Genomic DNA, 65,154 nt, shown 5'->3' with positions numbered 1-65,154 from the left:
TTTAAAACTTGCAGATAAATACATTAAATCTGTAATGAAACATGGTGATAAGACTTTTGACAGGTTGTTGCCGGGTATGTTTTTGCAAAGAACCACGTGCGTCTCACAGAAGAAAATAGGCATGACTTTTCTTCTGTGTCATTTCGAAACTGTGGGTGCTCTGACATGTTTCTACGGATGCCCAGACAAAAAGCATAAGCCGTAATGATAAGCACACGTGCAGCGTACGGCACCATGTGTGTCCTGGACATTAGGGTGCGAGGTAGGAGTGTCATGATGTCTAATTTCATTGAATGTCTTTTGCCTCAACTCGTCTCTCGAGGTGTCTCCTCCTCTTCTCCCATCTCATGTGAGAGGGATTAAGACATGAAGAGAGGAGGCAAGAGTTACAAACTGGGAAAACAGAGCAGCCTCATATCTTTATGATGCCTGAAGAGATGTGTTTGTATTACAGACACATGCATAACGTGCATGCTTGCTAACTACAGGTGAGTAATGTCGACATTTGCATTCAATTCAACCCTTTAAATATTTGTGTATAGCACATTTCAATGTTGTCCAAAGTGCTGTACAGGCTTAAAACACAATACAAAATATAGAAATATGCATACAAATAATTAATTATAAATAAAAACTAAAAAGTAGGTAACTGCAATACCATTAGTGTGGTACCCTCATATTAGTATCTTAGTGTTCACAGTGATAACATGCTGGCCCTGACAAGCCCATGTTGACAGCCTTTGTTCTATAATACAGCATAGGTTGTATTATATAAAAAAGGCTCAGGGGGGGGATGACATTTTGATGATATAACGGGATAGATGGAACAGAAGTGTGAATTTGATGAATGCATTGACACAAAGCCCATGGACGACTACACAATGAGATAATAAAGTACAAGGATGATCTTACTTTTCAGGAGGTACTCATAGAGTTTCCTCATTTTGAGTAGGATCTCCCTAACGACCCCATCAGCATTTCCAAAATGGTGGACCAGATCCCCACGGATCTCCCCACTGCGGCCCTTATTGGAAAGGAAAAGGACCGGACTGGAGCCAAGGGTGTGTAGTTTAAGAACCTGCAAGAATTGGAGCGAAAAAGATTGCATACAGGCACATTGATCAATGATACAAATCTTTTTAAAGCCAGAAAAAAATGGTTTCACATTCACTGAGGGCAAGGCTGTTTGACAAATAAGATATGTAATCGTCTGAGAGGCCAAACATCTTAAATAATAAGTAATTTAAACTCACAGATAGCTCGGCCGACTTAACGGTCCTGCTGGCGTTCCTGTTGCTCTTCACAGAAGCCCCCCAGCTAGAGTCCTTTAATTCCGCTTCTTTTTTTTAACATTTTTTATTTATTTGAAGGGGGCAGACACACGCCACACATGTTTTACGCCCAAGGGAATTTGGGGCCTGGCAGGAGGGGCACAGTTGTTTTTTGGGCTTTGTCATTCTGCAAATGAAAGTTAAACATAGAGGGATTATCTCAAAAATGTTTGCTGTCAGTTGATCAATTTGTTCTCAAATACACAAATATGTTATTAAGTTCATGCTCTATATTAAATGCAATTGGAGAGACAGAAGATACAGTCTAATATGCTGTGAATACTTGAGATAGTGCGCAAACTTCCAATGGTTTGAATCAAATTAATATATTCATATGTGAATATTCAATATATTCAAACACAAATGACAAGTGGGGTTTTTGTATAATAGAATGTAACATTTAAACGCCAATTAACATTCTGTTAATAATTAGGCTAATGTGTACTGACTTCTAATGTACTGTGTAATTTGTTCACATATAAACATCATGACATTAAATGATGGCATTCCTTCTTGATGACAGCTTATGGTAAAAAAAACAAATGACCAGCAACCGCAGTGACGCGTCCTAAACATTTTACGTCATTACACCGAACATGTAAAACACTCCCGCTAAGTAATAAATAATAAATAAATAATAATAATTACAAATACTTTCGCTCCAGAGAGTCCTCTTTGTTTTGATGAGCGATACAACTAACAGTGCTAGCTCCTTTGATGACTACGACATTGTACTAACACAGCTAGCTAGCCACACGGTGGCTAATGCTAGCTTCTAAATGATCCGTTATTACAAAAAAGAAAATAACTGTTACAGACTACATTTTCTTTAAGTTTCTCGTACTGTCTTACGAATCCTGCTGCCTGGGTGGGACTTGAATACATAACCCAAATATTTTATTTGAGTTATATTTGAATATTGTCGAAAATTAAGTGAGCAGTCGAGTTTATTACAGCTTACCTTGCTGGTGTCTCAAGGTTCCGAGCAATGTATCACGTGAACTACGTGACCTCGAGACCTGGCCTCGCGAAGATAGCTGAGGATTGTGGGTAGTGTAGTGTCTTCGGCCATCCAAAACTCAAAACTACTTGTTTCTCAGAATTGAAGGGGAAAACGTGACAAAAGCATTTTACACTAAAACCTATCAATATCGTTTCATTAACAAGGATAATCTGGTGGTTTTTAGTTAATGAGTAGTGCAGATATCACCTATTTATGTTTCATCCAATCACAGAGCTTGTTGACTTATCACGAGGTTTTGTCGCAAAGCGGACAGACAATCACAACAATAGCTGGGGATTGTGGGTAGTGTAGTCTCTTTGGCGCTCCACATTTCAGAGAAAACAAGTTGTCTCAGAATTGTAGGGGAAAAACACAAAAGCATTGTACACAATTTAAACCTATCAATGTCGTTTAATTAACAAAGGTAATCTGGTGTTTTTGAGTGGATGAGTAATGGAGATATCACTGTCAAATCAATCGACAGTAAGGAGAATACTTACTTCCGGGTGTACAATTCTCCGTTATCCAATGGGAATGGACGCTCACATTGCCTTTAACAGCTGCCGACACAAACGAATGCCGTGCTTCCCTAAGCGTCAAATACCGACGCCGATGGGAATACATTGCAATCAGTTGAAAGCTCTTTGCATCCGTTTATGACGCTGATGGAAACTCGGCGCGTCACAACTGGACGCCACGGAATTCTGACCAAGCGTCGCTCCTGGACGCGTTGGGAGTGAGAGTGTGTTGCGCTGCTCACCGGGTAACACTTGAAATACACTCTCCTGTTGAATTAAAACAGTTCCCCCGACTTTAAACACTAATGTACCCATGATTCAGACACTTATTACTGGGTTAATATATCATCTTTTCCCCCTGGGTGTGTGTGGCACCATCTGGTGGAACATTTGTGAATTACACTAAAATCCCAAACTTTAATGTTTTTTACCTTAGCGAAATAATGGTTTAATGACCCCAATGTAATGATGATTTATGATTCTGCAGACGTTGTCTACACGTGTATCACAACGGCTTATTTTTAGAGTGATTTGGAAAACTTGGTTAGCGAGGTTTATTTTTGTCAATATGAGATGCACTGTTTTCATGTCCCATGTACATGTCTGTACATATGGCCTCACGCACTACTAACAGCGAGTAAAGTTACTTGGCACAACTGGTGACTGGGTTTTTATTCCATTAAATTGAAACAACAATCGACACAAAATACAGCTCAAAAGTATAATGGTTCCCCAACTTCACCATTTGTTTCAAAAACATTTTGACTGGAACAGTATGTGATGTCACTTACAACGTACAATGTACACGCTGTTCAGATGCCTCATGAGAGCTGTTCAGATGCCTCATGAGGGCTGTTCAGATGCCTCATAAGGGCTGTTCAGATGCCTCATAAGGGCTGTTCAGATGCCTCATAAGGGCTGTGGCGTGTCTTGCCCCCCAGCCTCGGCAATGGCTGGCCCATCAAGCTGGGTCTCCGGTAAGGCAGTCCATTCGTCCCTGTACTCATTACTTTCACAAAGGTTATGTAATATGCAACATGCTGCCACCTGGGTTTTGATCTTGTCCATCTTGCAGTCGTTTCTTTTCATCAAGCACCGCCACCTGCCCTTCAGTCTGCCAGAAGCGTTCTCCACCACCACTCGTGCTCGGCTTGTTATTGTACGCAAGTTGCTCAGGCTGCATGAACTCAGTTACAAAGCTGTATAACATGAGCACAAACAGCACAACTTCAGTCGACTCCATCTCCATCATGTCTGAGGTCGTAAACAACAGACGCCTAATGTACGGCGAGTGGGTGGGCGTCGCAGTATACAAGGGAAGTTTTTCTTCTTCTTCTTCTCTTGTTTTGCAGCGGATTGCAAACAACTTTAAGGTGCGTACCGCCACCTACTGTACTCGCCGTGAAGTGGTTTGTGGCCTGCCAGTAAAGCCAAAGCAGAAGAAGAAGAAGTGACGTCAGCGGCTCATTTGCGTAATCTCCCCTCAGGGAAAAGTACTTGGTGTGAACGCGATCTGTACTAAGTGCCCTGGGGGTACTAAGTGCCCTGGGGGTACTAAGTGCCCTGGGGGTACTAAGTGCCCTGGGGGTACTCAGTGCCCTGGGGGTACTAAGTGCCCTGGGGTAAAAAGCGCCGGGGCGTTTTTGTTTAAAATAAGCAATTACAGGTACATTTGAAGCATATTACCTTTTCACTCGCCCTGTCAGTTCTTCACTGGCATGTTCTTCCAAATCGATCATTTGTGTCGACTGCAATGTATTGATGAGGGAAAAAAGATTTCAATGGGGCATGCCTTAATCATGGTTTACAATATCTAACACTGCAAGAAAAAAGTATATAAAGAATGTGCATAATAGGAGAATAAAACCCTTTCTCTACAAGTGCTGGCATGTATTTCAACAAAACACTCAGGAAATAACTCTGAGCACAGGACAGGACAGGACACCTTTAAAAATACAGAAAAGCAGAGCAAATATTCAAGTGAATTACTGAGACGCAGAAACCTTCATCATCTGCAATAATTGATAAATAATGCCCTGATTTGACCTTAATATCGATTTTAGAACAGGAGGTCCTACACGGGAGCACACTTGGAGAAGCCTATAATAAAATGTAGAAAGACTTCCAATTAATGACACATACAATGAAGATTGTTTAGAAACAAACACCTACAATATTAGTGAGCTTACATTCCCAGGATTGCTTGTAGCTGGAGCCTCATCTAAATCTGGGTCCAGATCCTGAAAATCGTAACCAGTTAAAAAAAGCTGTGGATTCAGTATGACAATGATCCTGCATAGTTATTTGTGGAATAACATTACCGGTTCCAGATCCATGCGGTCAGAACAGCTGCTTGGTTCACACTCTTGTGCGTGTAAAGCCAACAGCTGGACAGGCATGCTTAGATGACACGTGGCACATCTGGCTTTTGGAATATTTTCAAACTCCTTTGATGAGTAGGGCAAGGGGGAGGTGTCTAAAGTGTCCTGGATGGGCATTATATAGAGACAGCCTTTTCCACCTAAAGCTTTGGCAAGGTAGGCCCCCGTGTAACCCTCTGCCTCAGGTGCCAAGCAGCTGGCCTGATCCTCCTATGTGGGAATGTGTACAAACAGGATGTTATTTAATGCACAGAATGTTCTAGGGGAGGCAGTTGATTTTAACAAGATGCACACTTGCAGGCTTTCTCATGGATTGCTAAAAACAAGAGGGTAGGTAAATATGCTAACCATCAAGGGCATTGAGCTATTATAAGAGCAGCTATTGTAGGAGAAGATAGAGGGTTTAACTGCAGAAATACTAGACCACAGTTGAATGTAATAATGGAGATGTTATCTTACCAGCAGCTTTATGTAGCATCCAGGCCCCTTCGTACCATTTTGGAATATGATTGCATAAGTATATATGATATCTATGTGGGAAGAGCAAAACAAGTGTGCAGTTAGAACTATAACCCTCCACACATGTCACCTCTGTTGAAGCTGATTTGGGACCAGTAGTACTTCAGTGGATTGGGAAACTACAGTAATACATACAAAATGTCCCCAAATTGGGATCAATAAAGTGCTTCTTATATTATCTTGACTCCTTGACATGACATCTTGTTTATCCAGATCTGCTGACAGTTCACTTTAGCTAACTTTTATTATTGCGGGCAGACAGCTGTGTCACTTTCTTCTTATACCGTGGCTTGTAAATAATGCAATGTCAATATCTGAAATGCCCGTCAAGCAGATCAAATGATAGTTATGTTAAACCATAGTTTTCTATATGCTAAAAGTACCGTACCTTTGTACGTACCTCCTTGTCGTCGGCCATTCTTCTTCTGCGGGGCTTTCCCGCTCCGATATCTCTCGTCATTTGAAAACGGCCAATCATAAAAGAGGAGGGGTGTAACCAATTAGATTTGGCGTTACTGGGATAGGGTACGCCCACTTCCTAAAATGTCTCCGCGAGTGAGAGCAGGCCAGAGTTTCACGAGCAGAGCGCAGGAGACCAAGGAGAGCTCATGTAGATGCTGCACATGCTCAAGGCATGTTTCTCCCCTGCTTCAATACTGCTCTCGCGCGAGTGCCGTTTTAGTGCTCGCGGAAATAATATACGTCCGCGGCTGCTTGACTTGTGCTCGCGTGGATCTCATATGCCCTCGCGGTTTATGACAGAGATTTGCCGCCATACAGCCGTTCTTCCTCGCATGGCAGTCGCCGACACCTTCTGACAGAGGACAGGCAAATCCAGCTGCAGCACCACCCGGATATTTTCACACACCGTGTTCTCAACACATCTTTGTTAAACATTTTTTACATTTCCAACATCCTTATCTGCTCCCAGCAACACACTGAACGTCAACTGTGCCTCCTTATTACACTCACCCCTACTTTAGTGGGAACAGCTGCACCTCCCCTGAAGCTCTCTGGCGCCCCCTAGGGGAGACGCGCCTCACACTTTGAAAACCCCTGATTGAGAGGACACTCTTTCATCACACTCTCTTTGGTTGAAGAACCACAATGGCTCCTGAATCATTTCAGTGGTAACTGGGTTTGAAATAAAGCTGATTGTTACACATTGTTCTGTCGGGGTTCTGTTCAGAGAACAATCCTCTCCTGGCTCGCCAACATGATCTCATTCATACATCTTCAACTGGGATCAATGGTTTCACATTCATACCTGACACATTCATTAAACAGGTCAGAAAATGAGACAGACTCCAGAACTCACTTTGAATATGTTTACTGTAGATGTTAAAGATTACAATACACCAATGTGGTCTGCAGAGAGAATCCTCCGGTACATCCTGACTCCAGATGAAAGGAGACATGATGTCACTTTCCCAGTGATCACAGCCAGCACTGATTGGTGAATATTAAGAAGGGTTATATTGAAGTGACTGCTGCCCTCTAGTGCTCAGAGGGATTATGACAGCATGGCAGTGGCTCTTGTTATTTCATCAGCGATCAGTACTAATGTCCATTATGATCATTCAGAATCAGCTTCATTAACAAACTATGTGAACATAAAGGACGTCTGTATTTCTCTCAGTGCTCTTACAAAAGGAGAACCAAGCTGAACCAAGCAAAGCGTGAACATTCATAAATGTGGAGAAACAGCAAGACATTTGGAGACAAAGACACAAACCAGAGTGGCTCTGAATCTGAAGCTTTGTTTTCTAAGTGATCTGGTTTCAAAGAGCACAGATAACGTCTCTGCTGAGGGGCGAAGGAGCGTCAGGAAACGCTCTCAGGAAGAGTCCGTCTGATTGGTCAGAACTCTGGAGGTGGAAATCATAAAGTTTCTCTCTCTTAGTTTCAGTTGTTTCTTTGAGTTTCCACTCCCTCTGTAATCTGCCTCAGGTCAGTTTGAATCTGGGTTCATGTCTACCTTTACCACCAACATCTACCCAGAGGTGGACAGTGACTAAGACCATTCACTCAAGTACTGTCCAAGTACCATTTGGAGGTACTTGGACTTCACTTGAGTACTTCCATTTCCTGCTATTTAATACTTCTATTCCACAAATAATGATCCAGTTTCTTTGCCTGTTCATATTTGTAATAGAAAATATAAGATAATGAATTATGATGTACTAATAAGGATATATAAAATACCTTTGAGTATAAAAGACATTAAAGTTAGCTCCACCTTTACCGGCGGCACAGTTCAAATGAAGAACACATGAATGCATCACTAATTATAATCCAGTGATATAATACTGTATATCCCAGGAACCCAGTACTTCTACAGAGTACTTATACACTGTGGTAGTATTACTACTTTTACTGCAGTAACAGACCTGAGTACTGGTGGTGAGGGGGGGGGGGGGGGGGGTCTCACTCCTGCAGAGAACACAGAGACACTGAGGAACCAGGGGGGGGGGGGGGGGGGGGGTCTCACTCCTGCAGAGAACACAGAGACACTGAAGAACCAGGGGGGGGGGGGTCTCACTCCTGCAGAGAACACAGAGACACTGAGGAACCAGGGGGGGGGGGGGGGGGGGGGGGTCTCACTCCTGCAGAGAACACAGAGACACTGAGGAACCAGGTGGGGGGGGGGGGGGGGTCTCACTCCTGCAGAGAACACAGAGACACTGAAGAACCAGGGGGGGGGGGGGGGGGGGGGGGGTATCACTCCTGCAGAGAACACAGAGACACTGAGGAACCAGGGGGGGGGGTGGGTGGGGGGTCTCACTCCTGCAGAGAACACAGAGACACTGAGGAACCAGGTGGGGGGGGGGGGGTCTCACTCCTGCAGAGAACACAGAGACACTGAGGAACCAGGGGGGGGGGGGGGGGTCTCACTCCTGCAGAGAACACAGAGACACTGAGGAACCAGGGGGGGGGGGGGGGGGTCTCACTCCTGCAGAGAACACAGAGACACTGAGGAACCGGGGGGGGGGGGGGGTGGGGGGGGTCTCACTCCTGCAGAGAACACAGAGACCCTGAGGAACCAGGTGGGGGGGGGGGGTCTCACTCCAGCAGAGAACACAGAGACACTGAGGAACCAGGTGGGGGGGGGGGGGGTCTCACTCCTGCAGAGAACACAGAGACCCTGAGGAACCAGGTGGGGGGGGGGGGGGTCTCACTCCAGCAGAGAACACAGAGACACTGAGGAACCAGGGGGGGGGGGTCTCACTCCTGCAGAGAACACAGAGACACTGAGGAACCAGGGGGGGGGGGGGGGGGGGGTCTCACTCCTGCAGAGAACACAGAGACACTGAGGAATCAGGGGGGGGGGGGGGGGGGGGGGGTCTCACTCCTGCAGAGAACACAGAGACACTGAGGCAGGGAGACCAAGTAACCATAACCTAAACCCAGCATAGAGAGGTTCAGTGAATGTGGCTCTGGAGGTGTGGAGGTGGGTCAGTGTGTCAGAGGAGACTCTGTAGAAGGAGAGAGAGCCAGCAGGATGATCCAGATACACTGCTACTCTATCAGAGGAGGAGGAGGAGGAGGAGGAGGAGGAGGAGGAGGAGGAGGAGGAGGAGGAGGAGGAGGAGGGGATCTTTGTTCCTCTGTTATTGTGACAGACAGAGTAACTTCTATCAGAGCAGCTCAGACTCCAGGACTGATCATTCCCTCCAAACCAACAGTCCTCTCTGCCTCCTCTCCTCCTGATTCCTCTGTAAGTCACTGATATAGTAACCTCTCCTCTCCACTCGACCTCCCAGTAACAGCGACCAGTCAGAGCTTCTCTGCACATCAGCTGAGGCCAGGAGTCAAACCTCTCTGGATGATCAGGATAGTTCTGCTTCTCTCTCACACGTGTCACCTTCCTGTTGTCCTCAGACAGTGTGAGTCTTCTGCTCACTGTGTTTGAGTCCAGTGTGAGTCCACAGGAATCTGATGAGAGACACAGCAGGTATTAAAGGTTACTAAAGTCCCTGTGATGTCCCAGTGTGAAGATGTTCATGATTAAAAACACACTTACACTTCCTGAGACCTGGCCTCAAGAACCGGACTGCAGCAGGCTCCAGGCTGAAAGCAGAGGGGGGGGGTCAGCATGGAAACATGTCTCACTGGTCAGTTAAGGTACGTTCACACCGGGCGCATCGCCGTTACATGTAAGTCCAATGCAAAGACGGCAGATAGGTCCCATTTGTATGGATTGAGTGTCAAATGTGCGTGACCCTGTAACTGCTGTGAGTCAGAACACCAGAGCATTCATTCATGTGTTTCACTAACCAGTATCAGTATGTCCTGATTTCACTAGCATTTTGAAACCTCTATTACAATTACATCACTGTATGTTAATATAGTATCTACCAGAGCCTCTAGATCAGGGGTCTCCAACCTTTAGGGTGAGGGCTACTTTCAAAAAATAAAACAAGTCGTGGAGCTACTTCTTTTCCTCCTCTTTTTTAGTTTTTTTGCAGTGTAATATATTTAGGCACATTTTAACATGATGATATGCTGACCTTTATAACCTTGTGTCTGTGGGACCTCACCTCCTCTAGGGGTCAGGGGCATCTACTGAGCGATATAAGAGAGAGATAGATCAGCGATGGTGGTGTAGAGAGAGAGAGAGAGATAGAGAGAAGAGCAGAGAGAGAGAGAAGAGAGAGATGATAGAGAGAGAATGCGAGAGAGAGGAGAGCGAGCGAGAGATAGAGAGAGAGCGAGAGAGAGAGAGAGCGGCGATAAGAGATAGAGAGCTATCTCTCTCGAGAGAGTCTCTCTCTCTCTCTCTCTCTCTCTCTCTCTCTCTCTCTCTCTCTCTCTCTCTCTCTCTCTCTCTCTCTCTCTCTCTCTCTCTCTCTCTCTCTCTCTGTGAACGCACCATTAGTCTGTGAAATGATCTGATAGGTCCACTAACTGCTGCTTTCTCATTGGTTCACTATGCGCTTCATATTTCTGTTTTGGTCTTCATTTCAGATTGCTAATCCCTTTTATACTTCTCTGTTCTTTAGTTGTTTTATTCTGAATTTAAAGCTGAAGAGTCAGGGTCTATCAGCTCTGGTTGTTTCAGGTCATAGGAGCCAGTTTCTACCTCCTCTATCAGAATGAGTGCCTCTCCATACCTGAGCGTGTCCAGTCCAGCAGACAGCAGCCTCCCCCCTGAGTCTCCTGGATGATTGTAGCTCAGGTCCAGCTCTCTCAGATGGGAGTGCTTTAAAGCTGAGGCCAGAGCATCACAGCCTTCCTCTGTGATCAGACAGCCTGACAGCCTGCAGACACACAAACAAGCCGTCAGATCATCTGAGGGTCCAGGACTGGAAGGGGGGGGGCTTATTACTGCTTCACCTCTGGGTCATCTCTACACCTAAAACTCCAGTCACTGCTTCACAAGTCAACTGGACAGCCATGGTAAGGGTCTTATTGATATGAACAGATCATCAAACAAAGGAATAGAGAATAATGTGAACAAAGACACAGAGAGATGACTACAAGAAGATCTGCAGCTGACACTCTACTACAGTTTGGACATCAGACCTCCAACACCACCAGGTAGATCGTCTCAGACGCTCACAGTGTGGCCTATTGAGGCTGGAAATACCCAATCTCTGAGCCCAGTCACTGCACAGAAGAAGCTTTAATCTGACGCCCATTGAGACTGCTTGTTTCTGTGATCTCATCCTTTCAGTGACTACCTAAAGCTCATGACGGTGAGTAAGGGTTGATCGTAGACGGACTGGTAAATAGAGAGTTTTGCCTCCAGCTCAGCTGACTCTGCAACAAACTGCTTGTCCATCTAACGCAGGGGTGGATTTTGTGGTGGTCTACCGTCCGCCCTTAAGCATCCAACTGCGGACTCCTGACACTCAGACACTTTTCATAGTTTTAGGTTACCAGGGGCACGCTTGTCTGGCAGTTATGCACATGCGGGTTTTGTCCAAGGCAGTGTGCTTACGTCAGGGGGCCCGGGGACTCAAGGTGCGCATGGCAGGCCGCCTATGAGCGGCCAAAATGTTTTAATTCACTCATTATTGTCGTTTTTAGACAGTGTACATTGGACGACATAAACATACGGAGTTATGGACATGAACGTGTCAGTATAGACAGAACAATGTACATATTAATCATATTTATTTTGTTAAATGTACAAGAAGCTAAAAACAGCAGAATCACTGCTTTAAGCAGCATATCACACTCACAGGCAGACATACACACACCCAGGGGGAAAAGATGATATATTAACCCAGGAATAAGTGTCTGAATCATGGGTACATTAGTGTTTAAAGTCGTGGGAAATGTTTTAATTTAGGAGGTTTTAAGTGTGTTTTAACTTCTAGCACACACCCAGGGGGGAACAGATAACACATGTACCCAGGAATAAGTGTCTGAATCATGGGTACATTAGTGGTCAAAGTCGTGGGAAATGTTTTAATTCAGGAGACAGAGTCATTTAATGAAAACTGGTAGTTCACATTGTGCTATTTCAGCAGAAATAGCAGAATCTGAACATGTGCCAGAACTACAATGCATGTTGTCATGCAGTCTTAAACTGGTGAATCTGTTTAAATGCAGGCAGCAGAGTCACTGCTGTTAGCAGGGTCTCAGAGACCCATAGACCCAGAGACCCAGGGTACAGCACCTCGCTATCTTACCCAGAAAACAGGGCTCTGATCAGGGCTAAAGTAATGTTATAAACTGGTGAATCTGTTTAAATGCAGTCTCTATGTGGCGGCTCACAGACCCCCAAAGGACGGACTAGAGACCTCCAGCATGAGTCCCTAACAGTGGCACTCCTCCATAACCTTGCACACCATGAGTCCCCGGGCCCCCGCAGTTAAGCACTCCCCCACGGACTAAACCCAGATATTCACACCCTCCAGAACCTCGTGCTCCTGGTAAGACTAACAAGGGGGTGTCAAACTCAATTTCATCGCGGGCCACATTCGCATAAAGGTTGCACTCAAAGGGCCGGTTGTAACTATATAAATATATTATATATATATAAAATAATTCATTATATTACATTATTGTCTCTGAATTGGATTATTATCGGATAGGATAATAACTTAGTAATTAACTACGTCTGAAAGCAGAAGTCCAGGGCAAATAATTGCAAGTCTCTTCAGTGCGCATGTCACAAAACGAGATGCATTGTGGGACATGTAGTTTATGGGCAACCTGCTTCTGTAAAGTAGCATGTAACCGTATAATAAACGCATTATATTCTTTGCAAGCTCTTGCGGGGCCACATAAAATGAAGTCGCGGGCCGGATTTGGCCCCCGGGCCTCGAGTTTGAGACCCCTGATCTCACGCTTCATTTGACCCTCACTCGTTAATGAGACCCTGAGATTATTGAAGTTCCTCGCTTGGGCCGAAACTCCCAGCCAACACGGATGGAGCAATCCACCTCGGCCTCAGACTAGGAGGTGCTCGGCTGAAACTACCCAAATGAGTGCTGTAGGTCTAACACTTGTGCCAAATCAACAACAATGAAGCTCTTTGTAGAGGCTTTAAAGAAGTCTGTGCTAATTATCATTTTGTGAATTGTGTCTTGTTTCACTACAATGATAATATCCATGATGGTGATCCCAAACCACAACAGCATTGCTGATGTTGGTATTGACTATTACTGCTGGCTAAGTCAAACTGTACTTTGCTCTGACCTGAGAGTCTTCAGGTCACAGTGTGGACTCTCCAGTCCAGCAGACAGCTTCTTCACTCCTGAATCCTGCAGGTCATTGTTACTCAGGTCCAGCTCTCTCAGACTGGAGGACTGGGAGCTGAGGACTGAGGACAGAGCTGCACAGCTTCTCTCTGACAGGTTACAGCCACTCAGCCTGAAGAGAACATAATGAACAAAAAGAGAAACAACATTTGTGTTGACACTTAATCCCATTGGATAAGGTATGATATGCAAGTGAAAAGTAACATTTCAAATATTTTTACACTGAAAATCCTGAATTAATGGACATTAAGAAATCCTGAGCTGAGAGAGGCAGGTTAACGTACCTGGAGCTGATGGTTCAAAGAAATATAAGAGAGGTTTAACCAGGGACCGTCTTTTCAGAACAGCTAATTAAAGGGCAGCGTGAAAGCCCTGTGTAGACGCAGAAATTAGAGATTTTAAGATGTTTAATTTTTGTATTAAATAAAAACGAAACCCTTTTGCAGACGTGCGCTACAAATATATAGAACAGAGGCACTGATTGTCGGTTTTACATTGATTCATTTATTTATGTTGGTTGCTAAAACAAAGCTAGCTAAGGCTCTGGCTAAAGTAACGTCAGTTGAATGTAGCTAACCAAAATATGATGCATGCATGTGAACGTGTTGCATTACAAAGATACAGATGTGAGTGATGGTATACCCACACCACAACAACATGGCTGATGTTGGTATTAACTTGTATTGCTGGCTAAGTCAATCTGTTCTGTGCTCTGACCTGAGAGTCTTCAGTTCACAGTGTGGACTCTCCAGTCCAGCAGACATCAGCTTCACTCCTGAATCCTGCAGGTTGTTGCTACCCAGGTCCAGATCTCTCAGACTGGAGGACTGGGAGCTGAGGACTGAGGACAGAGCTGCACAGCTTCTCTCTGACAGGTTACAGCCACTCAGCCTGAAGAGACGATGAGGACAACAGTTATTCAGGAGACAGCAGTGTATTAATAACTGATTCACTAAATCAAATTATCTGTACTTACAGAGCTTTGTTGGAGGCTTTGACCACTGGCAGCAGCCTCAGAAGAGCCTCCTCTGAAGCAGAGTATTTCTTCAGGTCAAACTCTTCCAGATCTTCTCCTGATGACAGTAAGATGAAGACCAGAGCTGACCACAGAGCAGGAGACAGTTTCTCTGTGGAGAGACTTCCTGAACTCAGGGACTGTTGGATCTGCTCCACTAGAGAACGATCATTCAGTTCATTCAGACAGTGGAACAGGTTGATGCTTCTCTCTGCAGACAGATCCTCTTCTATCTTCTTCTTGATGTACTGGACTGTTTCCTGGTTGGTCTCTGAGCCACTTCCTGTCTGTGTCAGCAGGCCTCGTAGGAGTTTCTGATTGGTCTGCAGTGAAAGACCCAGGAGGAAGCGAAGGAACAAGTCCAGGTGTCCGTTTGGACTCTGTAAGGCCTGGTCCACAGCACTCTGGTAGAGATGTGTTAGATCAGGTTTGTCTCTGAAGACTTTAAGCAGCCAGGAGGTTGTTGGTGTAGGTTTGGGTCTGAAGACTTCAGACTGCTGGGAGGTTGTTGGTTCTTCTGCCAGCAGGTTGACTCCAGAGGTGATGAAGGTCAGATGGACATGAAGAGCAGCCAGAAACTCCTGAACGCTCAGATGGACGAAGCAGAACACTGTGTTCTGGTACAGTCCTCTCTCCTCTCTAAAGACCTCTGTGAACACTCCTGAGTACACTGAGGCTGCTGTGATATCGATGCCACACTCTGTCAGGTCGGACTTATAGAAGATCAGGTTGCCTTTCTGCAGCTGCTCAAAAGACAGTTTCCCCAGAGACTCCATCATCTTCCTGCTCTCTGGACTCCAGAGTGGATCTGTCTCAGCTCCTCCATCATACTTGATGTTCTTCACTTTGGACTGAACCACCAGGAAGTGGATGTACATCTCAGTCAGGGTCTTGGGCAGCTCTCCTCCCTCAGTTTTCAACATGTCCTCCAGAACTGAAGCAGAGATCCAGCAGAAGACTGGGATGTGGCACATGATGTGGAGGCTTCGTGAGGTCTTGATGTGGGAGATGATGGCGCCGGCCTGCTCCTGATCTCTGAATCTCTTCCTGAAGTACTCCTCCTTCTGTGGGTCAGTGAACCCTCGGACCTCTGTCACCATGTCCACACACTCAGGAGGGATCTGATTGGCTGCTGCAGGTCGTGTGGTTATCCAGAGGCGAGCAGAGGGAAGCAGCTTCCCCCTGATGAGGTTTGTCAGCAGCACATCCACTGAGGTGGACTCTGTGACATCAGTCAGGATCTCAGTGTTGTGGAAGTCCAGAGGAAGTCGACACTCATCCAGACCGTCAAAGATGAACACAACCGGGAACTGATCAAACCTGCAGATTCCTGCGTCTCTGGTTTCAGAGAAGAAGTGATGAACAAGTTCCACCAAGCTGTACTTGTTCTCTCTCACCACATTCAGCTCTCTGAAGGTGAATGGAAATATGAACTGGATGTCCTGGTTGGCTTTGCCTTCAGCCCAGTCCAGAGTGAACTTCTGTGTTAAGACTGTTTTCCCAATGCCAGCCACGCCCTTTGTCATCACTGCTCTGATTGGTGCATCTCTTCCAGGTGAGGCTTTAAAGAGGTCTTCTTGTCTGATGGTTGTTTCTGGTCTGCCTGGTTTCCTGGATGCTGTTTCAATCTGTCTGACCTCATGTTCATCATTGACCTCTGCAGACCCCCCCTCTGTGATGTAGAGCTCTGTGTAGATCTGGTTCAGAAGGGTTGGGCTTCCTGCTTTAGCAATGCCCTCAAACACACACTGGAACCTCTCCTTCAGGGTGGATTTAAGTTTACGCTGACACACTCCAGCAGGAGTTCCTGAAAGAACACACAACAAAAGATCATGTGGTCCCACTGTAACTCTGGTTCTCTGAATAAAATATGGATATATGTTGGTCTCTAGAGACATCAGCAGATGAGACATTTATCCAGAGTGTTACATCTCTATAGAAACCCTCTTACTGCGGTGCAGACGGTCAGCCAGCTCCTCCTGCTTCATGCTCCTCAGGAAGTGCAGTGTGATGTTCACAAATGCCTCTCTGCTCCTCCTCTGCTCTTCATCCTCAGCCTCCAACACCTCCTCATCATCACTCTGACTCTCTAAGCCTTCTGGGTAATCTGAACTCAGAGCCTTCTGGATCTTCTTCAGCTCGCTCTTCACAAAAGTGACGATGTGGTCCTCCAGCAGCTGGAACATCACATGAACGACACAAACTATAAACCATGGATCCAAACATCAGATCCAGACAGACTGACTCTCTAAAAGTGCAGCATGGAGATGACTGTGAGCAGAAGAGAGGTCAAGTATCTGTAGTACATGTACTCACCGTAAATATGGAGTCCAGCTGTGTCTGATGCTGCTGGGCAGACGGACCACCGGGAACCTCCGAGCTCTCCTGGTCCCCTCTGTGGAGGAACCATGAAGCATTAGCTCACATTATGTCTGTCCACACAGAGACACACTCAGGGTGAAGGAGGACAGGGGAACAGGCTGGTGGTCCTGTGCGTCCACAGAGACACACTCAGGGTGAAGGAGGACAGGGGAACAGGCTGGTGGTCCTGTGCGTCCACAGAGACACACTCAGGGTGAAGGAGGACAGGGGAACAGGCTGGTGGTCCTGTGCGTCCACAGAGACACACTCAGGGTGAAGGAGGACAGGGGAACAGGCTGGTGGTCCTGTGCGTCCACAGAGACACACTCAGGGTGAAGGAGGACAGGGGAACAGGCTGGTGGTCCTGTGCGTCAGCGGGAACTTTGCACTACAGGAATACAGTGGAGGAAGTAATAATTTGATCCCTTTCTGATTTTGAAAGTTTACCCACTATGGGCATGTCTCATCATTATTTGTGTGAACAGAAAAATAATTCGTGTGTAAATATGTGATTTGTAAATGTAACACCATCCACAAATGCATTTAAAAGATTTACAAACTCTCAAATAAATTTGCAAATGTAAAACGGATCTGCAAATATTTTTACAAATAAAAAAAAGATCTGTGAATATCTCTTTAACATTGACAACTTTCGATCAGGCATTTGTGAATCCATTTTGTATTTGTCGACCAAAAATGCGCTTGCGGATCTCAAATCTCTGCTTGTGGATCGTCTTTTTACACACACGGAGTTTTGAGACATACTTTCCGCCGGTCTCGACTAAAATCTACTCGTGTCACTCGTTTATTTTCGGAAACCACGTGATGGCCTGCTGATGACGACATTTCTGCATGATTTCAAAGTAAGAGCATGATGGTTTGTTTAATGCTCTGTTTTTGTATTATAATGAACAGCGGAACGTTAGATGCATTCTTCATCACCATCATCATCATGTTATAGTGATACAGTTAGTTTGTGTTAGTTTATTGGTTCAATACAGCATATATCGTATGCATTGATGTTGAAGTAGAGGCTATACGCCACGGGGAGCAGCTGGCAGCGAAGCAGCCCAGAGATAACTCTTTCTTCATTGTTTTTTGTGAATTCAGTCAAGCGGGTCAAAGTTACAAAGCACTTCACATCCAACACACTCTCACTCCCTGAACGTCCAGGAGCGACGCTTGGTCAGGGTCCCGTGGCGTGCAGTTGGGACGCGCCGAGGCTCCTTCAGCTTCATAAACGGACGCAAAGAGCTTTCAACTGATTGCAATGTATTCCCATCGGCGGCGGTATTTGACGCTCAGGGAAGCACCGCATCGGTCCATGTCGGCGGCATTTAAAGGCAATGTGAGCGTCCATTCCCATTTAGACGCTTCTTGTGAGACTTGTGTTTAGTTTTCGGAAAAATTGTTTCGTATCGTCAGTTAGCTGAGTTTCTTCCCGTTAAGTGGGTATGACACATTCATAGGTTGTTAAATGTTAAGAAGCCCTGAGACACAGTTTCGTTACTCATAATATCCACTAGTTACCTGTATAAAAGACACCTGTCCACAGATCAATCAATCAGATTCCAACCTCTCCACCATGGGCAAGACTAAAGAGCTGTCTAAGGACCTCAGGGTGATATTGTAGACCTGCACCAGGCTGGGATTGGCTACAAGACCATCAGAAAGCAGCTTGGTGAGAAGGAGACAACTGTTGGTGCCATTATTCAGAAATAGAAGCAACACAAAATGGGCATCAGTCGCCGTCGGTCTGGGGCTCCACACAAGATCTGGCCCCGTGGGGTATTGATGATCATGAGAAAGATGAGGTATCAGCAAAGAACTACACGGGAGAAACTTGTTAATGATCTCAAGGCAGCTGGGTCCACAGTCACCAAGAAAACTATTGGTAACACACCGCACCATAATGGATCAAATCCTGCAGCGCCTAAAGGTCTCCTGCTCAAGAAGGAACATGAATGGCCGTCTGAAGTTTGACAATGAACATCTGAATGATTCAGAGAAGGCTTGGGAGAAGGTGATGTGGTCAGATGAGACCAGAATCGCCATCTTTGGCATCAACTGGAGACGCCGTGTATGGAGGAAGAGATGCTGACTATAACCCCTAGAACACCATCCCCACGTCAAGCATGGAGGTGGAAACATTATGCTTTGGTGTTACTCTGCAAGGAGACAGAAGACAGTAGCTCAACATTGAAGTTACCCTGATTTGGATGAAAGTCGGTGCATTGAGAGAGGGTGCCTCACCGGTGACTTACCTAAAGTCACGTGCATGTATCCCTTGGCATATGGGAGATATGAGCCTGTACATTTCAAATACATAACTGCATTGTCTCAGGTATTTGAAGTGTAGAGTACTGTATCTCAACAATGCATTGAGACAGGAAGGTGACACCTGGACTGTGCTATCTTGGCCACCCTATGATTTATTGGTGTGAAAATGGAGTGAATTGGACAATTAAAAAATTCTAGAAGTCTTGCATGGCCGACAAACTTGGTCCAGGGACACATTGGGCCCTCTGGATCACACCCACAACGTTTGGGGGCCATGCACACCTGCTTTGGACCCCTCTGGGTCTGGGTGTTTTAGGAGCGCCCAGCCATTTCCGGGACTTTTGGGCGAAACCGGCCTTGAGTTATGGCATTTTGGGGCGAAGTGGGAGTTTTGGGGCAGAATGGGCCTTTAGCCCCCAATAAGGGGTCCCACGAAGTGGACTCGGGGTACTTGAAGCGTACGGGGCCCGCATGCACGTAGCACCCCCAACAGCCAAAAGCGTGTTGGTGCAGCGCCCCGGCCACTTCCTGCCGGCATCAGGCAATGTGTATACAAAGTGGCCGTAGTGGTCCATCGCTAGGGACAGCCTGAGTTTTCAGATGGACTTTCACTGCCCCTCCCAGTGTGGACGTTCACAACTAAACACTTTGGACATGAGGAGGGGTCGGACAACACTTTATACAAACTGGGTTTATTCTATCATAACCGGACTCTTACTATGAGTTACAGCTTACTTCTGATCAGCAGATGGAGGTCGTCCTTTAAAGTCTAAGAAGGCGCCCATCGACCGGTCGCTCTTTAGGGACAGACAGCTGGGAGAGTCTGGTCTCTGCTGCTGGACCCTGAAACAGAAACAGATGCATACATTGGCGTTGCCTTCACTTCATACCGACTACTTTTGTTGTAAGATTAAAGTTAGTTTATTAATAAAGCACATTTCAGACACAGAGGGAATTCAAAGTGCTTTACATAGGCATTAACACATAATCATTTAAATACATAAAGAGATCAAATAAGCGCCCCGGCCGCTTCCTGCCGGCATCAGGCAGTTTGTATACAAAGTGGCCGTAGTGGTCCATCACTAGGCACTCTGTACATGTCCGGGAAGAAACCCATGTTACGGCTGTCTATAAGTAGGCCCTTTCACTAACTCTCACTGTTAAAATAAACCTACCGTTAAAATGATAGACTGTTCATTTCTTTGTAAGAGGGCAAACTTACAAAATCTGCAAGGAATCAAATAACTATTTCCTTCACTGTATTTATTTCCAGCTACTGTTGAAGACCAGAGGATTCTGTCCATCCTTCATTCTGGTCTTCCTGAAACGTGGCTGTGTGGATAGACACTGGACTCTGCAGCTGGCTAACAGCTGTTCATCAGGAAAGGAAAGACCTAGGGACAGTTCTTACACCAGCCCCCATTACCCCCCCAGCTCCACCTCCAGCACCATAGCAGGGGTCAGGGTTCACCTGGCAGTAGAGCTGGTTGTGACTTTGATGAAGGCTCAGTCTCCTCCATCAGAAGTGTTTGTGAGATGGTGGAACAGCTTCTGGACAGCCTGAGTTTTCAGATGGAGTTTCACTGCCCCTCCCAGTGTGGACGTTCACAACTAAACACTTTGGACATGAGGAGGGGTCTGACAACACTTTATACAAACTGGTTTTATTCTATCATAACCGGACTCTTACTATGAGTTACAGCTTACTTCTGATCAGCAGATGGAGGTCGTCCTTTAAAGTTCATGAAGTCGTCCTTCGACCGGTCGCTCTTTAGGGACAGACAGCTGGGAGAGTCTGGTCTCTGCTGCTGGACCCTGAAACAGAAACAGATGCATACATTGGCACGCTGGAGAAAAATGATGAAATATATGTTTAATTTAAAGTCATTTTATATAACCATGTAGTGGTATAAATTAGGGGTGTCACGGTTCACAGAATTCACAGTTCGGTACAACAAGAAAAAGCTAAATAAAGTCCCAAATGCATAATTCCAAGGTTGTTGTTATTTATTTTTGAACAGTAGTGCAAGTTTCAGTATAAAAAGAAGGAACTCTAACATTTTGAATAATGAACTGTATTACACAGTTAAAAACAAACCCCAAACCGTAGCACACACACTCAGATGGCCGTATTATCTATAATGGCTGATGTCAAACAAAACGTTTTCATCAAGCTGTAAAACTAAAAAGAATGTCTTGAAAATATTACAAAATAAATAATAAGACAGTGTTTCAAAGGCGCATAGCCTATATATGGAAATAGCTTCCATTATTTATTTTGGTCTCATGGCTTTCATGTCTATTGGCTCGTTATTGGAGTCCACAGGGAACCAGCAATGTTCCCACACAGCTGATTTCAAAGAAGCAGGTGGGTTCTAGCTCCTGTGTGTTATCTGAAATCGCCATATTCATTTTTCTTCTTCTTGTATTTTGTTCGTTTTGTTTTCTTCTTGTTCTTCATTTGTTGTTTAAGGGCGGCTGGCAAACAGCTTGTAGGCGCAATACCGCCCCCTGGATTATATATAGTGTAATGGATACTGCCCTGAGTGACAGACTTTTTCCCCACTCATAAAAAAAGGCGTATTCGTCGTGTGACTGCATGAACCGTGACGGTTCAGGTCGAATACGGATACCGTTACACCTCTAGTATAAATCCATCTGTATTGCTGATGTGTGAACAGACTGTAATTAAAATGTAAAACTTAAACGTTCTCGAGTGTCCTATATCAGCTGCTCTCTATGTAAAGGACTTGTGAAGACGTGAAGTGTATCTACAAAGTGCCTGTCCTCTCTTCAGCTGCCCTACAGCCAGCAGTGTGAAGCTAACGTAAAAACATCTGTCTTTATTGGATAACAGCGAGTTCATGCAGACTCCGGTCTGATCTGGCCGGTTAAGTGCTGAGCTTTCTGTTTGCAGATTTAAGTTACAGTTAGCTCGCTAATGTTACCGTAGCAAAAATACTACCTGAGCTGATAGTTGACTAGCTTACAGTACATCGAAAATAACTAACAGTTGCTTTCTACTAGCCCAGAGCAACATGTTAACTGTAAGCTAAGCTAAGGTTAGCTAGCTAGCTGTTGGTTGCTTCCAGGGGTTGTGGGTACTGTAAGCTAGGAAAGGCTAAGCCCTAGATTCCACCGGGTCCGTCTGCGGCGCGTTACGGGCGCGTTACGGGCGCGTTACGGGCGCGTTACGGGCGCGTTACGGCTGCGCCGCGGTGCTCACGGCAATCACGGCGATCACGGCCACTCTAGTCAATGGGTGCTATTCCACCACACGCGGCGCGTTACGGCTCAGAAGCGGCTCGGCGCAGGGCTCCTCTAAAATTAGGATCGAATCCTATATCCTGTATCGCGGCGCAGCCGTAACGTAAGGTCGGGCAGGCAGGAAGTGGAACCTTCAGAGCATATGTAGCATAGATATATAGATATATACACACACAAACTAATTTTGCAGACCCTATCCCTCCGTAGTCTTTCAAGTAGGAGGAGAAATGCCAGCGTTCTCCTCCGGTTTACAGGCACTGTGTAAATTATATATATAGAATAATTATGGCATTTTTTTTTTACCACTAAAATACAGCAACACGTCTTTGATTCATGTCGTTTATAACTGGAATATTACAGTTATTATTAACTTTGTCTGTACAAAGTAGCCTGTCCAGGAAATATGCCCAAATCAACAAAAACTGCGAGCCGGCAGGCAAGACGCTCCGCTTCTGAAATGCTTCTGAAACGCGCCTGGTAGGGTATGACGCCGGAGGAGGCCGGACCAAAACCGCAACGCGGCGCAGACGGACCCGGTGGAATCTAGGTCTGTTATTTTCATTTCCTCGCTCCTCGGTCCTCGGTCTCACCGGAAGTTGATTTGTCTGCGCCATCTTGAGTAGCGTCCCATGGCGCTTATTTCTGCCGGAGGATCGAGGAGCGAGGAGCGAGGAGCGAGGAGCGAGGAGCGAGGAGCGATAATGGAGGAGCGAGGAGCGAGGAGCGAGGAGCGAGGAGCGATAACCGAGGTGCAGGTCTCCCTTGAAAAAGAGATCTATGATCTCAATGGGACCATCTGGTTAAATAAAGGTTTGAAATGAACCACCAGACCATCCTCCGATGAAATCCTCAGACACTCGCCCCGCCCCCTTACTGTGTATCGCTCACTGATTGGACGATGCAGCGCACTGATCTGATGCTTCTTGACATGAGAGCAGTTTCCCAGCGGAGTGAAGAAAACACATGAAACTCACGGGACTCACTCCTCAGTTCATACCGTGTTCTGTTTCAATGAATGCATCATTCAGTTACTAATATGTGATATATCTGAACAACTAAGTGGACAAAAATCATTTCATTCATTTATTGGAAACATTTTCATGATCGCTTTTTTCGTTTATACATTTTAAGAATGGCGTTTATCTTTTTTGAGAATGAGTTTTTATTTAATGTATTTGGGTCTACAACAGATAATACAAATGTTTGTGTCAGTAAATGTGTACTAACAGAGGCGGGGGTGTTTGTGAAAACAACGGGGACAGAGCTGCTGTCAGACGATCAGCTGTGCGGCGTCATCACAAACGGACGTGGCTTCACGTGACGCTCCGGAGGAAAGGACGTCCCATTGCTCTTAAAACTCATTTCCCTGCTTCTCGTGGTTTGCTTGCGTCTCTCCATGCTTCCTGGTGGGAGGGACTAAACGCAGGGAAACGACGCAAGTGAGGGACGCAAGGATTCCATTGAATCGACCTGAGATGCAGCCTAGGAGCTGCCACTGAGAAGGCTCTAAGGGAGATGAAGTGGGATCGTTCAGTGAGGTAGGACTGGAGCCATCTGAGTGCAGTACCTTGAGTCCTGAGGGCAAATGTTATCATGCTGAGTGAACCCACTGCCCATAACAACAAATTAAGACGAGTTACAAAAACTTCAACTTTAAATAATACTTGTAAACTCTGAATAATCCGTTGCATTAAATTGATAACATGCGTCAGCCTCGGCATTGTATGTAACACGCATGCGGACAATGCAAATTAATCATCTAACGTTAGTCTCTGTCTCAGACGGTCTGTCGCCACCATTTTTGATGCATATTTCATATTTAACGTTAGTTAGTTTTAGGGAAATCTTTAGCATGTTAGCGAGCTAGCTAGCCAGCCGCGGGTTGGAAATTAAGAGCTGCCCGAGTGAAATAGCGAGTATTTGAAGTAGGGTTGAGACTAAAACTCGGCTGAAATTAGTATCCGGTACGGATAATGTACTTTTTACAAGTAAAATTATTTTTTACGAGAAAAAGTTGGGAGGCAGAGTTTCGTAACATCGTGGTACCGCCGCGGCAAAATGAATATAATTCAAATGGGCCCACTTTGAAATAAATAAAACATATAGCTGCACCCTAAAAAGAGTTAAAGGTCCCATGTCATGCTTTTCCGGTTATTACCCGTCCCCTTGTGTGTTATGTAGCTTTCTATGCGTGTAAACAGTCTGCAAAGTCACAAACCCTAAAGTACACCCTGTAGGGAGTAAAACTCTGGCACAGAAAAGACGTGTCTATGCTGCCCCAGAACGCCTCGTTGGAGATTTTCTTTTTCCATTGCTTTCTCTATCTTGTGTTGATAGAAATCAACACGTAATGAAATAAGACCCCACGGTTTGATGATAGGTGTGTGGGCTGACTTTCATTTGGACACACAGAACAATGGGGGCTATGCACCCTTATCCACAATGTAAAGTCATTCAGCCTCTTCCCTCCTCTCTCTGTGAGGAGCAGCAGGTTCAGCTTTCAGAACAAAGTCACACAAAACTAAAATGGCATTCATTTTTTTAAATATGTCGTGTAGTAATAGATGTATTTATTTTTCTACTCAAGAGAGTACCAGAATCTGTATTTTATTGGGGGATAATCCCCCCAGACCCCCCTGCAGGGGTTGGGTCTTCAACATGTCAACTCTTTCACCTGTGGGGAAATTGCAGGATTGGCTCCAGGTCGCCCTTTTTATTTATTACAAGACAAATGTGCCTTTTTATTTCATACAGTTCAATTTGGATTGAGACAGGGAAATCATCTAAACCTCACGCGTGGCGTTTCACTGTCGGGGGGGAGCGTGTATGTAATTACATTGTGAATACTGACTTGAGCCCCACCACTGTATGGGTTAGCCTTGAGCCCCACCACTGTATGGGTTAGCCTTGAGCCCCACCACTGTATGGGTTAGCCTTGAGCCCCACCACTGTATGGGTTAGCCCTACCATAGATTACCCAACACCAATACTCTGGAGCCGCAACTGCCGACCCGCATGGCGCATGCGCAGATCTGAGATCCAGGAGAAATGATAAAAAGTAAAAGTCTGCTGCTTATTGTTCTACTAGGCCAAAATAGAGGCAAAGAGTACATGAGAGTGAGAGTGTGTTAATTAATATATGTGGCAGTTTGGAGTAAGTCTGTAGATTTGTTTGTGTGTGTGTGTGTGTGTGTGTGTGTGTGTGTGTGTGTGTGTGTGTGTGTGTGTGTGTGTGTGTGTGTGTGTGTGTTTCATGTATAGGCCTCTCACGATAATTTATTTTGTTGGATACATTTTCCCGGAAATGATTGCGATAAACGATAATATTGTCGGCACCGTTGTATGACCATTTTAGACCACTGACATAATGATAATATATAATAATAATTCAAGTACATACTTTCAAACTGCTAGTCACATCCTCATGTAAATGGCAATTTATCGAGGTCAGAAAAGTTATTGAGTTCATTTTTATTTATCGTACGATAAGTCAATGAATTGCTTATCGCGACAGGCACACAATAAAACAGTGGAAACAAACATGTCTGACTTTCATTAGTGAATGAAACTGTGTGCCCTTTATAGTCTGTGTCCATTATTGTGTATATTGTATATATCCTATATATATGCTAAGGTCCCGCTGCTGACACGATAGCAGTCATTTCGTGCGCATATGTGTAATTAAACCGAATTAAACCCATGATATCAAAATCTCACTCCAGCCAGGTACCCAAAGTTGGCAACCCTGCATTAATAGGTTTTTAAATGTTAAGAAGCCCTGAGACAAAGTTCGTGAACAAAAAGCCCTGGTACCGGGGGCTGCCCGGTTTAACAGATTAATAGTCTAGTGTTTCAAGTTAGCTTGCTTTTACAAACATTCAGAACGCACGGTTACAACGTTAGTGGATCAAATTAACGTAAATCCTCTATGCCTCCAAGCTAATAAAACATGCACAGACAGGTAACAAAAAAGAAGAAAAGCGCGCCTCCTGCCGCCATTTTAGGTTCGAAAATAGTGTTTCTCAGATCATTTTGTGAAAACTTTGCAACCCAGCTAACCTTCAATGTTTTTTCTCTTTAGGAAACTGAAGCAACTGGCAGATATATGGCTTCTTCAATCTGACTCTAACATCAAAAGACCAAAGAGGGCAGAGGTGAATGTCTTGCCTAATTTCCCACTGGGTGAAGATGGTACAAGCCTTGAGCGAGTGAGACTCCAAATCGTAGATGAAGTTACGAGGAGTGATAAAAACCTTCCCTTGATTGAAAAGTTAATGCAGACTACCTTTGCCCTGCGGCGCAATGAGATCATCAATGATGAGCTACCTGTTGGAGAGATCCTGGAACGCTGGCCTGCCTTGAAAATGGAGTCACAGGTGAAAATATTGTATTTATTACCACTATATAATTATTTTGTGTGCCTTTGTCACTGATAACTTTGACATGTTTACTCAGTTTTAGCATGTTATGTTTGTGTTTATCTCTGCTGCCTTCAGTCCACATGTACATTGTACTGTGAATTAAATAGTCATTTTATATGTTGGCAGATTTGTGCAGAGTTTCACAGGATAACAAACCTCAACCTGAAGAACCACTTCTATGCGGAGTTGGATAGACATGCCCCCCGTCTTCAGAGCCTGTTCAGGAAGAAGGCGGCAAGCAAAGGGAAGGTAGCTGAAGTTCTGAATCAGCTATTCGTCTCCTATGACCTCCAGGTGAGTCGGTTATGCCTCTTGGTGTTTTATTCTCATACTAGAGTGCATTATCTTTGTCAAAATGGTCATCTCTTCAGTCATGGAAGAGCCCTTTCTTGTGATATCAATTGTTGTGTGGCTATACTGTTTAGCATCCAAAGTAAAAGAAAGATATGTTCTCACACTCAAGGAGCAAGGTGACGTCCATGTCCGACGTGCTGCTGTCCTCCGTGCTCTGCATATCTGCATGAAGATGACTCCACGTTTCTGAGGCATGTAAGTCAGCATAATAACTGTTTTGAATGTATGTGACAGATCATCAACAAATATAGTTTATCTTGTGACATTGTTTCAGGAGCTCTTATCGCAGGAAGACAATTATTTGAATTTTTGTAGTGAAAAAATGATAATAAATGATAGATTTAGTTAAAGTATGAACTGTCCTGGTGTCATCAAAGCTTGATTCTGTCACTGAGGTTATATTACTCAAACATTATCTCTTGTGTTGCTCACTTCCCATTCAGGTTCTAGTTCCAAGGTTTGAATATTGCCATAAGAATTGTAATTATTGTAAGGTACACAATGGATACGTTGAATATAATCTCGCTTTACTTTACTACTTTAGGATTTATTTGAAAGCTCTTTAGGTTTCAGTGTTAAAAATGGGCTCACGTGATTTAATAAAATATACAATTAAGAGAGGGCTTTCTTTCCTACAGCATCAGTGTTCAATACAAAAGAATCTCTAGTGTTCCCCATATTTTTGTATGTGTAGTAGGGAGAGATTATACTGTAAATATATATTCAGTTGCCAGTTTATTAGGTACAACTAGCTAATAGTAACACAGTCTAATACAGTGATACAATAAATCCTACCCTTATGAAGGTTATAAATGGGTTTTTTGTAGAAAGCATTTATGTCAACTGATTGGTTATTTTGGAGGCTGAAGTTTCTGGGGCTGTAACATTATGTTGTGCAATGCTAATAGGTGTTTCCTTAACCCTTTAACTGCCAGCTCCACCATTTGGTAGAGCACATTTTGTGTCTTGATATCTTGTTAGAAAAAAGAAGTTGAACTCCATCTGATTCAGCCAGCTCTACCATCTGGTTGACGTGTTATGCACAAAACAACCTCTAGATGTCACTGTGGTTCGAATAATCTGAAGAAATCACTATTTTTGGTCAACTTTTGTAAGGTAACCATATCAATGACACATTTTAGTGTCAGAGCACTTACTGAACATATTTAGATAACTTGATGCACAAAAAAAGTTTTAACAAGGGTTAAACAATATGCTCAACCAATCGGTGGAATTGGCTTTTTATGGTAAACTAGCAATATGACTTTTTCAGAGTTTCAGAGATGTTTTCCAATAAAATATGGTAAATAAATGGCTAGATTCATGGCAATATTACTACATCTAGTACTGCCTTATGAGTCTGAGTGAAAGAGCGATAATAATTGATATAGCACCTTTCATGCATGGCATTCAGCCCAAAGTTGCACACAGATGAGTAAATTAGGCCAACACAGGATGTAGACATTTGCTGTTAGGCCAGTGGTTTCTTGTTAGGCCAATTCAGCATCTACAGTAAGATGAGCAAGTCTTTTTTTTATTATGAAAAACACTTTACATTACTTTTTTCCATTTTCTTTTTTTTTACAATTATAATTGATCTTTTATGAATATATCTGGTTGTATATATTGCTCATTTTCCATAAAAGAAACAAATGTATTTCAGTTTGTGTTTTATTTGAGTTTGATGCGTACAAATACTGTATATGATGATTCTTGAAAATGCACTTTTACCATAAAAGGCCAGCTCGACCATTTGGTAGAGGCTCATAAAAACAAAACTGTGGGGTCAGTCAAAAAGAAAAAAAATTATTTGTGGCCCATTTGATAAAAAAATGCAAACAAATAATTTTAGGTTATTTGATGTGATATGTCACTGATGTATTTTTTAGAAAACAGATTTCTGAGATAGCCAAGGCAATTTGGGGTAATGGGTAACGTTTATCTGTTCTTGTCATCAGGTGGAGCAGTCTGATGATCCAGACATAGAGGACATCGCGGTCGGACTTCTCATGATCAGTGCCAGGTCAACAGATACCACGCTCTTCTGCCCAGAGAGGATCAGAGTTATCGAACTCCCCACACTGGCTGACGCATTCATCCTGCTTTTTGCACTGACCTTTGCCCTGCATCTGAGCTACCCAAAAGACTTGGCCAACACTTTCGACTTCACCCAGAAAGTGTTGATGGGCCTGGATGAGGGGAACTTGAAGAACTTGAAGCCCAGGGTGTTGAGCCTGAACAATGAGCTTTTGGCCGTGTAATACTACCAACAAAGTTGCACTTTAACAATCAAACACACACACACACACACACACACACACACACACACACACACACACACACACACACACACACACACACACACACACACACACACACACACACACACACACACACACACACACACACACACACACACACACACACACACACACACACACACACACACACACACACACACACACACACACACACACACACACACACACACACACACACACACACACACACACACACACACACACACACACACACACACACACACACACACACACACACACACACACCAGAGATGGAGTACTCGAGTCCTGGACTCGGACTCGAGTCGGACTCGAGTGCCGATTTTCGGGACTCGTGACTCGACTCGGACTCGCGCACTGATTGACGCGACTCGGACTTGGACTCGTGAATTCTCGCACACGATGACTTGGACTCGGACTCGGTCTCGTGAATCTTTCCCCCCACGATGACTCGGACTCGACTTGTACATTGACGCTCCGACTTGGACTCGGACTCGGACTCGAGCAAGTTTTCTCTGGAGTCTGATGTCCTCTATCCTGGCGTGTGCACCGGCTGCGAGGCGAGTTCACGTACTGGGCCCCGCTGTTCCAGTCTAAAGATGTCTAGAGACACACCCCGCATCGTGCTGTATGCTTTCACACATTCTGCTTCCACATTGGAAAAGAGCAGCAAAATGCTCGTTATGTGGAAACAATATAGAAGAGAAGGCTCCGTAACACATTACTCTAAACATCGAGTTCAGACATATAGGCTGAACACTATCATCAGAGTAACGTGATCTAATCAATACATACAGATTCAGCCGATAACAGAAAGCACATGGCTACTTAGCATGCAGAATGACGTCATTTTGCATGCTAAGTAGCCGTGTGCTTTCTGGGGCTAAATCTTCATCAGTAAACCGATTTAACCGGTAAAAGTTCCTTCAAAATAAGAGTCCCGATCTTATTACTATCAAAATAAAAGTGCAAAACGAAATCTTTACCATAGGAAAATATTGGCATACAAATATAATCACTTCTCTAAAAGGTAACTCATTTTAAATATAGTTTATTTATATATAATAATAATATTAATATTAGTAATAAGCTTTATATTTGTATAGCACCTATTACAAGACTTGTAGCCAAACTGGCTTCACAGCAGTTCAATAGACAGATTAGTATAACATGACAGGATGAAAGCAATGTAGAGGAGCAGCTACATTTCAACACATATATCCATGAAGATTAATACATGAAGACTTGGGACTCGGACTTGACTTGGACTCTTCTTAGGTGACTCGGACTTGGACTCGGACTCGAACACAGGTAATGATGACTCGGACTCGGACTCGACTTGGACTCGGACTCGAACACAGGTAATGATGACTCGGACTCGGACTCGACTTGGACTTGGACTCGGACTCGAACACAGGTAATGATGACTCGGACTCGACTCGGACACTCCTTGGGTGACTCGGACTTGGACTCGGACTCGAACACAGGTAATGATGACTCGGACTCGGACTCGACTCGGACACTCCTTGGGTGACTCGGACTTGGACTCGGACTCGAAGAGTGGTGACTCGAGAGTGACTTGGACTCGTGAATTGGTGACTTGACTACAACACTGACACACACACACAGTTCTCCTCTGTTTACATCCTGCTGCTTCACATCTGTGTTCTGTATTGCATTGACAGATGTGTTACAGATGTGTTACAGATGTGTTACAGATGTGTTACTGTTCAGCTTCAAGTTGAAGGACTGTTTGTAGATGTTGTTTTATACTTTTATATGTATTGGGTCTTTATGGTCCATGTGTTAAATTAATACGCAGAACTGTTCCTGAAAATTGTGTTCACTCATAAGTGATGGTTAAAATACACACAGATATTTCTCAAAGCCCGAGCACTGTTTTTAAGGTTTTTTTTTAATTTAAAAGAGTTATTTGCTATAATGTGTAAAGTTTTGTATATTGTCACTTAATAAAACAGTGATTTGCATTTAAACTGTCAGTGTTAAAGTGCTTTTGAATGTTTACTCAATGTTAATGTTAATGTTTTGAGTACTAATCAATTGACGTTTTTAATTCATGTCGCGTTTTATACAGCTAAAAGTTTTTTATTTAGAGATAATAAAAATATTCAAGTTAAATATATTTGATTTTCATATGTACTGTGCTAACAAAATAGCTAGTTGAAAAGATATGAACATTTTTAAGTCAACAATACTTGATCTTTATATGTACAGTGTTAACACAAATTATTAGTTAAAAGAAACTTAATATATAATGTTTCTTTAACTTAAAAAACAATATGTTTGTGTCCCTTGAAAATTACTACTAAATAGAACTCAATTGATAAGATTATACTTTAACTTATGTAAGGATAAATATAATAAAGGGATCTACAAACATTGGTGACCTACAGTGAGATGGGAACAGGCATGCGCTGAGGGCCCGCTTTCCAGACAGTTTCTGTGGAGTGACGCATTCTGAGGTGAGGCAGAGCTCATCTGTGCCTCACCTCACCCCACAGTAACTGGCTTGAGCGCGCTCACAAAATAAGTGCCCGCGCTAAATTAGTGCCCGCGCTCCAGCAAGTTACTGTGGGCTTACGAGAGGCAGAGCTCGTCCCTGCCTCACATCTCATCGCTCCCGTAGCGGAGCTCGGCCAATTAGCTGAGTTTGACTATAAAAAGCGATTGGAATCAAACAGAAATCACATTTACACAAGATCAGTGGAGACATTTTGTTATTATTACTATTTAGTTTTTCATTAGTTGTTTTTCCGTTACATTGGAGTATGGCAGGTGAGGCTCTGCCTCCCCCGACTGCACTGACTGCACGTCGCTGCAAGTGACGTAACGACGATCCAAATGGCCCAATCCCCGGAGCTCCTCACACACACACACTCAGCCTTATTTTTCTCAGCTGCAACTCCGCGGATTTCTCAGCCTGGACTCAGCCTGAGACAGCGGGACGCAGCTCGGCCCGGCCCGGCCCGAGCTCGGCCCGGGCCGGGCCTCGCTGCGTCCCGCTGTCTCAGGCTGAGTCCCGCCGTCCCGCAGACCCCACGCAGCAACCAGGAAAAGACACCAGTAACCCAGCTCACACTGTCCGCTCCTCACAGCAGCGAGCCGCACAACGTCCCGCCAACACGAGCTCCAACAAGCCGTTTAGGACAGAGAGTGAATACACAGACTTTACAGAGATGCTGTATGAGAAACCAATGTGAGTTTGGAACATTGAACAATGTAAATCTATTCTAGTAGACCTCAACTATGGAATTATGATCAGTAGAAATGGCCATGACATGGGACCTTTAACTGATTGAGTTATGATGAAGATCGTCAGCTGTCTTCCTCTTCTGTGTTTTTCCTCCAATACGTAAAGGATGCAGCACCAACTTCTCTCCACATATCAAACATACCGGTAAGCCAGCATCGTTTGCTGTGAAAGCAGATAACTCTGTCCATGCAGAATTAAACCCTCTGTGTTCCTCCCATACTTTTATTTTCTTTGATTTATCCCTAGTTCGCTCATCGAGCCGGGGGTCAGGTTATTCGCCTGCAAGAAAAGGCGCTGGCAGGATATGACGCATATTTTAGTTGACCTAATTAAAACCGTTTTTTTTAAATGTGTATGTGTCACAGTATCACCTCAAAATACGAAACATTTTCAACCGTGCAACAAAATATAAATAGTCCTACAAATATTTGTATTTTATTTCCGTCTTATTTCTGTCTAAGCTCAAGGGAGCCAGAGCAGAGGGCTTAAAGAGCCACATGCGGCTCGAGAGGCACGGGTTGCGTAATGAGGAAGTAGGCGTGGTTAAATCTAAACTGGGTTGCAAAAACGATAGACGCCGGAGGCGGGCAGCGTCAGGTAAAAACAGTTCTTTAGCCTTCCCAAACCTGAGCCTCACGCGCCGCCTATAGCTGCTTCATAACGTTAGCTGATACAGTCATCTGGAAACAGCAGGCCAGTATTATGGATGTTTTACAGACAGGTTTCAGATAGTGGCGTTATTCTAAATGTGATATATGATTGTAATGTCACGTCACGGTTTGGGCCGATACCCAGGATGCTAACTGCAGTTCACTTAACGCCCACTGACGTCGCTAATAACCAGGATTTCCTGAAGGTTACACAGAGAAGCTTTAACACAGACAACAACTGACTTTATCTCACATGGATTTTAGGTTTTATTCTTACCCCCCATCAGCAGATTGAGGCTCCATTGAGCGGTCACTCTTTGAGGACAAACAGCAGGTCTCAGGTCCAGGTCCAGGTTCAGGTCCAGGTCCGGGTCCAGGTCCAGGTCTTTGTACTTCTCCTCCACTACATGTATTGAATACCTTTAGTTACTTCACAGATGTGGATGAATGATGTGAAATATAATCAAGTGTTAAATCAGACTTTAGTTCCACCTGGAGTAAATCCACAAGCTACCCTGCAGTATACAAAGTCATTCAAACTAGCTGCACCTTTACCAGCTTTGAGAACACTTTCATGATCAATCATTATAAAACATATCATATATATTATTCTGAAATGGACCAATCTGCACAATCACTACTTTTACTGTCGCTACTTTAACTATATTTTGATGATAATACTTTTATACTTTTACAGTTCTTTGTATCACAACTTCTGTTTCCAATATTTATAAATGTTACCCTTTATTATTAATCTAGTTTAATGGCATGCTCTTGTACTCCTATCTCTGTTTACTATAGTTTTTAATGTGTTTTATTAAACAGTGTTCCTGTGAATGAGGCTGAGGGGATGTGTCGCCCTCTGGTGGCAGAGGGAGGAACTTTCTCTTTATTTAATCCTGGATAATGTATTTTCACATTATGGGTTTCTTTAATTACTAATGTTTAAATATCTCAGTGAATATGGCGACACACACACACACACACACACACACACACACACACACACACACACACACACACACACACACACACACACACACACACACACACACACACACACACACACACACACACACACACACACACAATACAGTAGTATGGACAGCAAGTCATCAGATGAAATAGAGGGTCTCTGTGTGGAGTTATTATCTGAGTAATGATTGATAATAATAATAATAATAATTATAGTTATTGTGTACAGGTTCAGCTGAGGTAAAAACAGGAAGAGGGTTAAAGTCTGTCTCTGAATTTACTCTAAAGTCTGAAGTAACTAAAGTCACAAAGAGTTGTTCTTATTCTCTGAGCAATGATTGATAAGAGTTGTCTCTAAAAGCTCTAAAGTCACAAAGAGTTACAAACCTTAGAGAGAAGCAGAAGGTGCGACACGAGGAGCACGAAGTGAAACTTAACAGCAAACAGGAAGCACTTCAAAACGAGGGGATGTGTCGCCCTCTGGTGGCAGAGGGAGGAACTTTCTCTTCATTTATTCCTGGATGTATTTTCACATTATTGTTTTCTTTAATTACTAATGTTTACATTTCCACATATATTATTTATTTATTTTCTAATTTTAGTATTTAAACATTGATTTGTATTTTTAAATTATTCAAAGTCAAAGTCAGCTTTATTGTCAATAATTCTACATGTTGTACATCCAGAAATATCGAAATATCGTTTCCCTCAGTCCTACAGTGTGACATGTATACATCAAACAAAACAAAGGGCCTAGATAAACATGGTATACATTAAACAAAACAAAGGGCCTAGATAACCGGGGTATACAGTTTAAAATGTTAATAATATAATTTAAGTGTTCAAAGTACAGTTTCAGTGCAGTAGCAGCGGAGATGGGCAGAAAAGTGAGTTAGGGGGTTAGAGTCCAGGACCATTTGGGGCAGGGGAGAAAGGTGGGAGGCAGGATGGAGAGTTCAGGGGAGAGATGTCAGAGGGCGGAAGAGATGGAGAGAGGAGAGAGAGTTCAGGGGAGAGATGTCAGAGAGGGGAAGAGATGGAGGGAGGGGAGAGAGTTCAGGGGAGAGATGTCAGAGAGGGGAGGAGATGGAGAGAGGAGAGAGAGTTCAGGGGAGAGATGTCAGAGAGGGGAAGAGATGGAGGGAGGGGAGAGAGTTCAGCATCCTGACCGCCTGGTGGAGGAAGCTGTTCCCCAGCCTGGAGGTGCGCGAGCTGAGGCTGAGGAACCTTCTTCCTGAAGGCAGGAGGCTGGAGAGGCTGTTGGAGGGGTGGGTGGAGTCACCCACAATGCTGAGTGCTTTGCGGGTGAGGCGGGTGTTGTATATGTCCTGGAGTGAGGCGGGTGTTGTATATGTCCTGGAGTGAGGCGGGTGTTGTATATGTCCTGGAGTGAGGGGAGTGAGGCGCGTGTTGTATATGTCCTGTAGTGAGGGGAGTGAGGCGGGTGTTGTATATGTCCTGTAGTGAGGGGAGTGAGGCGGGTGTTGTATATGTCCTGTAGTGAGGCGGGTGTTGTATATGTCCTGTAGTGAGGCGGGTGTTGTATATGTCCTGTAGTGAGGCGGGTGTTGTATATGTCCTGTAGTGAGGGGAGTGAGGCGGGTGTTGTATATGTCCTGTAGTGAGGGGAGTGAGGCGGGTGTTGTATATGTCCTGTAGTGAGGGGAGTGAGGCACCGATGATCCTCTGGGCAGAGTTCACTACGCGCTGCAGGCTCTTGCGGTCGGCGGCGGTGCAGCTTCCGAACCACAGCGTGAAGCAGCTGCTGAGGATGCTCTCGGTGGCGCCTCGGTAGAAGGACAGCATGATGGGGGGTGATGCTCCGGCTCGCTTGAGCTTCCGGATGAAGTACAGGCGCTGCTGGGCTTTCCTCGCTAGAGCGGTGGTGTTGTTTTTCCACCTAATATTTAGCATTCTAACAAATTAATCAAATGATGTTTTTTCGTTCTTTTATTTATTCCTCTTTTGTTTCCACTTGTATTTTTGATTTGACAATTTTTCTTTAAATACTTTGCTGGTCATGTGACGAGGAACAACCAATCACAGCTCAGTGAATATGGCGACACACACACTGCCACGCTGACATCAATGCTGTGGACGACCACGGTCAGTGAACCTCTCATATAATCACTCTTCCTGTGTAATGTCTTGATTTTGTATTACAAGTCATTGGCTGTTTGCAATTACATCTTAAAATTAAGTAAATGTTTCTTCAGAAATAAATGAGTTTCATAAATTCAGCCTAATTTCTGTCCTTTTTTCACCGTCTTAACATTTTAGGCAAATCCGCTCTGCACTGGGCGGCTGCAGTTAATAATGTGGAGGCCACTCTTGTGCTTTTGAAGAATGGAGCCAACCGTGACATGCAAGACAATAAGGTCTGTTCTTATGTTGTCAATGTTTCTATAATTACATTTCTAATCTAATTTTACTCTAGAAACAAAGGTGCAATCAAATCTGTATCAAATAAAATCATCAGGTTTATAAACGTGCCGATTAAATTGAGTCTACTCAAAACAGATATTTTATGTATTCAAACATGCTGCTTGCTATGTTTTCTTCAGGAGGAGACGCCACTGTTTCTGGCAGCCAGAGAAGGCAGCTTTGAGGCGGCTCAGGTTCTCCTCGACCATTACTCCAACCGGGACATCACGGATCACCTGGACCGGCTGCCCCGCGACACTGCTCAAGAGCGCATGCATCACGACATCGTGCGTCTGCTGGACCAGTACAACCTGGTTCACAGTCCACACAACGGCCCTAACCACATGGGCGGAGGAAACTCCTCGGTGATGTGCGGGGCCAATGGAGCTGGATACATGGGCATGCGCCCCGGGGCTCAGGGGAAGAAGAACAGGAGGGGTGGAGGTGGAGCAAAGGTGGGAGGTGGAGCTGGTAATGCTAAGGAGCTAAAAGACATGAAAGCAAAGAGAAGAAAGAAACCGGCCGGAGGAGAGGCGCCGGCTGCAGCTGCTGGAGCGGGAGGAGGAAGTGGAGCAGGAGGTGGAGCAGCAACAGCAGGAGGGAACGCAAACGGCGTTAAGGCAGCAGGACTTCCAGAGAGCTCCGTCATCATGTCGCCCGTCGACTCCCTGGAATCACCGCACTCGTACACAGGAGACGTGTCCGGCACCGTCACCACCACAGCCAACTCCCCTCCCCTCCTGAGCAGCCCCACCTCCAGACCTATGCTGCCCCCCGTCAGCCACATGCTGGGGCAGCAGCAGAGCTGGGTGCCCATGACCAAGCACGGCTACAGCGGCCACATGTTCGGCCTGGTGCCGCACCAGATGGGGGGGTCACACTCCGGCATGGGCCAGCACCACGGCCAGGGCGCCATGCTGACCCCCATGAACGTCACCATGAGCAGGGAGCAGCTGCCGCCCATCGTCACATTCCAGATGATGGCGCCTGGGGGGGGCCAGGCCATGCTGAAGCAGCCTCAGCAGGGGCCGGTCCCTCAGTCCCAGGGGCCGAACCAGAGCCAGACTCACTCCCAGCAGGGGCCAGGCCAGCTGCGGTGCTCCCAGGCTCTCATGTACCAGATGCCCGAGCAGATGAGCATGGGGCACGGGATGTCCCACGCCATGCAGCACCCCCACACCGTCGGCCACGGGGGCCACGGGGGATCGAGGGCCAGTCACGGCAGCTGCCCTCCTATCCACCCATGCAGAGCCCTGTGGATAAATACCCCACTCCCCCCTCCCAGCACAGTTTCACCACCACCGGCTCGGAGGGCACCATCCCCGGTCACTCCGCCCACCCGCCAAGCGAGCACCCGTATCTCACGCCGTCGCCCGAGTCCCCGGACCCCTGGTCGTCCTCTTCGCCGCACTCCAACTCGGACTGGTCTGATGTCACCACCAGCCCCACCCCTCTGGGGAACCCCCACCACGCACTGCCGTCTTCACACCGCACACACATTCCAGAGCAGGCGCAGCTGCAGGCGCAGTCGCAGCAGATGCAGCCGGCCGCCCAGCAGCCGCAGCACGGCAACATGCAGGTGTTTGCGTAGGCCGGTCGGAGGAAAGCATAAACAGACTGACTTTGGGGGGTTCTGTGTAACTCGTACGATGCTTTTTTCACGTCTCGTTAATTCTGTTTTTCATTATAATAATCTCCCCCTTTATGTTTTCTTCTTCTCTTTGCACTTAAGAAAACTGTTGTATAATTTCTAAATTGAGTATTATCAGCTAGATAGATCACAAGTTCTCCCAAAAGCATGCAGTTAGCTGTCAATCACAAGTTCAATCAGTTCCTGTCTACTTCCTGTGATCCCGGCCGAGCATCCTCTGCTCTCTGTTGGATAAATCAAGACTTTTCTTTTCGGCTTTTCGCACACAAACACAAACTGTTTATCGAAGGATCAACGAGGAAGTGCCGACCAGATGGCGACCGGCTTTTATTGCTTCAGAGAAACAGACTGTTGAGATGGACAGTGAGACGTGGCAGAGGACACTCTGAACTGATATCGTCTGCTTTTTAGGTCATTTTCTTTTCGCTACACCCTATCCTTATGTGTTGTTTAATGTGATAAGCCTGTCAATACTAACTCATCGTCGCAACCCTTCACTCTTATCTTTTTAAATACGATGGCTCACGGTTAGTCGATGGTATAATTCAGCAAAACGACCTAGTTGTTGCTTCTTGTTCTTTTAGTCCATGCATTGTTTTAATGTGCTAAAGGGGGAATTTTATAAATGTATGTTGCATTACTAGAAAGACAAACATCAAGTAAATGACAGATTATATATAAATGCACACAGATGCATCTTGTTACTAAATGGCTCTACACGCTAACAAAGGTTTTTTCCTTATAATTATAGAAGTGTTTTCCATCAAATGTCTAAACACACAGAAGGTTTAATAAATGCAGTTTTTCAATGTCCATGCTGTAGGTGCAGGGAGACCAGTGCATGTTTTAAAGGTAGTTACTGTTACAGAAATGCAAAAGAGTTGATTTGAAAACCAAATCAGAGTCAATGTGGATGCAGTTAGCATGTCTTGCTACAGACGGTGCCACTATGTCTCATGTGTTGTTGAGGGATTCATTAAGCTTGACAAACTTTATGCAAAAACATACAGTAGTTGTAGTATGTTATATGATGAAATGTACATAGACTTACAGCACATTCTGCTTGTTATTACTGAGTTCGCTTTTGCAAAAATGTTGTTAAAATGTTTTTTTATATGAATTCTGTTCGCACTTCTCGGATGATTCTGAATGTTACAGAGGTGCACGTTTTTATCTTTAAACCGCCTCCTTGCTAAATGTTTTTTTTATATGAATTCTGTTCGCACTTCTCGAATGATTCTGAATGTTACAGAGGTGCACGTTTTTATCTTTAAACCGCCTCCTTGCTAAATGTTTTTTTTCTTTTCTGAAATCATTTAACCAGTTTTGCCTTTTTGCTTAACTACAATCAGTGTATCTCTGCACCTTTGTAATTGTAATGGTTCATAAACCAAGTCTGGAGGTGAGTAAGGTTTGATAAAGTATTTATGTCTTCCTTCTTAACGTTGAGCATAGCTTTGTGTGACTGCTCTGTAAAAGCAGACAATCACTCACCGTTTTATTTTTGAAACTTAAAAAAAAGGAACACCAGTGTCTCTTAAGACCAAATGATTATTCTACCAAAACTGTCCAAATCTGTATTAGTAGTAGTTGTTTCGGTTATTTTTGTGATTTGTAAAAGACAAAAAGATAGACACGTAGCAAACACATCAATTACCAAGAAATGATGTTTTAGTTTGAATTACTACTGCAAGTGTCTGTGTAAACGAAGCAAAATGTCCATCATATACCCACTAACTTACACACCAGGGTCTTTTAATCTGTCCCTGCAGTTTCACAAAACACATGTACTGTACATTTAAGTGTCATCCAGCATTTTTATATACGAATTGAGCATCTCAGTTCCCGTTCATATGCAAGCCCATGCGTCTTTGTACTTTGCGTCTTTGTACTTTCTTCTGTTAACCAAATAGCCTATAATATACATGCCATATGAAGTAGTTGTCACCGTGTCTGTATAAGGTAGAAGAACTAATGAAAAAACAAGTTGTCCTTTTGTCAAAAAAACCAAATGATCAACCAAATATGCTTATTGAAATAAAGCCCAGATCTTCATAGGATTTTGCACCTCTGTCTCTTTTTTTCAGGAACAATGCTGGTGTTTGTAATTGTTTTACAATGGTTTCACATAGAAAAGAATGTCACAAAAGTATAAAATGAAAAAATATCAACATTTTACATATAGAAAAGTGTTTCAACAGCAACTATTTTACTGTCCCTTCAGGTTACACAATACGGGTTTATACATACACAAACATATATGAACCCAATCATCTGAAATAATCTTTCCAATGTTAGGAACACATCAAAGTCAATGGTTTTTAATAGTGCATGTTATTCTGCAGTTAGTATTGGAAAGACATTTTCTTCAAGCCGAGGTGGAGGAGGTAGGTACTTACTGTATGCTTCACTTATATAGAAGTTGAAATAGCGTGGTATAAAAAGACTGTTATTGGTAGAAGCAGTTGTTTCAAAATGTTACTTCACTACTATATAATAACAGAAGTAAACATATTCAAAATATATGCAAAGAGCTGTTTTTACTGTTCATTAAAGCATTTAATGTTGTAATTTGTCAATATGGAGTGGATGTAACATACTTTGTTTAAGCCATGGTATATTAGCAGCATACTGCATCATATATTACAAGATTATTATATCAGGGTGTCCGCGGGGTCTTAAAAGTATTAAAAGGCATTTTCCAAGCCAAGGTATTAAGAAGGTCCACAGCAACGAGCATAGCGCGCCGTAAAATGCTGCTTCTTATTTTAAATGTCGTTGCCTTGCTCCGCTCTGGGGGGGAGAGTGTGTTGGGGCGCCACTGATGGTGATGAAAGCTGGTTCGAGGGGCCCCCACAGACTCTAGAATCGCCACTGTCGATGGGGATCAAAGCTGTCCGGTCCCACATGCTAAGTGCTAGCCAGAAAGCCGCTGCGTTTAAATCCCGACTCTCCCGATGGCCAATCCGTGCCTCCCCTGACTGCACGTCGCTGAAACACACCGCTGCAGTGCAGACTCTCTGCATGGAGGAGCAGCGGAGTATGCCATTACCCCCGCTGAAGCTCACCAAAGTTTAATATATTTCATAGTTCAAAGTTTTGTCAATTGTTTTGTTTATTGGTCAAATACTGGTTTCTAATGGTTTCTGAGGAGTTTTACTGGAATGAAAGAGCACAAAGTGTGTCTACAGAAGCAACAAGCAGTATACTGCATTAAACCTGACCTTGACAGAGAGGTTGAAGTTCATGTGGAGAGGAGGCTTCAGTAGTCTGTCTGTTTTATCTCTTGGGAACAATGCCTAAATCAAATACTACCTTCTAATGGTTTCTTTTTCTAATAAACCTTGCATTGGGTTGGTCACACAATTCATTCTCTTGTGCTTTGTTCTATCTGAATTATGATAAGGAGTTATCACAAGCTGTTTAGTTATGCTATCTTACAATAAATACTGTAGTAAATGTGAGGTAAAGTGTGTCGCCAATGTAACCGGTTAGAACTCGAAGTTGCGATGAGCTCTTAAAATGTATGGAAAGGGTCTTAAAAAAGGTCTTAAAAGGTATTACATTTTGATTCCTGCATATACCCTGTATATGTTTTTATGTCAAAAAGTACCTACAAATTAATTTAGGGGAATAAATCTCAAACGCTTCCCTTAGAGAAGTAATGGAGTAGAGATTACGGTACTGCACATTGGAACAAATGATGTTGTGAAACAACAGTCAGAAGCGCTGAAAGAAGACTTTAAATGTCTGTTGGAAACTGTCAGCTCTCTAAATGCGGAAGTGTTCATCAGTGGCCCTCTACCGCCAGTCAGAAGAGGAGTGGAGAGATTCAGCAGACTGTTTGCACTGAACACTTGGCTTTCAGCTGCCTGTACTGACCATTCTGTCCATTTTATTGACCATTTTAACTTTTTCTGGGACCGCAGACATCTTTTTAAGGCAGATGGAGTTTGCCTGAACAAGTCAGGAGTGAAATTGTTTATCTCTAACATATTCAACTGCCTGCGTCATCAATCTGTTCCCTCTGCCAAGGACAAGCAACAAGAAGATTCAAAACAAGAGAAAGACACAACACATTGCTCAGAAAACCTTGAAGATGTATCACTGCACCCGCCTGAGGAATGTCGTGATTATGGGAAACCTATGACAAATGGAGGAGTCTCCACCGCCCTTCACCCCCCCTATCACCTTTGAGGATACTCTTCCTTCACCCCACAGCTCTCTCTACTCACCCTCGCCCACCCTCCTGGAGATCGCTGAACACATGAAGGAGATACAGGATGGCACCAATTCCTTCCTGGAGTTCAATGACCGCATTAAGGCGATACGCAGGGTTGGCAGCATGTCCTTTACCCCCGCCCCTCAACGACGCCCACAGAGACGCGCACCATCTCCCCCGTCTTCATCACCGTGCCTACTTCAACCACCTCCCCCCCCCCTTCAAGACACCATCTGCGGTCACCGAAGCCTGATAAGAATGTGTGTGTACAAAACTCTTACTGATATGTGCTGGGTCCAGGCTCAAGGGCGTATGGCACTCTCAACTCTTTCCAGCACATGCCGGGGCCCTGCCTGCCAGTAGCCATCAGCTTAGAAACAGGAAGCGCTCAAACGTTTGTGTGAGTTTATCAAATTTAGCAGTGACTCCATGTCAGCCACAGCTTGTCACAAAAAATCTGACTGATAGTATATTCAACAAACTTAAACTAGCTTTATTAAATGTCAGGTCTTTGGCAGGAAAAACGTTTTTAATCAATGATTTTATTACTGAGCACAATCTCGATTTTATGTTTTTAACAGAAACTTGGATTGAACAAAATAACAGTGCAGCTGTTCTTATCGAATCAACCCCTCCCAACTTTAGTTTTATGAGTCAGGAAAGAATGCATAAGAAAGGGGGTGGAGTTGCTATTTGTTCAATGATTCCATTCAATGCAGGAAGACATCTTATGGGGACTTTGCTTCTTTTGAATTGTGTGGCGCTTCAGCTGAAATACTCCTCTCGAGCTCTGTTCCTAAATATCTATAGACCACCCAAATACTGTGCAAGCTTTTTTGATGACTTTACTGAACTGCTGTCTATAGTGTACATACTGATATACACCTGAACGTCAGCAGGAGAGGACTCTTTAAAGTAGAGACACTACATACTGATATACACCTGAACGTCAGCAGGAGAGGACTCTTTAAAGTAGAGACACTACATACTGATATACACCTGAACGTCAGCAGGAGAGGACTCTTTAAAGTAGAGACACTACATACTGATATACACCTGAACGTCAGCAGGAGAGGACTCTTTAAAGTAGAGACACTACATACTGATATACAACCTGAACGTCAGCAGGAGAGGACTCTTTAAAGTAGAGACACTACATACTGATATACACCTGAACATCAGCAGGAGAGGACTCTTTAAAGTAGAGACACTACATACTGATATACACCTGAACATCAGCAGGAGAGGACTCTTTAAAGTAGAGACACTACATACTGATATACACCTGAACATCAGCAGGAGAGGACTCTTTAAAGTAGAGACACTACATACTGAAATACACCTGAACATCAGCAGGAGAGGACTCTTTAAAGTAGAGACACTACATACTGATATACACCTGAACATCAGCAGGAGAGGACTCTTTAAAGTAGAGACACTACAGTACTGATATACACCTGAACGTCAGCAGGAGAGACTCTTTAAAGTAGAGACACTACATACTGATATACACCTGAACGTCAGCAGGAGAGGACTCTTAAAGTAGAGACACTACATACTGATATACACCTGAACCATCAGCAGGAGAGGACTCTTTAAAGTAGAGACACTACATACTGATATACACCTGAACATCAGCAGGAGAGGACTCTTTAAAGTAGAGACCTCATACTGATATACACCTGAACATCAGCCAGGAGAGGACTCTTTAAAGTAGAGACAGACTACATACTGAAATACACCTGAAACATCAGCAGGAGAGGACTCTTTTAAAGTAGAGACACTACATACGGATATACACCTGAACATCAGCAGGAGAGGACTCTTTAAAAGTAGAGACACTACATAACTGAATATACACCTGACATCAGCAGGAGAGGACTCTTTAAAGTAGAGACACTACATACTGATATACACCTGAACATCAGCAGGAGAGGACTCTTTAAAGTAGAGACACATACTGATATACACCTGAACGTCAGCAGGAGAGGACTCTTTAAAGTAGAGACACTACATACTGAAATACACCTGAACTCAGCAGGAGAGGACTCTTTAAAGTAGAGACACTACATACTGATATACACCTGAACATCAGCAGGAGAGGACTCTTTAAAGTAGAGACACTACATACTGGAATACACCTGAACATCAGCAGGAGAGGACTCTTTAAAGTAGAGACACTACATACTGATATACACCTGAACATCAGCAGGAGAGGACTCTTTAAAGTAGAGACACTACATACTGATATACACCTGAACGTCAGCAGGAGAGGACTCTTTAAAGTAGAGACACTACATACTGATATACACCTGACATCAGCAGGGAGGACTCTTTAAAGTAGAGACACTACATACTGATATACACCTGGAAATCAGCAGGAGAGGACTCTTTAAAGTAGAGACACTACATACTGATATACTGTACACCTGGACATCAGCAGGAGAGGACTCTTTAAAGTAGAGACACGTACATACTGATATACACCTGAACATCAGCAGGAGACGACTCTTTAAAGTAGAGACACTACATACTGAAATACACCTGAACATCAGCAGGAGAGGACTCTTTAAAGTAGAGACACTACATACTGATATACACCTGAACGTCAGCAGGAGAGGACTCTTTAAAGTAGAGACACTACATACTGATATACACCTGAACATCAGCAGGAGAGGACTCTTTAAAGTAGAGACACTACATACTGATATACACCTGAACATCAGCAGGAGAGGACTCTTTAAAGTAGAGACACTACATACTGATATACACCTGAACATCAGCAGGAGAGGACTCTTTAAAGTAGAGACACTACATACTGAAATACACCTGAACATCAGCAGGAGAGGACTCTTTAAAGTAGAGACACTGCATACTGATATACACCTGAACATCAGCAGGAGAGGACTCTTTAAAGTAGAGACACTACATACTGATATACACCTGAAACATCAGCAGGAGAGGACTCTTTAAAGTAGAGACACTACATACTGATATACACCTGAACATCAGCAGGAGAGGACTCTTTAAAGTAGAGACACTACATACTGATATACACCTGAACGTCAGCAGGAGAGGACTCTTTAAAGTAGAGACACTACATACTGAAATACACCTGAACGTCAGCAGGAGAGGACTCTTTAAAGTAGAGACACTACATACTGATATACACCCTGAACGTCAGCAGGAGAGGACTCTTTAAAGTAGAGACACTACATACTGATATACACCTGAACATCAGCAGGAGAGGACTCTTTAAAGTAGAGACACTACATACTGATATACACCTGAACATCAGCAGGAGAGGACTCTTTAAAGTAGAGACACTACATACTGATATACACCTGAACATCAGCAGGAGAGGACTCTTTAAAGTAGAGACACTACATACTGATATACACCTGAACGTCAGCAGGAGAGGACTCTTTAAAGTAGAGACACTACATACTGAAATACACCTGAACGTCAGCAGGAGAGGACTCTTTAAAGTAGAGACACTACATACTGATATACACCTGAACGTCAGCAGGAGAGGACTCTTTAAAGTAGAGACACTACATACTGAAATACACCTGAACGTCAGCAGGAGAGGACTCTTTAAAGTAGAGACACTACATACTGATATACACCTGAACATCAGCAGGAGAGGACTCTTTAAAGTAGAGACACTACATACTGATATACACCTGAACGTCAGCAGGAGAGGACTCTTTAAAGTAGAGACACTACATACTGATATACTGTACACCTGGACATCAGCAGGAGAGGACTCTTTAAAGTAGAGACACTACATACTGATATACACCTGGAAATCAGCAGGAGAGGACTCTTTAAAGTAGAGACACTACATACTGATATACTGTACACCTGGACATCAGCAGGAGAGGACTCTTTAAAGTAGAGACACTACATACTGATATACACCTGAACATCAGCAGGAGACGACTCTTTAAAGTAGAGACACTACATACTGAAATACACCTGAACATCAGCAGGAGAGGACTCTTTAAAGTAGAGACACTACATACTGATATACACCTGAACGTCAGCAGGAGAGGGACTCTTTAAAGTAGAGACACTACATACTGATATACACCTGAACATCAGCAGGAGAGGACTCTTTAAAGTAGAGACACTACATACTGATATACACCTGAACATCAGCAGGAGAGGACTCTTTAAAGTAGAGACACTACATACTGATATACACCCTGAACATCAGCAGGAGAGGACTCTTAAAGTAGAGACACTACATACTGAAATACACCTGAACATCAGCAGGAGAGGACTCTTTAAAGTAGAGACACTACATACTGATATACACCTGAACATCAGCAGGAGAGGACTCTTTAAAGTAGAGACACTACATACTGATATACTGTACACCTGGACATCAGCAGGAGAGGACTCTTTAAAGTAGAGACACTACATACTGATATACACCTGGACATCAGCAGGAGAGGACTCTTTAAAGTAGAGACACTACATACTGATATACTGTACACCTGGACATCAGCAGGAGAGGACTCTTTAAAGTAGAGACACTACATACTGATATACACCTGAACATCAGCAGGAGAGGACTCTTTAAAGTAGAGACACTACATACTGATATACACCTGAGCATCAGCAGGAGAGGACTCTTTAAAGTAGAGACACTACATACTGATATACACCTGAACATCAGCAGGAGAGGACTCTTTAAAGTAGAGACACTACATACTGATATACACCTGAACATCAGCAGGAGAGGACTCTTTAAAGTAGAGACACTACATACTGATATACACCTGAACATCAGCAGGAGAGGACTCTTTAAAGTAGAGACACTACATACTGATATACTGTACACCTGGACATCAGCAGGAGAGGACTCTTTAAAGTAGAGACACTACATACTGATATACACCTGGACATCAGCAGGAGAGGACTCTTTAAAGTAGAGACACTACATACTGATATACTGTACACCTGGACATCAGCAGGAGAGGACTCTTTAAAGTAGAGACACTACATACTGATATACACCTGAACATCAGCAGGAGAGGACTCTTTAAAGTAGAGACACTACATACTGATATACACCTGAGCATCAGCAGGAGAGGACTCTTTAAAGTAGAGACACTACATACTGATATACACCTGAACATCAGCAGGAGAGGACTCTTTAAAGTAGAGACACTACATACTGATATACACCTGAACATCAGCAGGAGAGGACTCTTTAAAGTAGAGACACTACATACTGAAATACACCTGAACATCAGCAGGAGAGGACTCTTTAAAGTAGAGACACTACATACTGATATACACCTGAACATCAGCAGGAGAGGACTCTTTAAAGTAGAGACACTACATACTGATATACACCTGAACATCAGCAGGAGAGGACTCTTTAAAGTAGAGACACTACATACTGATATACACCTGAACATCAGCAGGAGAGGACTCTTTAAAGTAGAGACACTACATACTGATATACACCTGAACGTCAGCAGGAGAGGACTCTTTAAAGTAGAGACACTACATACTGAAATACACCTAAACATCAGCAGGAGAGGACTCTTTAAAGTAGAGACACTACATACTGATATACACCTGAACATCAGCAGGAGAGGACTCTTTAAAGTAGAGACACTACATACTGAAATACACCTAAACATCAGCAGGAGAGGACTCTTTAAAGTAGAGACACTACATACTGATATACACCTGAACATCAGCAGGAGAGGACTCTTTAAAGTAGAGACACTACATACTGATATACACCTGAACATCAGCAGGAGAGGACTCTTTAAAGTAGAGACACTACATACTGATATACACCTGAACATCAGCAGGACAGGACTCTTTAAAGTAGAGACACTACATACTGATATACACCTGAACATCAGCAGGAGAGGACTCTTTAAAGTAGAGACACTACATACTGATATACACCTGAACATCAGCAGGAGAGGACTCTTTAAAGTAGAGACACTACATACTGATATACACCTGAACATCAGCAGGAGAGGACTCTTTAAAGTAGAGACACTACATACTGATATACTGTACACCTGGACATCAGCAGGAGAGGACTCTTTAAAGTAGAGACACTACATACTGATATACACCTGGACATCAGCAGGAGAGGACTCTTTAAAGTAGAGACACTACATACTGATATACTGTACACCTGGACATCAGCAGGAGAGGACTCTTTAAAGTAGAGACACTACATACTGATATACACCTGAACATCAGCAGGAGACGACTCTTTAAAGTAGAGACACTACATACTGAAATACACCTGAACATCAGCAGGAGAGGACTCTTTAAAGTAGAGACACTACATACTGATATACACCTGAACATCAGCAGGAGAGGACTCTTTAAAGTAGAGACACTACATACTGATATACACCTGAACATCAGCAGGAGAGGACTCTTTAAAGTAGAGACACTACATACTGATATACACCTGAACATCAGCAGGAGAGGACTCTTTAAAGTAGAGACACTACATACTGATATACACCTGAACATCAGCAGGAGAGGACTCTTTAAAGTAGAGACACTACATACTGATATACTGTACACCTGGACATCAGCAGGAGAGGACTCTTTAAAGTAGAGACACTACATACTGATATACACCTGAACATCAGCAGGAGAGGACTCTTTAAAGTAGAGACACTACATACTGATATACACCTGAGCATCAGCAGGAGAGGACTCTTTAAAGTAGAGACACTACATACTGATATACACCTGAACATCAGCAGGAGAGGACTCTTTAAAGTAGAGACACTACATACTGATATACACCTGAACATCAGCAGGAGAGGACTCTTTAAAGTAGAGACACTACATACTGAAATACACCTGAACATCAGCAGGAGAGGACTCTTTAAAGTAGAGACACTACATACTGATATACACCTGAACATCAGCAGGAGAGGACTCTTTAAAGTAGAGACACTACATACTGATATACACCTGAACATCAGCAGGAGAGGACTCTTTAAAGTAGAGACACTACATACTGATATACACCTGAACATCAGCAGGAGAGGACTCTTTAAAGTAGAGACACTACATACTGATATACACCTGAACGTCAGCAGGAGAGGACTCTTTAAAGTAGAGACACTACATACTGAAATACACCTAAACATCAGCAGGAGAGGACTCTTTAAAGTAGAGACACTACATACTGATATACACCTGAACATCAGCAGGAGAGGACTCTTTAAAGTAGAGACACTACATACTGAAATACACCTAAACATCAGCAGGAGAGGACTCTTTAAAGTAGAGACACTACATACTGATATACACCTGAACATCAGCAGGAGAGGACTCTTTAAAGTAGAGACACTACATACTGATATACACCTGAACATCAGCAGGAGAGGACTCTTTAAAGTAGAGACACTACATACTGATATACACCTGAACATCAGCAGGAGAGGACTCTTTAAAGTAGAGACACTACATACTGAAATACACCTAAACATCAGCAGGAGAGGACTCTTTAAAGTAGAGACACTACATACTGATATACACCTGAACATCAGCAGGAGAGGACTCTTTAAAGTAGAGACACTACATACTGATATACACCTGAACATCAGCAGGAGAGGACTCTTTAAAGTAGAGACACTACATACTGATATACACCTGAACGTCAGCAGGAGAGGACTCTTTAAAGTAGAGACACTACATACTGAAATACACCTAAACATCAGCAGGAGAGGACTCTTTAAAGTAGAGACACTACATACTGATATACACCTGAACATCAGCAGGAGAGGACTCTTTAAAGTAGAGACACTACATACTGATATACACCTGAACATCAGCAGGAGAGGACTCTTTAAAGTAGAGACACTACATACTGATATACACCTGAACATCAGCAGGAGAGGACTCTTTAAAGTAGAGACACTACATACTGATATACACCTGAACATCAGCAGGAGAGGACTCTTTAAAGTAGAGACACTACATAGTATTGACCCTGACCGTCTAGTCATTGTTGGTGATTTTAACATCCATGTTGACAACCCCCAGGACAGAGGGGCTAAAGAACTGTTTTGTGTTCTTGATAACTATGGACGGAGCCCACATACGGAGCCCACATACAATAAGGGGCACACTCTGGACTTAATTATCTCAAAGGGAATATAACAAAAAGTGTATCTCGAGCCGGTTTCTCAAACTTACCTACCCCACCTTTAATGTCTTGCATTTTTGTAAAGCACTTTGAATTGCCTTGTGTTGAAATGTGCTATATAAACTTGCCTTGCCTTACCTTGCCTTGCCTTGCCTTGCCTTACCTTGCCTTGCCTTACCTTGCCTTGCCTTGCCTTACCTTGCCTTGCCTTGCCTTGCCTTACCTTGCCTTGCCTTACCTTGCCTTGCCTTACCTTGCCTTGCCTTGGCTTGCCTTGCCTTGCCTAGAGATAGGACTACAAATCAGCATAAAATTAAAAAAACTCAAATTAGTATTTTAAATTGCATTTAAGTACAGTACTTTCAATACATATACTGAATTACTTTCCACTACTACCTTAACATCTAATATCTTAAAGTTAATTACCAGTCCAGCAGGGGGCAGCGGTTCGCGCAGGAAGCTTTAACCAAACACACAAAGAAGAAACCTGTACACGGAAGTCATCCAGGATTTGGATATTTTGTCACATGGATGAGATTTGCTATCCTTCTGTAGATTTTCTATGCATAGTTTCCTCCTTCCTCTAGTGGTAAGTCACACCGTAATGGCGGTAAAAGATGGAGCCGGCGGTGCAGAAACGCTGATAAGATAACGCGCAGCTATCAGCAGACGGCGGATATCAGTGCGGGTCAATGGACTTGAAATGCTGCTGTTTTGACAGCTGGGTTCAGCCTCCAGTACCTGGTCTGTGAGACACCTGCTGAGGACACACACCACCCGACGATTCAACCCTAAAGACGGGGTTACTTTATGTAGAGACGCATATCTACTATCTGTAAAGTTGCTTTTAAAGCGCCATTGGAGACGAGCCAACTGCGACTTCTCTTCTCAGCATTGTTTGCTCAGTGAGTATTACACCATTTCCCCCCCTAAATATCCTCAACTCCTGACTTTGCTCAGCTTACACTTAACCTAACATTTGACTTGTCTTGGACTTTATCATTTTACCTTTTTCTGTGTCCAGCCTCACACCGACCTGTGGCCATGGCCTCTACCCGGCTGAAGTACCTCTCTCTGGGCGTGCTGGTGTTCCAGACCACCTCCCTGGTGCTCACCATGCGGTACTCCCGCACCCTGCAGGCGGACGGCCCGCGGTACCTGGCCTCCTCCGCCGTGGTGGTGGCTGAGGTCATGAAGATCTTCACCTGTGTGCTGCTCGTCTTCAAAGAGCACAGTGAGTGAACACCAACACAACGCAGATATCACCAAACCACATCCTCACTTGAGAATAAAGAAAGTATCACGATATTTCAAGAGGATTTTGAATCAACACAATGAAGTGTTTGATATATAGATAGATCATGAGTTGAGGTAACATAATGAATAAGTGGGTAAAGGCATGTAATAAAACAGCTGGAACAGTCTGGTAAATACAGAAAATAGCTAGATTTCAATAACAGAAATCTAAGACGGGGCATTTCCTTATATTTGATTTACACCTTTCCTACTGCAAAAAGCAATTTACTGAATAATGTTAAACCTGGAAGCCCCTCAGATCTGAAACCTAGACTGACATTGGATGTTATTCTACAGATAAACAGGTAAAGCTTCTTTTTCTTTTGCGTGATCTGCCTGTAGGGAGGGGCGGCCCTGGTTCAGAGGGATAGAAAGGAGAGTGTGTTGCGTAACTAAATGTTTAAGAACAGTATTGCTTTGATGTATTTTTGTATTATTCTGTAAATAAAAAATGTCATATACATTTGAAAAATGATGGTATTTCTGGATCTTTAGGTCCCTGTGAAACAACAAATCTCTTTTTTGGGTCTCAATCTGAAAAAGTTTGCCGTCCCTGATCGGTAATTGTTTTTCCTTTCTTTAGGTTATAGCTGGCGAGCTCTGAACAGCATTCTGCGTCAGGAAATTGCTCACAAACCCATTGAGATGCTGAAGCTGGCGATTCCCTCGGGGATCTACACGCTGCAGAACAAGCTGCTGTACGTCGCCCTATCCAACCTTGACGCCGCCACCTACCAGGTACAGCTGGTCCGCCTGGGTCTGAAGAGGAGGCATGTATAAAGACATAAATAACTTGCAGCATGACTCTGTACGACACACAGGTGCTGATGTGTCTTTCTGAGACATTCAGCAATCAGCACATCCTTGTTGATGACAGTTTCCCCCCCGTTGTCTCCATCAGGTGACGTATCAGCTTAAGATCCTCACCACGGCTCTGTTCTCCGTGTCCATGCTGGGCCGCAGGCTGGGCGTCTACCAGTGGCTCTCGCTGCTCATCCTCATGGCTGGAGTGGCTTTTGTGCAGGTCCAGTACAGCTTCTACTTTTCCTTTTACACCTTGTTGAAATTGAAATCACAATATTCACCGTCATCTTGAAATAGGCCACGGAACATCCTCTCTGGTTTCTCCTAATGTTGAAATAACTGTAAGAACACATCCTATAAGTCTAGGAACATGTATTGTATGATCTAGGGCCCTTTTGTTCCAGAGTTATGATGCAGTCTTAAGCTATTCGTCCTCTAAAAGAGTTACTAGTATACATTCAGTGTAATCCTTATCCTCTTACATCCAAGGTTCCCTAAATGTGGTTTTTATATGATTGTAAACTCAATATATTTGCGATTTGCGCTGTTAGCCGAACAAAGTAAGACGTTTGAAGATGTATCCTTGAGATCTGGATAGTTGCAGTGGGTATTTTCTCATTTTACAGACTTTGGAAGGCTACTCGGTTTTTAAAAAGTATTCACATGTCTTTGTTTAACAAGGACTATGCGTTCCTCAGCTTGAAATAGTTTTAGTTCAATTTGGCCAGATGTAGATTTCATAAGGTAATTTACAGCATCATTCCTCTACCTCTGAAGGCTTTAGAGACAGCATGTCATAAATACCCTTTACATCAAAGACATATAGCCAATCCTATACTTTGTTTGATGAAGCATTAACTCAGCTCTGTACTGGAAGTTTGCCTAGTTTGTGTTTTAATTAATTACAGCAAGCTCTTATTTCTTCTAGTGGCCTGATATAGAAATACATCTCAGTGGGAGTTATGTGGTTATATAAAGGTTAGAAAAATAAAACCTAATAAAGAGGCCTGAACTGGATCTCTGAATAAATATTGGCCACTGCTCGCTACGAGGGACGAGGTGGTGAATGTGTCAGTAAGCAAGAGACTGTTGTGATATCACCTCCGCCTCCTTAGGAAAACAAAAACAATACCAGTCAGTTAGTATTTCACAGGATGTTATCTTACTGCTGACGTGCCAGAAAAAGAGACAGTACCACGGTAGTGGAGGAGGACATGAAGATACACCTTAAAAAATCTAAAGGATATGATTGGTTCATTTACCACACCTCCTGAATGCTCCGATTGCTCTATCACACATGGTGATACATGGTCCTTTTGCACCTACAAAACAATAGACAAGCTTAAGGGATGGCATGCTAAGAAATAGTTGGCCTGTTTTGATTTACAACCTACAATCCTGTTTTTACAAGGTTCATGTTGTTACTTCTCACTCAGCAGGGTTTGTTTTGGCGACTGGAGGGGGTAAAGAGGAGGCAGGCATACGGCATCTTGTTCCAAAAGTTGTTAACATACTGAAAATATCTCTTTTTAAAGAATGGCTCGGACTTGTGTGGATATTTTGTGGTTTTATCCAAAGGAAAAGTGCAGGAGCTACAATATTTTTCTTACTACGCACAACAATAATCATCTTTTTTTTGCACCCATTTTCCTGCTTACTGCAGCACATAACGCTCTGCAGCACTTTTACAACTTGGCAAAGCTGTGAAGATGCATTTGTATGAAATTGAGTCACCCAGCAGTCCGGCTTCTAAGAGCGTTTTATTGTTCACCATTACAGAGGGTGCAGACCTTATTAAGTGCATGCGTGTAGACATTTCATTGGAACTTGGATACTTAGTCATTGGTCAATACAGGACATTTTTAATAGAAACTGCTTTTTTTTCTTAGAAATATTTATTCATTGGCAAATTTGCTTATCCAAATTCTTGCCTCAAACAAAGTGAGAGAATTGATACCTCCCTCATAACTTCCATTTAAGTATACATCTAGCTAGTATATGCTACATGTTGTACTAACTGGAAGAAGGGGAAAACAGTTAGCATATATTATTTTGTTGTTACTGCATATTTGTATTCTTTAATTAACTTCTGATCACTCTTAGCTCAGTATTATGCCCTTATTATATATACTTTTTTTTAACTTTAAAAGTCAGAATGAGTAGCATTTGTCAGGAGCAGTTCATAAACGCACATTCCAAAAACTCAAAAACATCCCAAACCCTGTTAAATACAGGCAGAGTTCATGTCAAATGACTAAAGGGGATTATTTTTGTATCTGAGTCTATAGGCTACATAATATTTGTAGGTAAATCCTACACATTCTGCCTATTAGAGTCAACCGTCTAGCTTTCCCAACAGTCTTTCCCAACGGATTTTTATTTTAATATGTCTGTTTTGGCAACTTAGCTATCCCATTTGAAAAAACAATTTCCAAGGTCATAAGTGATCTCTTAGAATTGAGGTGTATTACAACCCGAGTGTTCCTCTTGTGTTTGCAGTGGCCCTCGGAGTCTGTGGCGGTTCCCGAGAAGGAGGCCCTCTCTACGGGCTCCCAGTTTGTCGGTGCGGCAGCCGTCCTGGTGGCCTGCTGCTCCAGTGGCTTCGCTGGGGTTTACTTTGAGAAGATCCTGAAGGAGAGCAAGCAGAGCGTCTGGGTGCGCAACATCCAGCTAGGTCAGTGTCCCTCCATCAGTCTGATCCATATACCAGCTGTTCTCACAGAGGAAATGTGAGTGTATGACGTTTAATCAATGCATGTCCATCAACAAAGGAACTCTGTAGTGAGATGTTGTTGAAAATACCTCCGTGTTTCTGAAGAGAGCTCTTGTGCGTTTCATTTCTTCCCCGCGCAGAGAGCCAGCTGGGCTTTTTACCTCCGATGTGTTTCTGTTAAGATGAATGTTCCTGTCTAGTTTATTTTTGCTCTGGAGCGCGTGAGGCATGTGTTAAGTCTCCTGCGATTCCTGGTGTGAGCTTGGAGCTTTTTCACCTGCAATGAGGGTTGGAGCCTAGATCAGCAACGAGAGCAGGGAGGAAAATGCTGTGTGGCTTGTTGTTGTTTTTGTTGTTGTTAGTAAAAAGAGTGCTTCAAGAAAAATGAGAAAGGACATAGGGAATAAATGCTAAAACTCTTGGTTCAATCATTTTTGTAATCCTATTGTTAAAGTCATTTGACAAGTTAAATGCCATCCATTTGTCTTATTTCATATGATTGTTAGTGTTTATATTTGGGCTTTGGTGTGTTGTAAAGACAAATTAGGCAATATAAAGTCACCCTTGAAAGAGATACCCTTAATATGAAGCAAGAGCCAGGAGACTGTTAAACCTTCTTTCGTGTAAAGACAGAAAGTTGTTTGTTTAATCGGGAACTCAACCAAAATGTGAAATAAAAATGTGTGTTTTTTTTGGTTATGTGCTGAATATTCCTTGGCCAGGCGCAAGGACAAAACATTGACAAATGTTCATTTGCTTGCAGGCTTAACTAGCACGCAGCCCTGTGTGCTGTTCAAATACAAAGCAATGTTGGATTTTCTTTCTCTTTGTTAAAGAGAGACAAAATTACTTTGATCATATTTGCCTTGAAGGTGGGGTAGGTGAGTTTGAGAAACCGGCTGGAGATACACTCGTTGTTATATTCCATGGAATGCTCTTAACATCCAGATAGCAATGAATATCTGAAGTGCTTTGACAACAGATACATTAATAAATATCATCTGTGGAAGCAGTAGTACTGTAAAAAGCACGACCAATCATCTGAGCCGGCCCGGCTAAAATAACTGGATGGCCTACCTGCCTGTCAGCCTTCCATCTGTGCACAAACTTATCTGGTGCCCTCATTGGTCATGTGCGCGTTCGTGTGTGTTGGAGGAGGGGCTCTGTGAGGAAGTGGCAGATTTTCTCCGGTTGTGTATTTTCAGATTCTAGCGATCTCGAGCCGGTTTCTCAAACTTACCTACCCCACCTTTAAGGGTCACTCCTGAGAATAGTGCATGAAAACAGATCATTTAGTTTGTAAAAATCAGCGCACACAAAGGAAATAACCAATCAGACAGAGCCAGGAGTCATTCACGTCAAACTGCCAACCCAGGCAGCGGTGATCCAATATGGATCTAGATAGGAGTTGTCTTCATTTGGGGGGAAAACCTCACATTTTGTTGGGATAAAGTGACAGTTTCAGCCAATGAAAAAACATTACCTTCCATATCTTTTGGCCATATAATAGTATTATTCTGATGACTTTGGGATGATATCTTTACACTGATCTTCAGCTCACTTAATTATGTTTGTGTGTGTTTTCCAGGGATGTTCGGCCTGGTGTTTGGCCTCTTTGGGATGATGGCCTACGATGGAGAGAGGGTGAAGGAGTCGGGGATGTTCCAGGGATACAACACCGTCACCTGGACCGTTGTAGCGCTGCAGGTAACGCTCACGATATGTTTTCCCTCACCAAACTGTCAGATCTAACATCCAGCCTCTGGGGTAACACACTCTTCTTTTCATGGATCAGAGGCCCTCTCGGCCCGCTCATGCTTTCGTCCATCTGCGTCCGTGTGTTTGTTTTTTCTCCAGGCGCTGGGTGGTCTGGTCCTAATGGAGCAAAACAAAGAATCCCATAGATGACTTTGGCTGCAGAAACCCTCTCTGCTGAGTTGTTCATGAACGTAGAGCTGACTGTGTGTGTGTTAAGGTGTCTGTGTGCATTCATCTGTGTGCACATTCTTGTGTTCTGTAGTGTGTTTGGGTGTTTGTCGGACAGCTCTGTTGCGTTCAGTGACAGACTAGTGTTTCAGTGTGTTATTGAGACACCACTCCCTGACAATAATGTGAATCATGCACAGCCTTGTCTGTCTGCCTCGGGCTCTATTGATACAGCCAGAGGCCAATAATGAGCTCTCTATCTGCCAGGGAAACCTGAAGGACAGGGAAGTATCGCTTCATGACGCCATGGCATTTGGTTCTGTCAACACTGGTTGGATGGCAGCGATTTCATTAAATAAAGGTGTATCTCCCTTGTCAGCACTTTGGGATTTTCAAAAATAATGTTAAATGTGGGAAAATTGCAACTCTGGATAATTTGAATACCTTTTTTTAAATCCTTCTTGTGCACTTTTAGTGATCTCCTGAATGAGATAAGATTCACTTTATTGATCCCAAATTGGAAAATGTCTTTATAACAGCAGCGTGTTAAAACATGGCATTGCACATAATGTGAAAATAAAAAGAGTAGAAAATAAACAAACATAAAATATAAACATCTCAAAATAGAATGAAACGGAACTAAAAAGTCAAATGTATACATGTTGACCGTGAAGGATGAACATCTTTAGACTGTAGATAAACACTATAAAGGGCCAAATTACTAACTAAATGCAAATGTTAGATTATTTAACATTTTTGAAAGTAATTTATTTCAAGCTCGATACACGTGTAATCAAGCTTAACACAAAACAAACCCCACGTTTCAAATTTCCTTTCATACTCTGAAAATGCCTCCTCATGTTCCCCATATTTTTAACAGTGAAAATGTGTGAAATGTTCCCAGTGAAAGGCAAACCGCGTATTAACCTGGACACGGTGTTCTTCGTGTGACAGTCTGCTAATGTGATGAATGTCGCGGGGCAGAGGGCCATGTCATTACTCCTTCAGAGGGGGCGGGGAGGGTCTCCAGGAGAAGAAAGCTCTCCTAATTCCCACGACGGCCGTCTTGTTGTGATATCATGACCAAGCTGTGTTTGTGTTCAGAGTGGGGAGGGACATCTTTGTGTTTGTGTATTTATGTGAGTGTGGTGTGTGTGTGTTTGTGTAAAGGCATGTGTTGAGGGGTGTGTAGGGGGTTGCACTGCAGACATGCTGATACAGGGACGGAGACAGGGAAGAGGGAGGGTGACCATGTCTAATCTGAAAGAGGCATGAAGTCTGTTTGTCTTTGAAGATCATAGGTCACTAATCTGACAACTTGTTTATCTGTTTACCAGCACCATGAGTATCTGCAAATAGCAGATATTTAGAGAACATGTTGGGAAGATAAAATATAAAAATGTTTTTTTTAAAAGCTGGTTCTTGTATTTTGCAAATGTCAAAGAATCCCATGGAAAAAACACAACCAACAACGTGTTAGTCTGTCTTTTAGGACTTTCCAATGAGACTTCCTATCAATGCCACTCAGCCACTATTTCCTTCTGAATCTAAAACGAGTCAGCAGATTTATACTTTCATATTAGAACAAGCTCAAAATCTACTTTAATACATTTGTAATACTTTTTCTCACATTAAATTGTGCAATAGTCATTAGATTTAAAATAAACTACAGAACCTGTGTTTCTAAACTAAAGTAGATTTGTGGAATGAGATCACGGGCTTTGGCTACACAGACAGTTCTTATTAGTGGGATCAACTCTTTTGTTCATAATCCGGAAAGGTAGGATATTGTTAAGCAAATCTAAACTTTAACGTGAATATGGTATTTTGTCATATCTTGTGAAAACAAATGAAAAACGACACTGTCTTAAACACACAGTATTCTTAATACCAGCATTAGTGCTGATTCAATCTTAACATTTGTACTGTTTTGCATTAGATGAACTCTATATTCTTTTAACCAAACATAAAGTTGGTTTGGGAATATGTTGTCACATGTTGTTTATCATATTTGAGGATTTGAGGACATTGTGCGATTCGTGATTGATCTGTTAGACTTCTGCCTGGCATGATTCATTAAAGTGTTACTTTCCCATGCGCTCATAACCTAATATCTTAAAGCTGCTTTGGGGTGGGGTGGCCATTAATAATAAAAGTAAATAAGCGTGAGACTAAATTTCACATAATTCCCCCTCCATTGTTCTGTCTCTGTTTTATATGGCTCATAACACCGATCTCAGATTCTCCTCTTTATGTTTTTACATGCCCGAAGTCTGCTTGTTTGTCAAATAAGCATCTCTTTTTAATTTGGAGTGGTTATTAAAGGGTGTGTGTGTGTGTGTGTGTGTGTGTGTGTGTGTGTGTGTGTGTGTGTGTGTGTGTGTGTGTGTGTGTGTGTGTGTGTGTGTGTGTGTGTGTGTGTGTGTGTGTGTGTGTGTGTGTGTGTGTGTGTGTGTGTGTGTGTGTGTGTGTGTGTGTGTGTGTGTGTGTGTGTGTGTGTGTGTGTGTGTGTGTGTGTGTGTGTGTGTGTGTGTGTGTGGTTTCTCTCCTATTATGTTACCTGAGCCCCTCGAGGGAGGCAGCTTTAGAGGCCTGTGTAAGAGGCAGCAGGCTGCTCTGTTGCCCACAGTCCCCAAACAGCGTGTCTGACATGTGACACACACACACACACACACACAGGCTCACGATGAAACAGACACAGTAGCATACACAGGAAGTTGAATAAGATATTCCTGATGAATAACATATTCTGTGTAACAACATGACACCTCAGTACTGTCACTCAAAGAGAAGTGGTGAGTGAAAGTGACTGAGAGAAACAGAGGAATAGAAAGTGACGAAGGGATCATTGTCTCTGATAAGATCTTCTAGTGGACATGTTGTGTAATATTGTAATTTCCTCCCCTCCGCATGGTTGAATCATTTCTCTGAAATAGTAGAAAAAAGAGAAATTGAAACAAAATGGCTGATGAATAAGCTGTGGAAATATGATTTGTACACCAAACTATCTCAAAGGAAGAGTTGCTTTTCTTTTAGTCATAAACTCTACAGCTGTTGTGAAGCAGTGGTCAAGAAATATTCTTAACTTTTAATTTGGATACATTTATGTTATGTTGTGTTAATGTCTTCATCTTTTTACATTCCTCAAATAATTGCTGATGCTTTTCACTTGTTTTTAGTTTCTACCAGGCTCTCAGTCAACGACTTCCAGATAACCCCACCTCACATCCTTCTACTCTTTAACTTCTTCTTTCTATGACTAACCCCAGTTTAACCCTTTCAACAAGCTCAGCTTCCCCCTTTCCTCTTATAGGGTTTATGGGGCAAGATAAGCGCTCAAAGAAAAAAGTTCTCTTGTCAGTGAACAGTAAAAAAAAAGCATCATCAGAAATGAAATTAATACATTTATGCGTAATTTTTTTTTAGGTGTAGAAATAGAAAAAATGTGCTTACACACAAAATCAATGATAAATTGAAACACATGACGTTGCAGAAAAACCTACGGTCACAAAAATGCTGAGGTGGATGAACAACACTTGTGGTGGTTAAAAGCAAGGAAGCCCCCTAAAGAAAGCCACAGTGACATGAGTGCAGGAAACAACCAGCACAACTTCCATCACAGTCAATTAAGTGAAGCCGGTGAACTTGCATGGATAATAATAATAATAAGTCATAGTTAATAACTTTAATTTAAGACATTGTTTTGGTCTGGGACAGTTTAATATAGAACGCGGGACTTTTGTGGGACACTGAGGATAAAAGTTTATTTTGAGCCCTGGGCAACGGCGCAGAGTAGCTTCCTCAATAATCTTGGTGCTTCACATCTTAAATGTCAAAAGACACTTTTCTGGAACTAATGTGTGTGTCAGTACTTCAGTCTGTGGGACTCCTTTTTACTGTAAACTGATTCAGGCTTACACATCTTCCAGCGCAGACTGAAAACTCATCTCTTTCGACTCCACTTCGAGCGATAGAATTACTAACAAAGAATTTTTCTAACAAAGCACTTGTATACTAATAAAGGACTGGCTGATCTAAAGCCTGTTGAGTATCACTTGAAATGTTTTGGCTCTGTGAAACCTGATGTACTTATATGATTCTGTTTTCTTCTAGTTTGTATCTTCCTGGTCGAATGCACTTATTGTAAGTCGCTTTGGATAAAAGCGTCAGCTAAATGCAATGTAATGTAATTCATATCTGTCTTAAAGTCTTAACATAAAAATAACCCATTATCCATGTAATAGTAATTGAACTAGTTTCTCTTCATGCACAAACACTTTGCTAATACTCCAACTCAGGGATGTGGTTCCCCACACACTGTTGTTTAGATCACTATATAGAAGTGACAATAGTGTGTGTTTACCTGCGATAGTTCTCGTGTGTCTTTGATGTGTATGTACTACAGATGTTACGCTTCACTATCAATGCTGCCTCTGATGTGCTGCATCCTGTGCACCTGACCCAAACTCACTGCTTTGTTTTGTTTATTTGCTTCGCTTTCATTCACAAACACACACATCTTTTTGTTTACCTCAACATTATTGTCTGTATGTAGGGGTGATTGTGTCTTTGAATTTTCAGTCATTCAATTCTATTTGTTGTATGTGTGTAGGTGTGCACCAGGGTTTCTGGGGGTGTACTGCCAACATAAGGACCCCTGTCACCCTGGCTTCTGCCTGAATGGAGGGAACTGCTCTGTGTTGATGTCAGCTGGAGTTCCCGTAGCAGGCAGCGCGACCTGCTCCTGCCCGCTCGGTTACACCGGGCCGCACTGCCAAACTCCCCAAAATTCCACGTGTTACCCCAACAACCCCTGTGCCAACAAGGGGGTCTGCACCCTGCTGTCCCTCAACAAATCCAAGTGCGAGTGTCCCAGAGGATGGACAGGTGAGATGCTGCTTAATGCCCTCTCAGTGTTTGCCATTAGGTCATTAATATCTAACTTGTTGTTATCATCAGAACACACATTTAGATCCTAAATGCAACTACTCTTACAGATTGATGTCAAATCTTATAAAATATGACTATTATCCAGATTTTTTTTTTCCAAAGCAGGTCATTTGAAATAAATTGTTTTAAGTTAAGGTAATTGTCACCTGAGCCTGTTATAACCTCAAGGTTTTCATTTTGGCATAACTTGTTTGTCTGTTAGCAGGGTATCTCAAAACATGCCATGAGGCCAGAGACGAGTTGCTTCTTGGAATTTGTATTAATACATTTTAAACATTGCCTAATGTTGCCTTGTATCCTTAACCTATTTAAGCAGTTTCCTCTTGATTTATAGCCTTTACTGATTAAATTAAAACAAATCTGGTGCATGGATCCCATGATTGTCTACCAGTATTGGTTTTTGATACATAAATGCATCCAATTTTAAAGGTAGGGTAGGTAAGTTTGAGAAACCAGCTCGAGTGCGCTAGAATTTGAAAATACACAACCGGAGAAAATGTGCCACTTCCTCACAGAGCCCCTCCTCCAACACACACGAACGCACACATGACCAATGAGGGCACGAGATAAGTTTGTGCACAGATGGAAGGCTGACAGGCAGGTAGGCCATCCAGTTACTTTAGCCGGCTCAGATGATTGGTTGGATCATTCGGCTGAAGTCTTTGTGGTGTGTTCCAGTGCGACACACGGCCAAGACGCAGGAGAACTCGCCGATGCAACAGTCGGCGTCGGCGAGTTCTCTGGTGACTGCTTGGTGTGTCAGGGCCTTAAGTTGTGTTTCCCTCCTCCTGCTCTTCTCTCCTCCCCCTCTGATCAGAACCTGCCTGAGCACCTCGGACTGACGGCTGATTGGTCCCCTCACCCTCAGCTGGCCTATCAGCAGCCAGAGCCAGTCATGAAGGAGGAGCTCCACTCCCCTCTAGATAAACTCTGTATCATTACAACACACACAGATAACAAGCGAGGCGCTGTGGGGACATTTATTTGGGTTCCTGCCCACATGGGAATTGTGGGAAATGGAAGTAGACAGATTAGCAAACCAGGCTGTATAGGCCCTGACACACCAAGCAGTCACCAGAGAACTCGCCGACACCGACAGTTGCCTCGCCGAGTTCTCCTGCGTCTTGGCCGTGTGTCGCACTGGAACACACCACAAAGACTTCAGCCGAGCACGTAGGAACTGCGCATGCGTGAGTGGCAATAACTCTCCTTACCAGCAGGCGGCGGTAGTGTGTATTCGTCATTCAAAAGAGGCAACAACCGGAAGACAGAGAAGAAGAACAGACTGTGATATAAACAAACAAATAGCGTGTGCGTTCCATTTTCACTCTCGTCCATCGAAAACATGTTTTAGAATATAAAAATACATGAATGATGAAATGAGCACATAAAGTGCATACTATCACATCACAGTTAATAGACCTGCGTCTGATGATCGCAGTGTTCTGGAGGGTGTGTCGTTTATTGAGTCAGCAATGTAGTAATGTATGTAATGTCATAATGGCCAAATGTACATTTCCATGTGATGCTTTTATCCGAGGCGACTCACAATAGGTAAATGAACAGCAGTAGATCTCATTTACTTAGACACTGGACTTAAGGACAATGTTGAGGTACTTGAGACTAATCCTGCAACTTGACCAAACAAATCACGGAGCTCTCAGCAGAGGACAGCCGGGGACGCTCCCGCCGATATCAGAGATGTCCCTGCTATGTGTGGGAGGTAAGAGAGGACATTTAAGGGCTATGTTTGATGTCTTTAAGTATCACCTGCTGGGGTTTAGCTGCTGTCCTGTGCCTTCTTCAATCCTTTGTTTACGTCCCTCACTTCCGTTTCGCTTCTCATTCGCTAGCTGAACAGCTGATCAGAGTGCTTTCTTGGCCCGATAGCTTGTGTCCGACACACGGCCGATTCAACATGTCGACCGTGAAAGGCCAAATAAGGCGTGTCACGGCCGAGGGTTCGGGACACACCAAATTGACTTTGGGCGACAAGGAACGCGTTGTCGCCAGACAACCGAAGACGGCCGAATACGGCCTGGTGTGTCAGGGCCTTTGGAAAGGAAAGTATAGACATGATCACATGATCGAGGTCTGAGGGAACGAGTGTTACAGGGGAATCATTCAAACATGGCAGCAGATATGGGACCGGGAGACAAGAGGGAGGAAACGATATTCATCCAGGAAGGAGTCGAGATGAGGCGGTCCTGACGAGACTCAGAATAGAACATGGTTATTTAAATAGACACTAAAGATCATGGGGAGCATCAGACTGGACTTTGTGATTAGTGGGGGGGGAGAGGAAACCAGAGACTTGCAGGAAGCACACATCTGAGAGGAGAAGGTAGGGTAGGTTTGGGGTACCCTCTACATCCTAGGTCAACTGTGTTAGACACACTAGGTTAGTAGATTGAAGCCCCCCCCCCCTGTATCTGTTTTGTTTCCTTGTTAGTAGACCAGATAGTGAGGGGGGGCTTTTTGTTTGAGGTGTGTTTCAGAGAGAAGATTTAGAGATTGGTCTTTCTGTTATATTTATTCACTTAAAGGTGGGGTAGGTCATTTTGGAGAAACCGGCTCGAGTGCGCTAGGATTTGAAAATACACAATCTGCCACTTCCTTACAGAGCCCCTCCTCCAACACACA

At 43.5% G+C, this 65,154-nt stretch overlaps 3 protein-coding genes and 1 long non-coding RNA gene across 8 annotated transcripts in view; 2 read left to right on the top strand and 2 right to left on the bottom strand.

The window, feature by feature from the left end:
• Positions 1-4,720: 4,720 nt before the first annotated feature.
• LOC117476149 lies at positions 4,721-8,122 on the bottom strand. Its single transcript, XR_004555251.1, has 6 exons — positions 6,153-8,122; positions 5,693-6,066; positions 5,174-5,443; positions 5,042-5,092; positions 4,899-4,952; positions 4,721-4,797 (listed from the first exon to the last, which is right to left on the bottom strand). It is a non-coding gene; the product is annotated as an uncharacterized LOC117476149 (long non-coding RNA).
• A 973-nt stretch (positions 8,123-9,095) lies between these two features.
• On the bottom strand, positions 9,096-34,915 carry LOC117476152 (NLR family CARD domain-containing protein 3-like). The gene is made up of 13 exons (XM_034122531.1): positions 34,752-34,915; positions 33,667-33,792; positions 20,831-20,938; positions 19,859-19,966; positions 16,799-16,877; positions 16,434-16,659; positions 14,444-16,289; positions 14,267-14,358; positions 14,185-14,227; positions 13,406-13,579; positions 10,867-11,013; positions 9,777-9,823; positions 9,096-9,688 (listed from the first exon to the last, which is right to left on the bottom strand). Exons 2-13 carry the CDS (start codon positions 33,690-33,692, stop codon positions 9,099-9,101), a joined length of 3,486 nt encoding a protein of 1,161 aa, XP_033978422.1. The 5' UTR covers positions 33,693-33,792; positions 34,752-34,915; the 3' UTR covers positions 9,096-9,098.
• A 1,518-nt stretch (positions 34,916-36,433) lies between these two features.
• On the top strand, positions 36,434-38,495 carry LOC117476150 (neurogenic locus notch homolog protein 2-like; the record flags this gene model as incomplete). The annotated part of the gene is given in 4 exon segments (XM_034122530.1): positions 36,434-36,470; positions 36,645-36,742; positions 36,929-37,979; positions 37,982-38,495. Coding segments are annotated over 4 exon segments (1,584 nt in total), but the record flags the coding sequence as incomplete, so codon positions are not given.
• Positions 38,496-51,299: 12,804 nt separating this feature from the next.
• Positions 51,300-65,154, top strand: part of LOC117476148 (UDP-N-acetylglucosamine transporter-like) — a 17,008-nt gene continuing 3,153 nt past the window's right edge. The window contains exons 1-8 of one of the 5 annotated variants that reach the window (XR_004555250.1): positions 51,300-51,727; positions 51,847-52,056; positions 52,702-52,856; positions 53,020-53,142; positions 55,422-55,596; positions 57,224-57,342; positions 62,174-62,448; positions 62,717-62,883. Coding sequence is in view for 2 of the 5 variants with exons in the window: in XM_034122528.1 (XP_033978419.1) it covers positions 51,867-52,056; positions 52,702-52,856; positions 53,020-53,142; positions 55,422-55,596; positions 57,224-57,342; positions 57,493-57,543 (813 nt within the window). In the remaining 3 variants the exon portion in view is untranslated. Of the gene's footprint in view, positions 51,728-51,846; positions 52,057-52,701; positions 52,857-53,019; positions 53,143-55,421; positions 55,597-57,223; positions 57,343-57,492; positions 59,356-62,173; positions 62,884-65,154 lie in introns of those variants that run through there. The other 4 variants (XR_004555248.1, XR_004555249.1, XM_034122529.1 and 1 more) reach the window with 4 other exon arrangements.

Source organism: Trematomus bernacchii, unplaced genomic scaffold, assembly GCF_902827165.1.
Source record: "Trematomus bernacchii unplaced genomic scaffold, fTreBer1.1, whole genome shotgun sequence".
Lineage (NCBI taxonomy): Eukaryota > Metazoa > Chordata > Actinopteri > Perciformes > Nototheniidae > Trematomus > Trematomus bernacchii.
The sequence above is the reverse complement of the archived record's forward strand: the minus strand, read 5'-3'. Positions and strand labels throughout refer to the sequence as shown.

Coding starts and splice junctions, on each gene's coding strand:
- LOC117476152 (XM_034122531.1), bottom strand. CDS start 33,692: ATGGAGCCTCAATCTGCTGATGGGGG. Junction 20,939..33,666: donor CCTCAATCTGCTGATGGGGG/GTAAGAATAAAA, acceptor TTTCTGTTTCAG/GGTCCAGCAGCAGAGACCAG. Junction 16,878..19,858: donor CCTCCATCTGCTGATCAGAA/GTAAGCTGTAAC, acceptor GTTCCTCCACAG/AGGGGACCAGGAGAGCTCGG.